Source organism: Festucalex cinctus, chromosome 16 (genome assembly GCF_051991245.1).
Source record: "Festucalex cinctus isolate MCC-2025b chromosome 16, RoL_Fcin_1.0, whole genome shotgun sequence".
In the NCBI taxonomy this organism is placed as follows: Eukaryota; Metazoa; Chordata; class Actinopteri; order Syngnathiformes; family Syngnathidae; genus Festucalex; species Festucalex cinctus.
Genome location: NC_135426.1, coordinates 2,629,183 through 2,701,271, shown reverse-complemented (window position 1 = coordinate 2,701,271; position 72,089 = coordinate 2,629,183). Strand labels below are relative to the sequence as shown.

General features: G+C 40.4%; 3 protein-coding genes across 8 annotated transcripts in view; 2 read left to right on the top strand and 1 right to left on the bottom strand.

Moving 5' to 3' along the window:
• exoc4 (exocyst complex component 4) overlaps window positions 1–39,627 on the top strand; it is a 378,154-nt gene extending 338,527 nt beyond the window's left edge. Inside the window, exons 14-20 of the mRNA XM_077500828.1 lie at window positions 8,486–8,622; window positions 8,688–8,843; window positions 11,201–11,379; window positions 20,425–20,569; window positions 30,470–30,648; window positions 31,886–32,045; window positions 39,314–39,627. Of these exons, the coding sequence (XP_077356954.1) occupies window positions 8,486–8,622; window positions 8,688–8,843; window positions 11,201–11,379; window positions 20,425–20,569; window positions 30,470–30,648; window positions 31,886–32,045; window positions 39,314–39,551 (1,194 nt within the window). The 3' untranslated portion in view covers window positions 39,552–39,627. The remainder of the gene's footprint in view (window positions 1–8,485; window positions 8,623–8,687; window positions 8,844–11,200; window positions 11,380–20,424; window positions 20,570–30,469; window positions 30,649–31,885; window positions 32,046–39,313) is intronic.
• A 2,837-nt stretch (window positions 39,628–42,464) lies between these two features.
• On the top strand, window positions 42,465–64,637 carry lrguk (leucine-rich repeats and guanylate kinase domain containing). 4 transcript variants are annotated; one of them, XM_077501246.1, is made up of 20 exons: window positions 42,465–42,606; window positions 42,775–42,890; window positions 43,618–43,716; window positions 43,817–43,898; window positions 44,938–45,038; window positions 45,281–45,362; window positions 45,463–45,587; window positions 48,176–48,319; window positions 48,422–48,502; window positions 50,807–50,893; window positions 51,664–51,770; window positions 52,098–52,217; window positions 53,772–53,868; window positions 54,961–55,074; window positions 56,706–56,907; window positions 57,621–57,695; window positions 59,054–59,181; window positions 59,268–59,356; window positions 60,998–61,038; window positions 61,122–64,637. In XM_077501246.1, the coding sequence occupies exons 2-20, from the start codon at window positions 42,831–42,833 to the stop codon at window positions 61,286–61,288; spliced, it is 2,001 nt and encodes a 666-aa protein (XP_077357372.1). In that variant the 5' UTR covers window positions 42,465–42,606; window positions 42,775–42,830; the 3' UTR covers window positions 61,289–64,637. The 4 variants fall into 4 exon arrangements, with proteins under 4 accessions (XP_077357372.1, XP_077357371.1, XP_077357373.1 ...); XM_077501245.1 differs by lacking the exons at window positions 42,465–42,606; window positions 42,775–42,890 and adding an exon at window positions 42,946–43,191; XM_077501247.1 differs by lacking the exons at window positions 42,465–42,606; window positions 42,775–42,890; window positions 48,422–48,502 and adding an exon at window positions 42,946–43,191.
• A 2,347-nt stretch (window positions 64,638–66,984) lies between these two features.
• On the bottom strand, window positions 66,985–68,512 carry LOC144004220 (uncharacterized). 3 transcript variants are annotated; one of them, XM_077501250.1, is made up of 3 exons: window positions 68,233–68,512; window positions 67,978–68,135; window positions 66,985–67,815 (listed from the first exon to the last, which is right to left on the bottom strand). In XM_077501250.1, exons 1-3 carry the CDS (start codon window positions 68,252–68,254, stop codon window positions 67,543–67,545), a joined length of 453 nt encoding a protein of 150 aa, XP_077357376.1. In that variant the 5' UTR covers window positions 68,255–68,512; the 3' UTR covers window positions 66,985–67,542. The 3 variants fall into 3 exon arrangements, 2 of the variants coding, with proteins under 2 accessions (XP_077357376.1, XP_077357375.1); XR_013279240.1 differs by having other exon boundaries at window positions 66,985–67,795; window positions 67,978–68,512; XM_077501249.1 differs by having other exon boundaries at window positions 66,985–68,135.
• Between the last annotated feature and the right edge of the window lie 3,577 nt (window positions 68,513–72,089).

The following is a 72,089-nucleotide window of genomic DNA, read 5'->3' as shown; positions in this document are numbered from 1 at the left end:
TGCTTTTTTTTTTGGTCTATACATGTGTGAAAACTCCTGAAACTTTGCACACACATCAGACTTGTAATGAACATGAATTTTTAGAGATTTCTTGTGCAATTTGCCATAAATCGCGCCCTCTACACATTTTTATGATGCATTTCCGATTGTATGATTCAAGCGCTATATAACTAAAAATGACTTGACTTTGATTTTTGAAAACTGGGAGGCATACCTATTAGCCTAAGACCTACAAAAAGTATTCTGTAGCCGTATGCTAAACCCAAATGGAAGTCCGCCATTTTGAATTCATATTGGGAATTGCGCACCATTTTTGGCCTTTTGATAAAACTTTGCACACACAAGGCTTGTCAAAAACATTTTAGATGGTCCTTGTCCTATTTGACAGTACCCCAACATGCCAGTACCCCGACGTGCAAGTACCCCAACGTGGCCCAGGTTGCGAGGGCCCTTTATAGCTGCTCGCAGCTCTAGTTTACTTTTGGAATGTTACACAATAAAATGTCAGTTTATAAAATGAAACAATTGACAATGTCACATGACTGACGTTGCTTGACAGAAAGTATTATCTAAAGTAATTTATTATTACCTGACCAATATATTGATAATGGTTATCGTGAGCCTTGTATCTCATATCCTATCGTATTGTGGGGTACCCAGGGGTTCCCGCAGCTATTAAAAAGTCAGCATTTTACATAAATAATCATCTTTACCAACGTAGTTGTAACAACTATGGCCTATGGCCCAGTCCACCTTCTATTTTTTTTTTTGGTTTGCTTCTTCTAAAGCAAACTCTCTGCAGTTGCATAAATATTCCACAGCCCAGACAGGATCTAAGCTTGGTTAGCTCTGCAGGTGGTCACTCAACCACCAACAAAGCTTTTTTGAAGCCTCTGACCAGGTGACAAAGGAATTTATGCGTCTGCCGAAGGAGTGTATTCAAGCCCGACATCCCGGAGCCCGAGAAAACGGCTCCAATGATTTGGAATACACAAACGACTGATCAAAGGAATGTTCATGACCTCTTATCAATCACAAAGGATATTCTGGCGTCGCGCCCCTCCAGGGGGCACTCCTGGAACGTCTAGATGGAGCAACAGCACCGTCAAGTGGTGAAACTTGGAACTATCCTTAGCGACAATTCATACAAGCAACCGCATTTTACACATTTATACCATGATAATTCTTGACAGATAACTGAACTACGAATGATTCATGTTATGTCTTTGTGTGTATGAACGTCCTATTTCATTTGTACTCCATAAGGAATGAAAGGTAATCAATATCTTTCAGTTCAGTCAGATTAGACAAGAAGAAATTACCTCACAAGTTAGTTTATGATGCATTAATTACGATGTGTGTTAAACGGGTTGTGTGGGAAAACTGATTTGCCAGACTGACCAAATTTAATGCCAAATTATTAATCCCTTTAATAATTTGTTTTTTTTTAAAGTCTGTGTGAGCGAACAGAAGGGTGAGCCACCACCTACTGAAGCCCCGCCCATAGACTTTAAAAAGACGAAGGGACCCCCTCGCTCTCTTTCTTCCAACATCTTTCTTCCAACATCCCTCTTCCAACCTCTCTTCCCGATCGCTCTATGACATCCTCAGGCCAACTACCTGCAAGTTTCCCAGCCTGCTCCAATTCTTTGTTCCAAGAAACTTGCCAAACACGTGGCCCCCTCTTGTCCCTGGCAGCAACCGTTGCCACGAGAGCAGACACTCGCTGCACGCCACGCCAAAGCAGGTGCAAACTGCAACGCTGACCCCAAAGACACTTTTACTCCCTTTTTTTTCTTGGTTTCCCTTTTTTTCCTTCACCATCGGTGATTGCCCGCCAGCAGCGAGCTCCGCGGCCCCGGGGTACACTTGCAACGTACCGCCGGACTCAAGGTTGTGCACCTAAGCCGCCCCACACCTCACCTGCTATTCGGTGGCGCCCCGCCGCGGTGCCAACGGCTGGCCTTCCCCGTACGCCGGCACGTAGCGGACCGAGCTCCAACACCTGGAGTCGGACAGCTGTCCGGCAGAACCAACCTCGCCGCCGAGTCGCCAACCAATCAAGGGACGAGCCGCGCAACTACATCAGCCCCCGAGCGGTTCCCTTGCTCACCTGTGGAATAGCCCCTTTTTGATTTTCTTGCCTTTTTGAACGAACATTGACTATTTTTCCCCCTTTTCCAAAAACCGCCCGTTTCAGCTCGTTCGACGCAAACTATTCTCGTAAGTCCACGTTCCCCAACTCGGCATCTCTGTGTGCAACTTACGTTTGAAACATATCACAGATCTGGCAGGTCAAATTTCTCTTTTCCTGTTTCCTTATTCATTCGCATTCCTTCCTTATTTTCATTAGCTTTATTTTATTTCTTTTCTTCTGACGGTAGAATAGTTAGGCAGTGTTTTGATTCTGTAGTGTAGCAATCGTGAATAAATGTATGTTTTATTAACTTTATTCCGCCGAAGTCATCTGTGTTTCCGAGTGGATTATTATTCTTTTGTTAGTACAACGAACCACTGAATATCGAGTGTGGCGACTTTAGATTATAAATGACTGATGAAGAAAGGATTTTGGTCGTTGTTTGCTCCTGTTAACCCAAAGCAAAGCCAACGTGGTGCCCCTAGAGGTTATCGAGGTAAATATAATTTACCTTCTGTAACGTCCAGATTATTAATTCGTCCAAAAGACGACCCAATTATCGCTACATAGTCTTAGTATTATATTGATAATCGTGGTATCATGAGATAATCGTAATTGTGAGCCTTGTATGTATGGTATGGTGAGGTTTCCACCCCTAATGCCTCCATTTACACATGACACGTAGGTACCAGTTGCATATTATTCCAATTTGCAATTTTGCTCTTAATTGCCAAAGCGTTGAGTTGTGTCAACAAACTTTCATCCGCTCACAGTTGACACACTTTGTGTGTCAGTCAGGCGGGCGTGTGGCTCCATGCGAGCCATCGGCCGCGTGTCAAGCGGGGGAATGATGTGTCGAGAACACGCTGCCAGTCGGTCGCCCGCCTCAACCAAGAGAGAGACGAAAGCGTGCACGTGAGTCTCTTATTTTGGCAAATGGCACCAGAGAACGAGGGGTTAAAACACACTGTGACCTCACCTTGACTTCATGAGGGGGTTGCCATCCACCTAACACTCCACTACCATTCTCACAGCTCCATCCTTTTAATGCATTAACGCAATTCCCAGTTTGTCTTTTTTTTTTTTTTCTTTTGTCTTCATAGCTCATGCCACAAAAAGGAAATAAGCACTTTTCGCAACAGCTCTTGCAGCATTAACAGCCCCGTTTTCCCGCCGGGAGTGCACAGCCATCTTTTTTTTTTTTTTTTTGCTCTTAATGACAGCAGTTTTTACCCCATCAAAGCACAAAGAGTGTGTATGTATATTCCTAAGTGGCGGCGTGCTAAAAGAGTGGATGCAAAGTGAACGCGTTCAGGGCTTAATGCAGCAAAAGTGAAGAGAAAATCGACGTGCTTTTCACTCGATAGCGGTTGGTATTGACGCAAGTGAGAGAAAGACAAGTATAGATTAGGGGTGGGAACATCTGGGTACCTGATGATATGATACCTTATGCCATACAAGGCTCACGATAACGATGATCTCACGGTATGACGATACTGCAATTACCGATATATTGGTCAGGTCATAAATCCATGTTAATCTACGATAAAACTACCCAAGAAATAAACTGTTTTTTCAATGTAAAAATGTTTCTTTTTGTACTGTCACTGAAACACAATATTCAAATTGGTGTCTTCAGTACTTCAGTTAAATTTTTTTAACAAATACAAATATATTCTTAGCAGAGACCACTTTCTGTCAACACATTTGTGACTTTCTTAAACACTGTTGTTATGTAACATGTCACATAGTCAATTGTTTCATTTTATAAAGTGTGACAAAAAAAAATTCGTGCAAAAGTAAAAAAATAAATAAAATATGAAATCCAATGACAATATTAATATTCCTCAGAAATGGTGTGCTTCAAAAAGTCGAAACATCAAATATGTTTTAAGATGTTAAAAATGAAGATATATTCCACATTTTTCATAGAAACGTATGCAAAAGTGAATCATTTGATGGACAGATAAATAAAAGTCTTCCACAAATATTAAACTGATGAGTCTTCTTCGCCTTTAGACTTGCATCCATTTCTCCGCCACTCTTCTGAGGTGCTCCCCCTAGTGGCCCGCCAAGTAATTGCTCAATAAGTCATGAACAATGGAGCGGTTCTAGTGGCTGTATATGAGCTACAAATATCATGATACTTGCGTAGACGTATCGTTAATCTATCGGGAGACAAAGTATCACGATTGATTGTGATGTCGATGTATCGTCACACTCCTACAAGTAGTATAGATGCGCATGGGACGCTGCATGTTCTCTCCGATGGAACGGTCAACTGAGATGGAGTCAAATCACTCCCTTGATTACTTTTGAATGATTTGTGGTGGCCAAGACAAATGAGCATGTTATGAATAAGCAGAATGAGGCGAGAAGGCGTCGTATTGTTTATTCTGCATCCTCGGACCGCTGTCAAATTTTCTCACTGGCATATTGTTGTAGTTGTTGAGTATTTTTTAAAATGACTCCTCCTCCTCCTCCTCACATTTGCTCAATTGTACACAATGGACGCCTCGCCAGTCCGCCAACGCCAAATTGATATTGACTTGGGTCAGCTCCAAGTGGGAAATAAATGAATGTATTGATGCAGATGTTGGAAATATGGATGGCGTGTTGTTGTCGTCCTCACCAATTAGTGTTAATTTTGTCAACAAAAACTAAACAAAAAACATTTTGGCAACACACATTTGTCAGACGATTAAAAGTAGACTAGACTAAAACTCTCATTAATAAACAATAATTGGGAAATCAGTATGCATTTTTGTCGACTAATGAAGACAAGACGAAAATGGTCCTCCACCTATAGTTCATGAACAAAAACAAGACAAAAATCTGATTTTGTATTTTGGATTCACTGTGAAATGTGAACAAAAAATGTAAATTATAGTTATAACTTAACATTTAATGCAATGGCTATAACGGTCCAGTAATAATATGAATGCGACTGCTAGCTAATGCTGGCTAACTTACTAGCTTGTTGCTTGGAGTCACTGTAATTTTGTGTTAAGTTGTTTTTCATCAAAAAGATGAGAGAAAATTTGATGTGAAATCATTTTATATCCGAAAAGGTTCAATATAATCTGCTGACAATATATATATATATATATATATATATATATATATATATATATATATATATATATATATATATATATATATATATATATATATATATATATGTGTGTGTGTGTGTATATATATATGTATATATGTGTGTGTGTGTGTGTGTGTGTGTGTGTATATATATATATATATATATATATATATTATATATATATATATATATATATATATATATATATATATATATATATATATATATATATATATTAGTGCTATCAAACGATTAAAATTTTTAATCTGATTAATCACACTTTTAAATTTTGATTAATCACGATTAATGAGCTAAATTACTCTCATATTTGCGTAATATAAAATAAATACAAAATACCCTAATATTTTGACATTAACGCATTTTATTATCTGAATGTCATTTGAAAACATTGATTAAATGCATGTACGCAATTGCATGCATGCGTGTATTGCTCAAAACGTAACAGCATCATAACAATTGGGTGCAATTCAGCAATTAATTAAACGCAAATTAATTTTGTTTTATCTAAAAACCTGTCGGGGTGTTTTTGAAAGCAAAATTTACCACCGAGCACTCCAACTGGAGTCACCCCACTCATCTTGGAACAACAGGCATAGGAAATGCCGTGCATTGACCTAATCACTGACCTGTGCAGCCTTCAATGTAACCATCCGCGGTTACGTTCAAGGCTCAAGTGCGGTCCAAAAAAATAGTGCGATTAATCTGCATATATATATATATATATATATATATATATATATATATATATATATATATATATATATATATATTCGATTCGATACCGATTAATCCCGATACGAATTTATAACTCGATTGTTGAGATTTTTTTTCATTCAAATTTAGAAAATACTAATCAGTAAGCTTGTAGAGTGTAAGATTTATATGAAAATGTATTATTTATTTATCTGAAATTTCAGTCTTATAGAGGTTGTAATCTGTTTCATGTTTGAACAGCATTAAAATAAAATATTAAGGCTTAATGTTCCGTTCATATAACATTCTTCCATGCTCAAGGTGTGAATCCTAACCCGAAGTCAGACGTTTTGTTGAATATTTTTCCATTAAAAATGGAAGTTTAAAAATCGATTCACACACACAAAAAAAAACAACAACAAAAAAAAGGCAATGATGATAAGACGTTGAATCGGTAAGACTACCGAATGAACAATTCTGAAAAAATAAAAAAATAAAAAATAAAAAAATAAATCGATTTTTTTTTATTGAATCGATTCGAGACTCGTGCGATGTAGTATCGCGATATATCGCCGAATCGATTTTTTTAACACCCCTAATATATATATATATATATATATATATATATATATATATATATATATGTGTGTGTGTGTGTATATGTGCGCTTCATACTCGGCTGCGAACCGCTCCAGTGAGAGTTGGAGGCCCCGGCTTGATGAAGCCAACAGCACCGCATCATCTGCAAAGAGCAGAGATGCAATGCTGAGGCCACCAAACCGGAACCCCTCAACGCCTCGGCTGCGCCTAGAAATTCTGTCCATAAAAGTTATGAACAGAATCGGTGACAAAGGGCAACCTTGGCGGAGTCCAACCCTCACCGGAAACTAATCCGACTTACTGCCGGCAATGCGGACCAAACTCTGGCAACGGTCGTACAGGGACCGAATAGCCCGTATCAGGGGGCTCGGTACCCTGTACTCTCGAAGCACCCCCCACAGGACTCCCCGAGGGACACGGTCGAACGCCTTCTCCAAATCCACAAAACACGTGGACTGGTTGAGCGAACTCCCACACACCTTCAAGGATCCTGCTGAGGGTGTAGAGCTGGTCCACTGTTCCACGGCCAGGACGAAAACCACACTGCTCCTCCTGAATCCGAGATTCGACCTCCCGATGGACCCCCCTCTCCAGCACCCCTGAATAGACCTTACCAGGGAGGCTGAGGAGTGTGATCCCTCTCTAGTTGGAACACACCCTCCGGTCCCCCTTCTTAAAAAGGGGGACCACCACCCCGGTCTGCCAATTCAGGGGCACCGTCCCCGATGTCCACGCGATGTTGTAGAGGCGTGTCAACCACGACAGCCCCACAACATCTAGAGTCTTTAGGAACTCCGGGCGGATCTCATCCACCCCCGGGGCCCTGCCACCGAGGAGCTTTCCAACCACCTCAGTGACTTCGACCCCAGAGATAGGAGAGCCCACCTCAGAGTCCCCAGACTCTGCTTCCTCAAAGGAAAACGTGTCGGTGGAATTGAGGAGGTCTTCGAAGCATTCCCCCCACCGCTTCACGACGTCCCGAGTCGAGGTCAGCAGCACACCATCGACACTATACACAGTGTTAATGGTGCACTGCTTTCCTCTCCTGAGACGCCGGATGGTGGACCAGAATTTCTTTGAAGCCGTCCGGAAGTCGTTTTCCATGGCCTCACCGAACTCCTCCCATGTCCGAGTTTTTGCCTCAGCAACCGCTGAAGCCATGTTCCGCTTGGCCATCCGGTACCTGTCAGCTGCCTCCGGAGCCCCACAGGCCAAAAAGGCCCAATAGGACTCCTCCTTCAGCTTGACGACATCCCTTTCGAGGATTGCCGCCGCGACAGGCACCGACCACCTTACGGCCACAGCTCCGATCGGCCGCCTCAACAATGGAGGCGCGGAACATGGCCCATTCGGACTCAATGTCCCCCGCCTCCCCCGAGACAAGGGAGAAGCTCTGCCGGAGGTAGGCATTGAAACTCTATCTGACAGGGGATTCCACCAGACGTTCCCAGCCAACCTTCACAATACGTTTGGGTCTGCCAGGTCATCTTCCCCCACCATCGGAGCCAACACACCACCAGGTGATGATCAGTTGACAGCTCCGCCCCTGTCTTCTCTCTTCTCTTGATTTACAGTTGACTAAAAATGGGCTAAATAAAAACGAGATGAGGTTGACAAACGAATAATGATTAAAAACGAACAAGCGTGACTGAAACTGGACTAAAAGTGAGACGACATTTGAAAATGGCAGACAAAATGAATGCTGTGAACAACACCAAGCCTGCCGGCTGCATGCACTCGCTTGTCCACAGCGGGTCTTGATGTGTACACTGCTCGGTTCTCTGCCCCGCTATGGATAATTTTGTCTCCCGGCGGGGAGGCTGCTCTGTTTGTGCTGCCTGCCTGACATTATGAGCCGTGGGTGTAAAATGAAAGGACAACAAAAATTATTGTTGTAATGTGTCATGAGTCATTTGTTGCTGCTGTTGTGGCCGCAGAGCACGGTGGTGGTGGAAAAGTCCATCCAGGATCTAATGAACCTGATGCAGGACCTGAGCGCGTACTCCAACCAGTTCCTGGAGATGGTCTGCGACAAGCTGAAAGAGTACAAGGACATCTGCAACATGGCCTACAGGTAACGGCCTTATAAGTGGTTTTCCCGTCTGCCGTGGGAGGAGTAACGCCGCCTGCGTCCTCAAGGGGAATCGTTCAGTGTGAGGAAAAGGTGACCATCAGCGCTTCCTGGTCCAAAGACGAGGACATCAGTCGCCTGCTCCAGTCGCTCCCCAACTGGGCCAACATGGCCCAGCCCAGGCAGATGCGACAGAAACGAGAGGATGAGGAGGACTTCACCCGGTACGTACGTGAGCATGCACACGCTTCTTTGCTTCTGGCAACTTGCTGATGTTCTGTTACGTTGCCGGATGTTACCTGACTTGGTGTTACATGACTTGAAGTTCTGTTACTTGAAGTTCCGTTGGCGTTAAGATGACTTGACGTTGTTACATGACGTGGTGTTGTGTGATGTGACGTGACGTGACGTGGCGTGGCGTGGCGTGGCGTGGCGTGGCGTGGCGTGGCGTGGCGTGGCGTGGCGTGACGTGACGTGACGTGACTTTGCGTTATGTGACATTATGTTGCGTGTAGTTTTGTTGTGCTGCAGGGTATGACAGAAAACAAGAAGATGAAAATGACTTTGTAGTACATAGCGCCCTAATAATTTGCCTGCACAAACTAACAAAATAACTAAAACTAAAGTTGCAAAAAAAAAAAAAAAAGTTGACTTAAATAAGTACGGAAGCCTATTGCATTCACTTGAAAATAAAAATCCTGTTTTTCTGACTAGTTTTTGGGGAGAGCTTTGTTTTTTTGAGTATCTCTTTTTTTTTTTTTTTTTTTCATTGGATGGGAGGGTTGTATGGGGGGGTTTGGTCACTTTTTTTTTAACAAGGAAAAAGAAACAGCACAGAATTCCCCTGTATAGTTGATACAGTAGTCTGCTCGTGAGGTGGGAGTCACAAGATGGACGGCTTGCATTGGCGTGTATGGGCTATCGGCTATCCAGTCATATATACAGGTCAGTGGTCTGCAACAAGTCACTTGGAGTTCAGAGGTAAAAAAAATAAAATAAAATAAAAATTAAAAAAATAAAAAAATTAAAAAAAAAGACCTCGAAAAACAAGCAGGTGCTCTGTTTTTTGGAAAATGTTTGTTTTCTTTTTTTTTTAATAATGTTCTCCCCCGTTTTTCTGAATATTTTATATATTACATTCATGTTCATGTATTTTCATACATATACATATATATATATATATATATATATATATATATATATATATATATATATGTATGTATGTATGTATGTATATATGTATGTATATGTATGTATATATTAGGGGTGTGAATTGCCTAGTACCTGACGATTCGATTCGTATCACGATTCACAGGTCACGATTCGATTCGATACCGATTAATCCCGATACGAATGGTCACGATTCGATACCGATTAATCCCGATACGAATTTATAAGTCGATTGTTGCGATTTTTTTCCATTCAAATTTAGAAAATACTATCAGTAAATTTGTACATGTACACTGTAAGATTTGTATGAATATATTTATCTAAAACTTGAGGCTTATAACCGTGAGCCACTGTACACAAACAGTTTGCAATCTGTTTCACATTTGAACAGCATTAAAATAAAAATATTAAGGCTTAATGTGCCGTTCATATAACATTCTTCCATGCTCAAGGTGTGAATCCTAAAAAAAAAAAAAAAAAAAAAAAAAAAATCGATTCTGCCGATTATTGAATCGATTCGAGAATCGCGCGATGTAGTATCGCGATATATCGCCGAATCGATTTTTTTTTAACACCCCTAGTATATATGTAAGATTCATACATTCACATATATACATGAACAGAAGTGACGTCATCTAGCAGCAGCCAATAGAAAAGCACCTTCAGATGACATCGCTCCCATGCTGTTCTTTAAATATTGCGCACAAGGAATACACAAGTTTTTCAAAATAAAACTAATACTGGAACTAACTAAAACTAAAATGTAAAACGAAGCAGTCATTCGCTCGCCGCCATTTTCACAGAAGCAATCCCATTCGCTCCTGGCTGTTTTCCTGGATTTGGACTGATTTTGCAAGGCCCACACAATATTGAGTACTATTGCTATCAAAACATGGAACCTACCAAAAGAAAGATTCAAGTCTTTCATCAGGAAAAAAAAAGTACCGGTATATTTCTGTCTCCATATTGCAGTAATTAGCGTTAGAATATAGTTTAGAAGTTTCATCATTATTCATAAATCTGTTTAGAACTATGGGGAAATCAGCTTGTTTGCAACATGGCCCTGGTTGATCTCCTTTGCTCTGCTGCCACCTGCTGGCTGTTTGTGTAATAACTACCATTTCTGCAACCGTTCTTTGCAGTTGAGAGGCTACATCAAAGCCTTCCGTATGCTCTAGCCAAAAAAAACAAAACAAACAAAAAAAAACTTGTGTCTTTGGGACACTGAAAACATTTTAAAAAACTTAAATGTTTTTGGGAGCAAATGAGTTAAATAACTCAAACTAATAAAAACTAACCGAAGCACGCAGAAAGCTAATTACGACTAACTCAATTAAAACTCAAAAGGACCCTGGAGAGCCCTGCACACAGACGAGCCAAACGGATTTCAGTGTTGCGTTGCTTGTCGCAGGGCGGCGTTCGCCAAGGAGTCGGAGGTGCTAACGGGCAACCTGGGCGACAAGCTGATCCCCGACAACGAGATCCTGCGTGACGTGAGCGACCTCAAGTCCCTGGCCAACCTCCACGAGAGCATGGAGTGGCTGGCCGCCCGCCTCAAGATCTTCTTCGCTAGCCTGCCCGCGGGATCCGGTCAGTAAACACAGCTGCTTCTTTTTTCCCCGCATTTCATTCTGTCTTTCTCTTCCCCTCGTTATTAGAGAACCACTAAGTCAATAACTGGCGCCCAGACGAGAGATGCTGATATTTTTCTTGCAAAAAAAAAAAAAAAGTCACACTCGTGAAATCTGCGCAGCACAGACTTGAGCTTTGTCAGTTGGAGTCACCTGCAGCAGTGAAAAGAGCAGCGGGCAGACGGTCCGCGCTGCCTGTTGCTCACTGATAGCCATGACTTCACTCAGTTTTTTTTTTGGTTTTTTGTTTTTTTTCTTGTTTTATGCTAGCACGCTCACGACTGCCGCCAGCTCCTGTTGAAGTCGGCTCCATTTTTTTTCTTGGTTGAACTCAGCATGCAATGATGGCGAGAAGTGACAGAAAAGCAAGTTTTTACAAGAAAAAAAAATACATTGCGAAGTCTGAGGCGCAGAGCTAAACCATTTCATAATCAAATACACAAGTCAGATTTGACAAAAAATCAAGTAGCCCAACATAGGTTAGCCTGTACGGTATATTGTTGGAGTTATGTCAGTGCTAAACTTCACAGTCTGGGGAAATCGAACTCCATTCACTTTCTTCCAGTCTTGTCTATTAAAGGCACAGTCTGCCGGTTTCACTCAGGAAAATGCACTTTTTAAATACAGGATTTAAACAAACAAACTACTTCTCAATTTACAGATCTGGGCTTTTCTTCATATGTAGGGGTGATTTTGTCCTAAACCCCCACACTCCCAGCCTGTATTTTGCCATTTTGTGTTTGTTTTGTAAACAGCGGGACGTTTCTGTGGAAAGACAGTGTTTACACCCCTCCAGCCAATCGCAGAGCCGGGGGTGGCATGTCGCAAACGGGGCCGGGCGAACGTGTCGGCTGTGTGACGTCACTCCCGCGGCAATTTGAAAGCACGCACGGATTTATTTTTTTTTCTTCACTCACACATTCACACACGTAAGCTTCTGTGAGTGAGTGAGTGAGTGAGTGAGTGAGTGAGTGAGTGAGAAAAATAATAATAATCTGTGCGTGCTTTCAAATTGCCGCGGGAGTGACGTCACGCAGCCGACACGTTCGCCCAGCCCCGTTTGCAACACGCACCACCCTGTTCTGCGATCTGTTATGTTTCCACAGAAACGTCCCACTGTTTACAAAACAAACACAAAATGACAAAATACAGGCTGGGGGATGGGGGTTTAGGACAAAATCACCACCAAAGATTAACATAAACCCAGATGTGTAGACTGAGAGAAAGTTAAAGTGTGTACATCCTGTATTTAAAAAGTGCATTTTCCTGAGTGATACTGGCAAACTGGGCCTTTAAATATTTTCATTAAATCACTTTGTTTTTTTGTTGTTGTTTTTTTTACTTTAAATTGGCATCAAACTAAATTTACTTGCTGTTTTGATTTGATGCCACAAAACGTGAGGCTCAGAGTTAAACGGCTTCATGATCAAATACGCAAGCTAGCTATTGCCTAACAAGCTCGCTCCTGCCCACTCAGAAAAACGTGTCAATGTGTGTAGTCATGTAGCACTAACCTTGCCTGCCTCTGGTACCTCACTCCATTCACTTGACATCAGTCTGTGTGACACAGCATTGCAAAGCGTCTTTCTTTTCTGCTTCAAATTGGAAGCAAACTTTGCTCACATTCGGTTTTGATTTTTATGTAGCAAATCCTTAGGCTCAGAGCTCAGGCTCTTCACATTCAAATACGCAAGCAATTATTTGTGAAATAAGGTAGCTCTATTCAACTTAAAGGCTGTTGAGAAAAATGAGCATTTCAGTGTTGCTTTCATGCGATGCTAACTTTGCCAGCCGAAGGGAACTTGACTCCAATTCTACTTTTAGACTGGGAGGTAGTTGAGTTTCAATTCATTTTGCTCTGTGCTGTTTGGAACCAGAGTTTTATATATATATATATTAGGGCTGTCAAAGTTAAAGCGTTAATAGATTAATTAATCACAGAAAATTGTCGCATTAATCACGTATTAACGCATATTAATCGCACTATTTTTTTTTGACCGCATTTGAGGCTTGAACGTAACCGCGGATGGTTACATTGAAGGCTGCGCAGGTCAGTGATTAGGTCAATGCACGCCATTTCCCACAGCTGTTGTTCCAAAATGAGCGGCGTGACTCCAGTTGGAGTGCTCGGTGGTAAATTTCGCTTTAAACAAGACCCCAACGGGACTTTAGGTAAAACAAAAGTAATTTGCATTTAATTAATTAATAATTGCTGAATTGCAGCCAGTTGATACGTTGCTGTTACCAAGTTTTCATCAGTATTTAGCACGTTCTTTGCAATATAATTGCTGAATTGCACCCAATTGATATGATGCTGTTATGTTTTGAGCAATACACACATGCATGCAATTGCATATATGCATTTAATCAATGTTTGCAAATGACATTCAGATAATAAAATGCATTAATGTCAAAATATTACGGTATTTTGTATTTTATATTACGCAAGTAATTTAGCTGATTAATCGTGATTAATCAAAATTAAAAAGTGCGATTAATCAGATTAAAACTTCTAATCGTTTGACAGCACTAATATATATACATACATATATATATATATATATATATATATATATATATATTAGAGCTGTCAAATGATTACATTTTTTAATCAGATTAATCACATCTTAAAATTTTGATTAATCACGATTAATCACTTTATTAAGAAGGCTTTTTTATCAACATTTTTTGCCCGCCAAATTTAAAATTCACCTCTTATGTGTTAATTTTTTCGGCACTTAATTTCAAGAGGATGTCTCATCATCGTCTTTTTCTAATCAGTTAATTACTTGCATAATTTAAAGTGAAAAAAAAAATGACCTGAAAAAAATTCTTAATGTCACACGCAAACATTTATTAAATGCTTCACTTTAATACATGTTATATTTATTGTTCAAACACAACCTGTTCTACCTTTATCGTAGCCATCCGCTGTCAAGCTAAAGGATCATTTGCAGTCAAAATTAATAGTGCGATTAATCTGCGTTAATACATGATTAATGCGATAATTTTTTGTGATTAATTAATTAGTTACACTTTAACTTTGATGGCACTAATATATATATATATAGCCCAATACATGATCTTCCAGGCGATACGTATCCCGATATTTTACTTTAATTTACTTGCATTTTATAATAACAGTCATATGTATACCTAAAGGATATGTTTATTATGCTGGATGACAAAAATGTTTTTATTAGCTCTTCTGGTTTACCACCAAGCGGCATGCCTGGTCTAAATGTGCACTGCAGAGCAAGGAGCAGTTTTCACAGACACACCTATTTATTAATAGGCATGAGCCGATATGAGCAAAAATATCAAAGTATTAAAATTACAGCTCTAAAATGTGCTTATTTGAAATATTTGGGGAAATAAAAACAGCATTTTTTTCATGTAACACATTCTATTTTGTTTTTGTAGGAAAATTTGTACCTTTAAGACACGTGCCATGTTAAGTTTATAAGTAAATAAATGTTGATATTCTTCCTCTGTTTTCATTTTTCTGAGCAAGACACAGTGTCCAATCACTGGTGAGCTATTTTTGCATTAATTGAAGGCAATTAACTTCAAAGACGCTGCTGGTTTTTATTTTTTTGGTACAATGCAAGCTGCAAAGGCAACGTTCACTGCCTATTTAAAGTTAGCGAGCAATATCGATTATGATTCCTGCGTATCGATACATGTATTGTAATGAGGCCCACAACGATATATTGCCGTATCAATTTTTTGAGCACACCCCTAACGCACATGCATGCGCACAAGCTGTCATTATCCGTCCTCCGTCGGCATGTGCGCCAAAATGCCGACAGCTAATCGCAACTCTTGAAAGCTATTGCAGTTGGTCGTCTTTCACATTTGAATTCCTGAAAAATGTTCTTCACACTTTGACGTCCTTATCCTTGAGAAGGATTCAATAAAAGGCAAACTAATTGTCATTACTTTGTGTGTGCATGTGGAAGCGAAGGCCACTCACTTACTTATCATGCCGGGACAGGCCGAGCATTGTTCATTATTTAGTGTTTGCCGAGCTGATGAAGGAGCAAGTGGGTGTGCGTGTGTGTGTGAGGGTACAAGGCTAGCGCGGAGGAGAAAGGGACCCCATGCACCTTATCTCGTCCCTCACGTCCATGCCTCTCCAAATTGGATTTTATATTACACAAGCAGTCAGGTATGAACAACTCATTTTCCTCTCCTTTTTTTTTTTTCTTTGACACTTTTTTCCCCATCTTCATTCCTTCCATGCCATCCTCAACTTGAAAATATTTCTTGTTAGGTTTGAGTTGAACATGCTGATAAATGTTAAATGGCATCATCAACAGAAACAAAACAAAAAAATCATTCGCCAACACACACAAAAAAGTCAATTATATCTTAACATTAATCCAACAGTTATAATATTCCAACAATAACATTGCGGCTGCTAACTAATGCTGGCTAACTTGCTAGCTTGTAGCATGGAGCCATAGTCGCCACTTGTTGATATTCTGTAATTGTGTGTCAAGTTGTTTTTCATCAAAAAAAAAAAAAGAGAAAATTTGATGTGAAATAATTTTAGATCCGAAAAGGTTCAGTAAATCTGCTGATAAAAAAATATGCAGGGTAAATGATTGTCCTGACTAAAACTGGACTAAAATGTTGACAGTTTTTGTTGACTAAAACTAGACGAATACAATGATGTTTTCCTGGACTAAAATAAAGACTAAAATTGTAGATTTATAGTCGATTAAAAATGGACTAAATAAAAATGGGATGAGGTTGACGAACTGTGATAAAAACTAACAAGTATGACTGAAATTGGACTAAAACTGAGACTAAATTTCAAAATGGCAGACAAATGAACACTACTTCTCAGGCATCTTGTTGCAATCAAATCCTCTCCGTGTGTGTTGACAAGAAAATATGTGCATTTATCATATACAGGATCAGGCAAAATGATCTGACGCATTTGTAGGTTTAATCAAAGACAAAGCAAAGAAAGCAAAAAATGTTTTGAATTTGGAAAAATCCATATAATGCCATTCTGTTTGATTAGGTTTTGAAAATGGAATCAGTCAAATGGGATCCGTTATTGAATTTGGTTTCAATGCAGATCGGGTAGCTGTGATGGTGTTCTGAGCTGGATTTCACGGGATCATGTCTACCAAGTTTCAAGTGCACTTACACATTCGTTTGTTTTGAGAAACGTTTCCACATTGAAAGCGTGAGCCATGTTCACCTGTCCAATTCATGGCATCAACTGAAAAAGAAACAAAAAATAATGCCACTATACAGGAACTAAACAAAACGGCATTATATGAAAAAACAAAAAACAAAAATTGCATTATATGTACTTTTTGAAAATAAAAACCCTTTTTTTGTTTCTTTACACAAACGGGTCAGATCATTTTGCCTGACCCTGTATAATGAATGAATTAATGTTTTATTTAATTTGTGAAAATATTTTTTCATTTAAAAAAAATGTATTAATGTAATTTTATTTTGTATTTACGTTTTTATTTTTTGACGGATTTTTTCTTTGTTTTTTGTTTTTTTATTTTAACTTTTTGATGTTTTTATTGCATGTACGCATTTATGTCGGTGGGATGATGAAGATGACTTAAAGCCCTGTTATCCGTCTTGCGGCGTCATTTGACGAGCGTGTAACCTTGACTGTGCGCTTTCCTGCACGTCCATTCAAAGGCAGCAATGACTGACTAACGTTCTGATTGCTGGTCGAGAACGGAGACCGACCCGCAGGCATGTGTGCAACAGGAGATTATAATGTTGTTTGTGCCAGCTAAAAAAAAAATCTCTTCTTTGACTTCATCTTCGCTGAGATGCCTTGTGGAGATTTTTGTTGTTGAAATCACCAAACTGGTGAAGACATTCCCCGCCCGCCTTCTACTTTCTCACCTTCTCAGTTGGACGCCCGCTCAGATGCTGCACTCGTTCTACCAGGGGCAGCAAAATAATTAATAACTCTCCTCGTCGGTCGTCCGTCGCTCATGAATCATTCATGGTGCGCGCCGCCCCTGCAGCATGCTCTCCTTTGCTCCCGTTCCTCCATCTTCCACAAAAAGGATGTTTGTCAGTTTTTCGTGTCCTCGCTGGCGCTGAACAATTCAACGCATTCAAATCATTCAAATCGACGGCGCAATGAAACGCAAGTTTCAAATCGCAAAGGCTGCAATTTGGGAGCCTTTAGTATGTTAATAAAGGGAGACTTGACTCATTGAACAATTTTCAGCAGTTCATATTTTGTCCATTATGAATTTGATAACTTCATTATTTGTCATTTACAATCAATACCTTTCAAAAGTCATTTTTCTACTTGCTATCGACTGATGATGATGACATCACTCGTGCTGAGAAAGTAGGTAACAACCAATCATGGCTCACCTGGTTTCTGGGTTTGGTCAGTAAACTGAGTCGTGATTGGTTGTGACCTACTTCCTCAGCACAGGTGATGTCATCATCAGTCGACAGACAGAAAGTAGAAAATTACTTTTTCAAGCTATTCTTTGTACATGAAAAATAATAGTTACCACATTCATTATAGACAAAAATATGAACTTTTTACTGCTGAAAATGTTTAAATGAGTCAAGTATCCCTTTAACAATTCCAATTGATGTCAATCAATACATTGTCAGTCAAATTAATTGATGGTTCATTTGCGTTTATTTTAGCTTAAGCCTCATATAGATGACCAAAAAAAATCTTGCATAATAAATCAGATATTGTTTATTGTAAGACAGCTTAATTTCATACATATATGGTAAAAATAGACTTCAAAATAATCGCAATATTGAGAAGGGAAAAAAATTGCGGTTAATTATTTTTCAAAATTGTTGAGCTGTGGTCGAAATAAGCAAAGTGTGGAGGAAATGGCAAAAAAAATAAAAATAAATAAATAAAAAATCTAAGTTTGAGCAACCAAGTTGTTTTAGTTAAATAATACTAAAGGAAAAAAACTAAAATTCAAAAAACAATTTTGTTAACGAAGTGGAATAAAAACGAAAATGCTTTTTTAGAAAAAAAAAAAAAAAAAACGAACTGAAACTACATTTTATGTTTACAAAACTAATTAAAACTATAATTATAGCAAAAATGTCCTTGGTTTTCGTCTTTGGTAAATAATTTAATGCTTGAGCCTTGGGATGATTTTTAAGTTGATTTATTTTGATATGAACAGAAGTGACATCATCTAGCAGCAGTCAATCGAAAAGCACCTTCAGATGACATGTTTTTGAAATATTGCGCACGAGTATTACACATTTCTTTTAAAAATTAAAACTAATACTGAAACTAAGCATTTATGAAATAACTAAAACGAATAAAAACTAACAGAACCACCCTGAAAACGAATTAAAACAAACTCAATTTCAAAAACAAGAATCAAAACGGCATCAAAACGAACTCAAATGAAAAATTCCCAAACTATAATAATAACAACCGTGTTGAGCCCCGAGCCTTTTGGCCCATCTGTCCTCGCTAATGGCAGCCCCCGTTTGGCTGTGCCGACCTCGCATCATCAAAGCAGTGCAGGAATCCATACAGCATGTACACGTGTTTTTTTTTTTTTTTTATGCGTGTGCACACCCCCGTCGTCGAGTCGTGGCGATCTCCCTTTCTTGGTTTTATCATGAAGCGGGTGATGCGAGCATGTGGTTGGGACGCTTCCTCGGGCCGCAGTCTTCAAGTCGTAACGATGTGATAAGTTGACCACGGGGAGTTATCCGGCTCAATTCAATCACGGGGAAGTCAATTATAACGCTGCTCCTTCCCCGGAGAAATCACCGGCTCTTGTTATTGGCGCGACTCATTACGGCGGCGAGGAGATTGATATCAAAGCGGCCAGACGATATCTCTGCTCGCTTTGACGCTACGACGCTCTCGTCTAGCGGGAAAAGTCGTTTGTGAACAAGCAAGCCCTTTTCTATGCAAACTGAAAGATACCGGTCCAAATGCTTTCTCTTCTGGCACACGTCAAGAAGGACCCCGCCGTGTTTGCCCGCTTGATTGAATTAGACTGGGCGGCAAGTGGCCGATATTTGCCCTTCTTATCGTTGGGGGGGTTCATTTCAAGGAACTCTAATGGGGATTGGATGTTCTGTTCAGCAGTCCAAACACAAAGTGAGGAACTGGCCAATTATGCTGATAAGAGCCCCACCCCGCTTTTTTGTTAGTTTCCCCTGCTATGAAACTCAATTGCATTTCAAGGACATTTACAATGATAAAAATGACATTTTCAGAGCGGTCTTCTAATGGTGGTCAGCCAAAGGCACACCTATGCAATTGTCTGCTATCGAATCAGCTTGCCGATCTGCTGCACTTTGAGGTGGGTGGGTCGTCTCGGCTCGCGAATGCAGCTGGAGACAGATTTGTCAACAGCGTTTGCGACAAGTTGCCGTTTTGCCTCCATCGGAAAACTTTAAAAAAAAAAAAAAAGTAGAAGTGACAGACAGAAGTGTTGCGGTTATATTTTGAATGTTTGTGCAAGTGTACCTAATATTGTTGTCAGGTGAGTGCAGGTGAAACGTGAAAAGCAAGATGATCAGCGTTTTTCCTTTCAGTTGTGGTGCAGGTGGGGGTGAGTGGACGTGTGTGCGTGCGCCGGCTTGCATTCACGCGTGACCTTGGCGAAGGCGTGAAGAGTCGCAGGGGAGTCGGCGGCGCCACTGCGGCACATCGATCGCCGAACCCCCTCGCATTCTCCGACGCTCGCCTCATTGAGCAAATAGACTCACATGTGAGTGACGGACGGGGCCAATTTCTCTCTCCCCCCCGTTGGCCAATTTACGACCATTGATCGACACCGGGTTGAATTTATACGCACCCATCATGCTTCCGTGCTCTCCGCGCTCCCGTGTTTTTTTTTGTTTTTTTTGTTTTTAACATTCACATCCACAGATAAGCCTTTTTTTGTGTGTGGCTAACGGCGCTCCTGCTGCCTCAGCACGAGAGCGCTCGAGTACAACGGGCCTCGCTCGCTCACCTGAACGCCGGCTTCCCCTCGCGCAGGTGTGCCTCCGTGCTCGTCCGACAGCCAGGCGATGGGCGACAGCGAACGCAGCCGCGAGCAGATCCTGCAGACGCTCGGCGACCTGCGCGGGGGATTTCAAGACATCGCCAACCGCTGCCTCCTCACCTTGCACCTGGAAGTAAGGTACGTGCCACAGCAGCCAAAAAGTGCAAGCACGTCGCGCAAGAAAGATCAGCTGACATCCATATTGCGATGCTCTGCTGAACCGTATCACTTGAAAAAAAGACACAAATAAGAGATTCATTTACATGGGCCAATATATTTACATTACACCACACTTTTTATTTGATTATAAAAAAAAAGAAAAACTTACCCTTTTATGTCAGGAGGTTGTGGTTTCAACCAGGAAACTGTGATCATTTTCTTTGCTACCAGAAGCATAACCAAAAAAACTTAAATTTAGTTTGTTAAAAAATATATATATATTATTTTTTTTATTTAATTGAAAAAAACTTTAAATTTAGTTTGTTTAAAAAAACTGATTATTTTTTAATTTAGTGTACAAAAATAAATATTTAATGTTAGTGTCAAAAGTAGGATGTTCGATACCACTTTTTTTCAGACCGATACCGATACTCAGACCCTCAATACTCACCGATACCAATACCAACTGCCGATACCAGTTGTACATTTTGACAAATAAAAAAAATCACTAAAAGATATTTTTAAACAAATATATTTCCTTTAATTTTTACAAAAAAAACAGCACAGTCACTCTTCAATAGTCTTAACGCTCAAAATAAAACACAAAAATGCTCTTTTAGTTTAAGATTCACAATTTTGAAGTATTTCCAAACCGGTGAAGTTTTGGTGAAAAACTGCTGCAAGCTAGCGCCAGTTACAGGCAAGGAGGACTCACTTAAGGTCTTCCCCCTCTGCCATCGGTCGCTTGTACTCGTCTGCGTCACGAGTACTCGAGAACTTGAAAAAAGGCTGGTATCGGCCCGATACCGATACCTGGTATCGGTCCTCGCCAATCCTTAGTCAAAAGTATCACCTTTTTTATTTTATTTTTGTTTTTCATGCTACTATAACATTTTATTTTGTTTGATAATTTATGAATAATTTAATTAAGATTTGTCTGAATTATCAAATAGGCCACATGGTATATTGCATCATGAAAACATCCAATAAAGTTTACAAAATAAAACAGTATCAATTTAATTTGTCATACATTTTAAAATATATTTTTTTAAATTAGTATCATCAGAAAAAGGAGCATTTCTTTGTCGTAGATATTCAAATCAACCAATTGAGAATAAATGTTGAAATAAAAAAAATACATTGTCAAAAATATCACATTTTGTGTAATACATATAGGAATGGAATTTATCTGACGTGTACATTTTTAATTTAGCGTAAAATATTTAAAAATGTAATGTTTGGGTACAGAAGTATCAAATATTTACTACATTTTTAGTTAAAATACTTTTCTGGATGTTGAACATATTTTTGCATATAAAATAATTGTTCCAGTTTGTCAGAACTATCAGATTGTATTTTCTTTAAATGTTTTTTTTTGCTCATTTTTTTTTTTTTAATTGCCAGAATTTTACATTTTTATTCTTTTTTTTTTTTTTTTTTTGTGATAGATTTGAAAATGTAAATTGTCACAAATGTGAAATTTTGATTTTTGTATGCCAAATCAAATGTGTCATTTGTCAAAGCCGAATATTTTTGGATAATACGAACAGTATATTTGTAGTAACAGTTTTTGGTAAATCCTTTTTTTTTTTTTTTTTTTTCTTTTCTTTTTTTTCTTCTTTTTTTTTTTAAAATCTTGCACTAAGCGGTTGCCAGGAGAAGTTTGTTCTTGCAGAACAACAATTGTCCAACATCAATGACAAAAGAAAAAAGTTTAGGAAGTATAAGCAAATGACAACGTGGCTGTTGTTGCATTTGTGTAGGTGTGTGTTCCAATTATTTTGTCCCATACAGTGTAGGTGTTTTCAATCTCTTGTAATCTCCTAGTTAATTTACCACACCATAAGCCTTCTCCCTCCCCGCAAGGCCGTTAATCGCCCCCATCAAGACGCTTCTTGCAACTTTGTTTATGCTTTTCAGTCAGGAAAGAGAAAAAAAAAACGAACAAACCTCCCCAAGGCGTGCGTCCTGCAATACGCTCCACTCCATTGGCTCCCCTCATCCACGCAATATCCCCCGATAGTTGTACCAGTTCAATGAAGCCGTGAAGAAGGAGGCTGGGGAGATGAACGCAGGTCAGAGGAGGCGAATAATGCAATATGTCGTTTCTCTACGTTGGCCCGCTTAACGCTATCAAGCCAAACGTATCATATTAACTCATTCACTCCCAGCAGCCATTTTGAGTGAAGCAATCTCCTTCACTCCCGGCTGTTTTCCTGGATTTGGATTGATTTTGCAAGGCCCACAGAATATTGTCTTCTATTGCTATAAAAAAAAAAAGGTACCTACCAAAAGAAAGATTAAAGTCTCTTCTTTCATCAAGAAAAAAATAATAATAAATCTATCTATCTAGTATATTTCTATCCGTTTCTGCTTTGAAGTTTCATCAAATCTATTTAGAATTGTGAGTAATTGAGCTTTTCTTTCAACGTGGCCGTCGTTGATCCCTTATACTCTGCTGCCACCTGCTAGCTGTTTGTGTAATAACTGTTATTGCTTCAACCGTTCTTTGCAGTTGAGAGGCTGCATCAAAGCCTTCTGTATGCTGTAACATAAAAAAAAAACAACAACATAAAAAATGTGTATATATATATGTCTTTGGGACACTTAAAACATTTAGAATAGAACGTATTTATACGTTTTTGGGAGCAAATGAGTTAAATACAAGACATTTTGAGCCCTCTATTTTATGAGTATAATATTATTTTCACATTAAAACCCTGACGTATATGATCTGACACATGCATTGCACGGATAATCCTTTAGAGGGCAGTATCACACAGCCGATGGCTTTTTCCGGCGACCTTGCAAGATTGTCCCGATTCAGAAAGGAAATACGCGTTTTACTTACTAATAGTGGGAAATGTACTTTCCATCCATCCATCCATTTTCTTGACCGCTTATTCCTCGCAAGGGTCGCGGGCGGTGCTGGTGCCTATCTCAGCTGGCTCTGGGCAGTAGGGGGGGGACACCCTGGACTGGTTGCCAGCCAATCGCAGGGCACACAGAGACGAACAACCATCCACACTCACAAGCACACCTAGGGACAATTCGAAGCACCCAATTAACCTGCCATGCATGTCTTTGGAATGTGGGAGGAGACCGGAGTACCCGGAGAAGACCCACGCGGGCACGGGGAGAACATGCAAACTCCACCCAGGAACGGCCGAAGCCTGGACTCGAACCGGAGTCCTCAGAACTGGGAGGTGACGTGCTAACCAGTCCGCCACCGTGCCGCCCAAAATGTACTTTCTGATTTTTGGAAATACTAATATGTTTGATATGTCAGTTTATTACATGGGTGCACCAATTGATCGGCTGGCCAATTTCCTTAATTTTTGGGAATCGGTGATCATGTGCATTTAAAAACAATTGTTTGTATTATTTCACCGATATTGTTCAATGTTTTTCCAATAAAACGAGATTGGAACACTGAAGGTGGCTGCTTACTTATTATGAAAATAATCGGAATCAGGGCAAAAATTGAAATTGGCAGGTCAGACTTTTTAAAAGATCGGGGATCCACGATCGCCGGAAAATTGTGATCAGTGTACCCCTAGTTTATTTATTGTTTTATTTTTGGCATTTTTTTAACGGACACATTTAAAGAGCATTGTGAACAGAGGAATCAAATATGACACAAAGCAAAAGTCAATGTGGAAGATGATTTTCAAAAACTTTTTTTTTTTTTGTTCTCAAAAGGACCAATAAATACTCAGTCAACTGTACGACAGTTTTTGTTGTTGTTGTTGTTGTTGTTGTAGGTGCTTCGGTGACGCAGTCGCCTCACAGTCATAGACATATGAAATGAATAGGGATGTAACCATATCCACATATCACTATGATATTAACACGATATGAAGGTCACAATACGATCATTATCAGGATATTGTGGCGATACAAAAAAGGTCAAAATATTGCCAAAAAAATTAGCTGATATTTAAAAAAAAAAAGAAAAAACAATATTGTGCTTTTGTACATTACAGTAATGCATACAAACAACCTATAATCTCTAATAACAATTAATATTACGCACACATTTTTTCCACATTATGACTTGCTTCACACAGGGTTCCCGCGGGGTCTTAAAAAAAAAGTCTAAAAAAAAAAAAAAGTCTAAAATTCAGAAAGTTAAATTTTAGGCCTAAAATGTCGTAAAAAAACAGCCATATTTTCATCCTAGGTCTAAAATTTAATTTACCCCAAGTCTAAAATCCTTACATCCGTTCCTTACATTCCGAGAAGTGTCTGCTCTGTAGAAAGAAAGAAAAAGAAAGAACAAAAAATGTGCGTGTTGCGTTGTTTCTGTTATTTGCGTGCTCAAAGTGAAGGAGACATTTGAGGGGGTGCGTTTGCATTGTAGTTAAATGTAGTTCGGGCGGGCGGGAGCTAAGGTACGTGGGGCGGTACAAGTGAGATGTGATGCGCGGCGGCGGCTTGTTTTGCCGCGAGATACGACAACAGGAGGGGGAGGAATTATCGTTGTTGCTTTCTGCGGACATCCCGAGCTCAACATGTCAAGCTAACACTACCGGGACAAAAACAAACAGGCAGGGTGGTGAACGACGAACTTATGGCACGGGATAGTGTGCGCGGCCGCGCGCGTCACAGCGAGTGTCAACAGACAGTTGCAGAAGCCGGTGCCGTACATTTCGGTATTTCCCTTGGCTACCAGTGTTGGGCAAGTTACTTTAAAAATGTAATTAGTTATAGTTACAAATTACTTCTTTTAAAAAGTAATTGCATAAGTAACTCCCTTACTGCTTTCTGAAAGTAATTAGTTATTCAGCTAAGTAATTGTGTTTTGTGTTTTTTGTTTTTTTTAATAATGTTCTATCTCTCGTGTAAAGAATGTTTGTAATAATGAAGAATAAAAATAATATATTTTAGAACATCTATTGCAACTTGCCACATGCATAGAAGTAAAAATGTATATTAAATTTTTTTTAAAATAAATACATATTGAACATAAATAACATTCACACACTTTACTGTAATGCAAAACTATGAAACCCAAATGTAAACTTAAATGTAAAAAGAAGAAGGGAAATCTGATAACCACTAAACTACACTCGTTGTCTAAGAAGTTAGCAAAACTCTTTCGGCATGGAGGGGTACCCCCTCCTCCTCCCTGTGTTGGAATTTTAGCCAGAAGAGCTCTAAATGACTCGGACTCCGCATTGGACAGGGGGAGCATGTTTTCAACAACAAACCTTGTGGTTTAAATGGTGAGTTCAGCCTTAATCACCAGCTGTTGCTGCTGAACAGCAATTTAAATCAGCGAGGAGTAGTGTCTGTACGTCCAGATATAAAACGCTACCTTTGCATTCCCCAGGCTCTCTGTCGCCATCCGAGCTCTCTTGTGTTTTGATAGAAGTGCGTGCGGCATACATTAAGCTGGGGCCCCCGCCCACACAACTTGTTAGCCAATCATAGTACACAAGCAGCGTCACCCCTTCAAGTCCCCCTCCCCCACCCCCACTGATGTGGAGCTGTCTGTCAGCTGGGTGAAAGCTTGACCCCGGGTTTACACCGGTTGCGTGTGCGGTGCGGCTGCGGTGCGGTGCGTCTTGACTGCGTGCTCCGGACGCGTCAATTTTTTGCCCAATCCACACCGACTCCGCACAGCTGCGGTCCGGCAGCTCCGTCGCCGACCATTTCCCGCCGTGTCTCGCGTGACCACGCGCGATCATGTGGCATTAAAAACAACGACAAACACACAGAAAGTCTGTGCTCAACAGAGAAGCAGAAAGAGCGGTGGACTTTTATTATGTTGTGGCTTTCTACCTCCAATATAAACCTCTCCTCGTCCATGTTCGCTGGTGTCTAAACCGTGAATGAGCACATCGCCCGTTAACTCCAGGCCCGGCTACGCTCACATCACGTTTTGCTGACGTGCTTGCAAAATAGGAGCTAGCGAGTGTTTTATTCTGAAAGGTAAGCAGAAATGTATTTTGAAACTGCGTCCGTCTTCCGGTCCCGCTCGATGTGTTTTGTGCTAGCTTGCCATTTGCTGGAGGCCTACCGCTGCGGCGTCCAGCAAAAATAGAAAATAGGTCTATCCTTGCGGAAGGGCTGCGGCACGCCGCAGCTGAGACGCAGTCGACACGCAACGCACACGCAAGCGGTGTAAACTGCACGATTCGAATGAATGGAATCTAATTGCTTGCGTCGCCGGAACGCACCGCAACCGCATCCGGTGTAAATCCCGGGTGACACCGCGGCGCTTCCTGACACCAATTTTTTGTGATGCGGCACTTTACATTATCAGTAACGCTAACGGCGTTGTAACGATAGGAACAGTAATTAATTTGATTGCTCCGTTAGTGAAAAAGCAACGCAGTTTCTAACGCCGTTATTCCCAACACTGTTGGCTATCGAGTCCTCTCGGTGCACTTGTATGTCCCGGTGTTGGTACTGCGCGCGACTCAAAACAATAACTCCCGTGACGACCCAATGCATGAATTCAAACTTCACACAGGTATGTCCCACAGCCAACACACCAGCTAAGCTAAAAGCACATCGCAAGCGTCTCTCTTTTTTTTTTCCCCCCTGTCAATGTGCACAACTAGCATGACAAGCAGATGGGAGAACTGAGACGTGCCCGCAATGAACGTGATCAAACTCAAAATGAACCACAGCAAAAAAACAACAACAACAAAAAAAACAGTAGTGATTCCGTGGTCATCATCGTGTCTCAGATTAATAATAATACTAATAAAAAAAATAAAAAAAAGACGTCATACATTAACCAAAAATGAATGTGATGGCAAAAGAAAAAGAAAATTGTTGATGAAAAGGGAAGGTTACTTTTGGCAATATTTTTTTGATATATATTAAGTGGTTAAAATGTGTTTGATAGATGTATTGTTCCATAAGGTGGCTTCATATTTCTTTTGGCTGGACGGTAGGTTTATTTAATGTCCCAAATTTTTATGTTTCTGAAATACTTAACACTGTGCACATATTGTGTTTGTGTCTTTTTAAAGGTTAAATATTTATATTTCAAATTATCAGCATTTTGTTTTCCTGATCCTTATTTTGAATAGAAAAAAAACAACCCAATTATAACTGTCAATAACGACTAATAAATATTTAAACTGATACATTTTTCATTTTTCGCCCAGCCCTTTGTTGCGGTCTATTTAAATAATTGATTCAATATATGAAAATATAGAAGACATTTTTGTTGTTGTTTTTTTTAACAAGTTTGAAGATACCCTAAAAATTTGTGGTGTTTTAAGATTAACGTCGACAAGCAACAAATGTCACTATAAGTTTTGAATATTTAAATGAATCGTATGTTTTGATAGCCACTGCTGTTGCAGGCAAAACTTGTGTTCCAATCAAATATTTTGCAAATATATCGAGTTGCGTATGCGTAAAGTCATGCTACACCTCCACAAAAAATGGTGCGACTAAATCCTGTGCTGTGCGAGCAACTAAAAATGTTACTCACACCAGTGCTAGTAGTGGAAAAGTTAGTGTAGAGCCCTGCAAGTTGACATCGTTTTGAGAATCAAATATGTGACCCCCCCCCCCCCCCCTTTTTTTTTTTTTTAGGGGTCTTCGGTCGGTCGTGAAGTTGGTCTAAAATTTTTGTCATAGTGGTCTAAAAAGGTATAAAATTTCACTGAGTGATTCCTGCAAGAACCCTGTTCACAAGCATATTACGTTCCCCTTCATCTGACTATTAGTGTGGATTTGAAGCATAGAAGGGCCAAAACATGCCATATAAAAATTAAACTGCACTAAAAAACTAGCCACCAGAGGGTGCTAGTTTAGTTTATTTAGTTTATTCATTTTTTCCTTTCGGACACATTACAGTTTACATCAATCACATCACATCATTTGCAACATTGACATCCGAAAGAAGGGCTGACGGGTAGAAGCCGAAGCTTATTCGAGACCCGTCCCCATCGACCCATTACTATAACGCATCAATCATATACATTATTTAGAATAGTCATGAATTTTTATCGTTATCCATCCCATACTATCCCAGACACTGCTCGCTCAGTTCATCTTGAATGTCCGTGTATAGATTGTGGCTAGTCCCAGTCATTTGGAACTGGTGAGTCGGTCTCCAGACGCCACCAGCAAGCCCACCCCGCCAGGCGAGCAGCCAAGGCAAGCGCAATTTTTCTCTTTCACCAGTAGGTTCTTTGCTGACCTCGGATCAGCTTTCACACATGTGCTTTCTAGAAGAGTAGATCGGCTTGCATTCGGCCCATTGCTTTCAAGCAATTTCAGCACTCGATTCTGGTCAGGTAGCACCACTGGTTGCTAGCATGTTGTGGATCTGATTACTCCTGTGCGCTGCCCAGCCTAGCTCACCCAGCAGAGCGGCCCACGCCAGCTGCATTCCAGGAACCAGACCTCCAACCCCCATTTTGCGTATTGACAGCAGATTCATTGGAGCCACAATACAACCTTATCATGTAGCCTTGACTGTTAGTACAAATGTCCAAACGGAATTCGAGACAGACAATATTTAGATTCAAACGGGAACAGCAATACATGTTATCAATGCAGGTGTATAAACAAGAGTTAGCCTTGGCAAAGTCAGCAAATAATCATATACAATTCCAGCTTTGGGTAATTAGTGATGTTGTTGTTGTTGTGATATTGTGAATTACTGTTGTCTCTCAAGCGCTGCCAATTCCTCAGCTCCTTTCACGATTCGTGTTTTTAGTTGACCAGAGTTATCTTTAGTTTGAATAAAAATTCGGCAGTCTTTTGTCCACGTGCTTTCGATAAGTCCATTCTTTCTCATTTGTCGAGCCTTTTTGGCGATGTCAGCATTTCGTTTGGTGAGGTTTTCGTTGATGTAGACATGTTTCCCACGAAGCTTGTGACGGTCTCTCAGAAGAGCAATCTTTTTCTTTCTGTCAACAAACCTGATCAGAAATGCCGGTGGTCGTGTCCCTCCAGTTGGAAGCGAAAAGCACATCTGAATGTGCGCAGGATCAACAGTTAATCCCAAATCTCTGAGTTGAAGTGTCACTTGCTGTTCCACAGTCTCGTTCCCTGAATATTGGTCAGAATCTTCCGTGCTCGTGCTAGCCACAGCGCTCAAAGGGCCACGGCGCGGTTTGATCTTGATACCGGTGACTATCACATCGTTGATACGAAGATTTTGTTCCAAATCATCCACTTTTTGTTCCAAGGCAACAATGCGTCGATCTTTTTCCTGTGTCTCTTTCTTAAATTGCTGTATTTCCTGAAGAAGTGGCTCAATGCTCTTCTTCATTTCAAGTAATTCGGCGACCATTCCACTGATTTTTTTAAGAGAAGATTTTATCTCCTCAATCTCGTCAGCTCTTTTTCCGCCAGGCATTCTGCAACAATGTAGTTAAAAATCCCAATGCAAAAATCAACAAGTAGTTAGATTCACGAGCGAGTGCAGGAGCAAGTACAGATGCGTCCTTCCTCAACAGATGCGTCCTTGAATTTTGCTAGAACTGCTGGAAATTGAAACCAACATGACTTAAAAAAATAATGATAAAAAAATGTGCTGATTTAATATCCAACATGATGACGACGATATATCGTGGCAGTTTTAATATCACAATATTGCCGTCATTGTTACATCCCTAGAAATGAATAAGGAATGAATTTTCATTTTGCTGAGCCCAAAGCTTCGTTCTGTTCCGTCTTCTTCTGCAACGAAATGCTTTGAAGCCAACCGTTTGCTTGTGGGCCTGAAAAAGGGGAACTTTTGTCTTTTCATGGCTGCGGGCTGCGTGTTTATACACGAGTCTTGTAGGCGCCGCATTTCGCGGCCTAATCATATTTCAGCGCCGAATAGCAGGCAGCTGGAGATGAGTGGCGCAAAATCCTGTCATGAGCTTGATAAATTTGTTGTGTTGATGGCAGGGTGCACTGCTTCCACTACCTGATCCCGCTGACCAAGCAGGGCAACTACGCCATCGTGGCCAACGTGGAGAGCATGGACTACGACCCGCTAGTGGTCAAGCTCAACAAGGACGTGTCAGCCATCGAGGAGGCCATGGGCGCCGCCCTGCATCAGCACAAGTTTCACTACATCTTTGAAGGTCAAACCACAGGGCGCTTTTCTTTCTTTCTTTCTTTCCCGCTAATTAGTGTTAATTTTGTCTGCCTTTTTTTTTTTATTTTGTCTGTTTTAGTCCAATTTCAGTCACACTTATTAGTTTTTAATCACAACCTCATTTAATCCATTTTTAGTCGACTATAAATCTTGCATTTTAGTCTTTATTTTAGTCCAAGAAAACGTCATTGTATTCGTCTAGTTTTAGTCAACAAAAACTGTCAACGTTTTAGTCTAGCTTTTAGTCAGGACAATCATTTTACCCCCTTACATAATTTTTTCTCATCTTTTTGATGAAAAACATCTTGACACACAATTACAGTGGCTACTATGGCTCCATGCTATTAGCTAGTAAGTTAGCCGTCATTAGTTAGCATTTGCATTACTTTACTCATTGAGCCATTTTCAGTAGTAAAATCTTGGTGGTAACTTAATAATTTTTCATATACAATGAATACATTCTAAAAGTAATTTTTCTACTTGCTGACTGTCAACTAATGATGACATCACCTGTGCTGAGGAAGTATCATGGTTCAGTTTGCTGACGAAACCCAGAAAACAGGTGAGTCATGATTGGTAATTACCTACTTCCTCAGCACAGGTGATGTCATCATCAGTCGACAGCAAGTAGAAAAATGACTTTTTAATACTGGAAGTTATAAAATTCATTTTGGACAAAATAGCCCCTTTTTACTACTGAAAATTGTTCAATGAGTCAAGTATCCCTTTAAATTATTGTTGGAATGTTATAGCCGTAGGATTTATGAAAAGTTATAAATATAATTTACTTTTTTGAACCTTTCACCGTGAATCCACCTCCTGTCTGTCCCATGTTTTTGTTCTGTGTGTCACCTGACAGTGTCACAGACGTGACAGATTAGCAGAGACAAGATTTGACTAAATCATATCATTTTTGTCTCGTTTTTGTTTAACTAAAATGTCAATTTTTTTTTTATGAAGTGAAGGTCATTTTTGTCTCGTCTTCATTAGTCGATAAAAATGCATACTGATTTAGTACCACTTATTGTTTCTTAATGAGCGTTTTAGTCTAATCTAGTCTAGTTTTAGTCTAGTGAAAAATGTGTGTTGACGCAATTTTAGTTTACTTTTAGTTGACGAAATAAACACTAGCGCTAATCAAACATACTGGACTTGAGGTGCGCACTGAAATCGAACTTGCTGAAGATGACGTTGAAGTGTTTTCTGTGGTTTCTCCAACAAAGGTCTGGGCCACCTGATCTCCTGCATCCTCATCAACGGCGCCCAGTACTTCAAGAGGATCAGCGAGTCGGGCATCAAGAAGATGTGCCGGAATATCTTCGTGCTCCAGCAGAACCTCACCAACATCACCATGTCCCGGGAGGCCGACCTGGATTTTGCCAGGTATTCATTCACGACAAGATGAAAAGAACCTGACTTGTGGCTAGTGTGCAGAAAAGCGCGTTGATTAGCGCTAGGGGTGTTCGGAAAAATCGATTTGGCAATATATCGCGATAGTGCAGTTCGCAATTCTTGTATCCATTCAATATGCAGCTGAACCGATATTTAAACATCAATTTTTGATGGAAATATTCAACAAAAAGTCTTACTTAGGGTTCTGTCAGGTTTACCTGCTTATGACATTTATTAAACATGACACAAAAAGGAGAGACGACACTCAGTTCAAAGCTCTCGAAGACAGAGTAGAGGAACTGACTGATACAATTCACTACTGCACTCTCTGAAAAAAATCCCCTCCTCACCCTCTTTTTATTTGGTTTCCACGCCCCTAGTTCCATAGGTGTGCCAACCCTAATGTTACGTTAATGCAGTGGTTCTCAATTATTTTCTGTCATGCCCCCCCAGTAAGAAGAAAACATCTCGCGCCCCCCGCGACTATAAATAGTAGCATTTGTCTATAAAATTGTGATAAGCACACCTCTGCATAACACTGTATCCTTATTAACGTATAAGAGAATAAAGAAAAGAAATAAATATGGACCAACTTACAACAAAGAATAGCTTTATTAACTGTAACAGAAAATATTTCAAGTGCATCTGAAATTCAAAAATAAAATTAAATCCTTAATTAAATTATAAACATTTTTTGACTGACCATGTCAAACCATATGATACGGAAAAATAAAATTACATAAAATCAATAAATAATAATGCATTCAAACTGATCACCAACATTAACTCAGGAGCACAATATTAAAAAAAAAAAAAAAAAGCTTTAACCTGCAAAACAAAAATATATAAAATAATTTGTGCTGATTTTTTTTGTTGTGTGCAAAGCGCGCATGCTCAGTTCAAACAAAACCCCTACACCACCGAGCGAATGCTCCCTGCGCTTACTCTGCCAATAATGAGTGCCACTGCCCTCTAATGTAGTGGAGGTGCAATTGCACTTTATTCTAGGACAGTTAAAAAAAAATCAAAATAAAAAAATAAAAAGCATGTTCCCCGAGGTCAAACGCGCCCCCCTTGATGGAGCCTCGCGCCCCCCTGGGGGGGCCCGCCCCACTATTTGAGAAGCACTGCGTTAATGGAACATTAAGCCTTCATATTTTATTTGAATGCTGTTCAAAAATGAAACAGATTGCAACCCGTTTGTTAAATGCAGTGCTGAAGTTTCAGTTAATATCATACAAATCTTACTGTGTACATGTACAAGTTTACTGATTTATATAGTATAGTATTTATATAGTATTTTAGTTAAAAAAAGATAAAACACAATAATTGATGTACAGATTTGTATCGGGATTAATCGGTATCCAATCGAATCGAGACATATGAATTGTGATACGGATCGAATCATCAGATACTCGGCAATTCACCCCCCCTAATTAGCGCCATGTTGCTCCCCTCTGTCAGCTTTGATTACGATGGTCAACGGCTCCTCTTGTTCGCCCCCGTCCTGATTGCGAGGCGTTGATTGGTAATCAGCGCTGTTTACACTTCCCGAGTCATGCCAGACACACACACACACAAAAAGCCTCTTTTAATATTCATGCTGCGCGGCGATTTCATCCAAGGAAATGACTTTTTTTATGTGGGGCTTATAACGGATGGCGCCCCTAATGATGTGACCCTTTTCTACGCACGTTGTTGGTCTTGGCAGACGGTTAATGTCTTCAACTGAAGCGGTCACATTTGTTTTGTTTTTTTTGGAAGACTGCTCTCGTGAGAGGTGGCAGATGCTCGACTACCAGCGCATGTACTTTGTATGTGTGCGTGTGTTAGGCTGTTTTTTTTTAATGCCTCCATTTTGCGGAAAGCGTGTGGCAGTCAGAGAGAAAGGAGAAAAGTGGACAAGGGCACAGTAATAAGCATTGATGGGAGTTAAAACTGAGCAGATGCCCAGCAGCCAGCACTGCACAACTCATGAACAACACACATGCACGCACACGCTACTCCAAGTGTGACATGTTGAAACATTGCCACCATGTGGTTGAGTATGAAAAAAGCAGGGTCTCCTCTTCACCGTCGGTTCCACACCAGAGTCATTGGGCCGTCTCCTCCCGTCGTCCGTAACCTCCGGCAGAGACCAGATGCCAAGAATCCCCCCCACCCAAAAAAACAAACAAACAACTTGTTCGTAGCTGTTGCCTAGCAACAGGCCTCACCGGACTGTTGTCGTATTTGGCTCTCGTCAACATATGTCAACACCTTTTAAGCGCAACATAACAATATCATGATGTTTTTTCCCGGCACGGCGTCAGATGTGTGAAGGTTATTTCACAGCTCTTCTCCATTACTTAAATGAGTTTGTTTTTCTTGCACTTAGGGCGTTTCAATGCATCATAGCAGCTGTAATGAGTGACTGCTTTTAAATGTACTTGTTTGAATCAGGTTTGAAACGTTGCGATGTCTTAATATTGCCACAATGGAGTACAGTATAGCCACATAATTATTATTATTATTTTTTTTGCTTGTCAATATTGTGCACCTTGACTTCCGAGTTCAATTCGTTCTGTGACCAGATCGCGCTCGTCCTAAATAAATAAATAAATAAATAAATATCACATTTTTTTTTCCATTCAAATGAATGAAAAGGCCAAAAACTGGCCCAGCCCCCAGAAAACAAGAAAAATATCACTCAACAGTACTTAACATTATAAAATGATATACACTGGGGCTGCAAAATGTATAGAAAAATATTGATATCACAATTTTGGACCATGCAATATGCATATTGCAAAAATATGCACTAAGTTTCTAATGGAATTTTATCCTTTTATCTGAATTTGACCAGTCAGCCGCTAACTAAAATTTGCACCGCCAGCCAATAGTTTATTATCGAGATGTAGTTCCAATTTTTTATTTGTATTTTTTGTGAGAGATCAGAATTGTTCATTCGGTAGTCTTACCGATTCAACATTTTATTTTTAAATATCGCAATAATATCGATATTGCTATATTCAGCAACTATATTGCATATCGTATGATATTCCAATATCGTGCAGCCCTAATTATTCACTGTATTAATTAATAACAGGAAGAATGAATTGTACTGTTGTGCATGTCTTGGCCACCAGGGAGAGATATAAATACATGTATATCAGGCTTTCCCTGCAGAAAACTTGCTAAGCCTGGTGGTCAGGGACGGCAGACTGGGGACCAAATTCAGCCTGGGAAAATATTTGTCAACAGGCGGATGTGGTGGGCAGTTGCAGTGATCGAAATGCAGCCATTACTATTCGGCGTGTGCACAGCAACATGCGGCAGTTACCGTTCTTCGACAGGAACGGGGTTTACAAAAGCCTGGAGACCTACCAGGCTTATAAAGTACTGGGGGAACACCTGTGTATATCCACGAAGAGCAGTTTCACAACCATGTGATTCAGCAAATTGCAGTTGTTTTTGCAGAGGATAAAGAATATATGCCTGTGAGTGTGAGTATTGTTATGTGGTATCTGCATACATCATCAATGTTCAAATATATGTTGCACAATGGGTTATAGCACCACATCATCGGCGCTAATTTTGTTATCCCATCTACGGCGTTTGTGTTAGCATGAAAGCTTGTGGACTAGGAACGTATAGTTTCGGTAAAATGACAATGTGTACAGCTTGATGTTGTGAAGCTCGCTGGTGGTTTCTGCTTGAGCCCTCAAATGATTTCCGTTGCGGCGCCTGCGCTGATCCGCGTCGGCAGCTAGCAAACGGCTGTCGTATAGCTCGGCTCGCACCGGTCTGACAGGAAACGATTGCACTCGCGCACGTACACCATCGTGGCAAACAAGCCCAAGTGTTGCGCCGCGTCTGCAGTGGAGAGTCTGCGCTAATAAGTACAACTGACAGGCGTGTCAGAAGCTAGTGGGGGGGGGGGGGGGGGGTGTCAACAGATAAACGTGATTGTATTTAGGGCTGCGGCGGGCGCACTGTCACTGTCTGCCTCGCCTTCCTGTCGCCATTTTTTCTGCTTGTCTTCCCTCTTCCGAATCACCTTTTTTTTTCTCACCGTTTTCCTGTCATTGTGCCTTTCGGTTTGCAACTTCTCGGAGCATGTCAGTGCGACCAGGTTGGCTTTTTGCACACTAATCCATTTGCAGAAAACGGCTCGGGGTGAACAGGTTGGAAAAATAGTTTGTGATCCCTCACCCCGGGTTTTCACCGGATGCGGTTGCGGTGCGGTTGCGGTGCGGTTGCGGTGCGGTTGCGGTGCGGTCCGGCGACGCAAGCAATTAGATTCCATTCATTCGAATGGTGCAGTTTACACCGCTTGCGGGTGCGTTGCGTGTTGACTGCGTCTCAGCTGCGGCGTGCCGCAGCCCTTCCGCAAGGATAGACCTATTTTCTATTTTTGCCGGACGCCGCAGCGGTAGGCCTCCGGCAAATGGCAAGCTAGCACAAAACACATCGAGCGGGACAGGAAGACCGACGCAGTTTCAAAATAAATTTCCGGTTACCTTTCAGAATAAAACACTCGCCAGCTCCTATTTCGCAAGCTTTTCAGCAAAACGTGACGTGGGCGTCGCCGGGCCATGTGCTCATTCACGGTTTAGACACCAGCGAACATGGACGAGGAGAGGTTTATATTTGAGGTTGAAAACCACAAAATAATATATGACACGGCACATCCTTTTTATAAGGACAACCAAAAAAAGGATGCTGCATGGAATCTCATAGCAGAAGAAGAAGAAAAGGTTAAATCAAAAGAAGTCCACCTCTCTTTCTGCTTCTCTGTTGAGCACAGACTTTCTGTATGTTTGTCGTTGTGAAATGCCACATGATCGCGCGCGCGCGGTCCCGCGAGACATGTTGGGAAGTGGGCGGCGACGGAGCTGCCGGACCGCAGCTGTGCGGAGCCGGTGTGGATTGACAAAAAAATTGACCCGTCCGGAGCACGCAGTCAAGACGCACCGCACCGCAACCGCATCCGGTGAAAACCCGGGGTCACCCTTAAATGTTACAAAGGGGATTATTGTTTTAAAGTCCTTTTTTAAGACGGGCAAAATAATAATAATAATAATAATAATAATAATAATAATCTGTTTTATAATAAACAACAGCAGATTGCAACAATAATGCAATACAATTTGTGGCTTTCTCACTTCAACTCTCATGAAAAGATGATGAACATGGACCTTAAATCATGAACTTTTCTAGACACGACATGACATGAATTCAATAACGAAATATAAAAGTAAAGCCGACCAGCTAGTGTTAATTTCATTAACGAAAATTAAACAAAAATCATTTTGTCAACACACATTTTTCACCAGACTAAAACTAGATTTAAAGGCCCAGTCTGCCGTTTTCACTCAGGAAAAGGCGCTTTTTAAATCCAGGATTTAAACAGACAAGCTTCTTCTCAATTTACAGATCTGGGCTTCTCTAAATGTCTGGTGGTGATTTTGTCCTAAACCCCCACCCCCCAGCCTGTATTTTGCCATTTTGTGTTTGTTTTGTAAACAGCGGGACGTTTCTGTGGAAAAACAGTGTTTACACACCTCCAGCCAGTTGCAGAGCAGGGGGTGGCGTGTCGCAAACGGGGCCGGGCGAACTCGTCGGCTGTGTGACATCACTCCTGCGACAACTTGACAGCACGCACGGATTTATTTTTTTCACTCACTCATTCACACATGTAAGCTTCTGTGAGTGAGTGAGTGAGTGAGTGAGTGAGTGAGTGAGTGAGTGAGTGAGTGAGTGAGTGAGTGAGTGAAAAATAAATAGATAAATAATCCGTGCGTGCTATGAAGTTCCCAGGGGAATGACGTCACGCAGCCGACAAATTCGCCCAGCCCCGTTTGCGACACGCCACCCCTTGCTCTGCGATTGGCTGGAGGGGTGTAAACACTGTCTTTCCACAGAAACGTCCCGCTTTTTACAAAACAAACACAAAATGGCAAAATACAGGCTGGGGGGGGGGGGGGTTAGGACAAAATCACCACCAGACCTTAACCGAAGCCCAGAGCTGTACATTAAGAAGTAATTTGTCTGTATAAATCCTGTATTTGCCTTTTCCTGAGTGAAAACGGAAGACCGGGCCTTTAACGACACTAAAACCCTCATTAATAAAAAAAATAAATAAATAAAAATAAGTGGGACTAAATCAGTATACATTTTTGTCGACTAATGAAGGCGAGACAAAAATGTACTGCACTGAATAAAAACTGGACTAAAATTATAGTTATAATGGAACATTAATCTAACTAATCTATAATGTTCCAACAATAATTTGAATCCAACCACTAACTAATGCTGGTTAATGTACTCGCTCAACACATGGAGCCATGGTAGCCACTGGAATTGTGAAAAAGTTGTTTTTCATCAAAACGATTGAGAGAAAATTTGATGTGAAATAGTTTTAGATCTGAAATGTTTGACATGATCTGCTGACAATATATATATATATATATATATATATATATATATATATATATATATATATATATATACACATAAACACACACAGACTAAACTAGACTAAAACGTTGACAGTTTTTGTTGACTTAAACTAGATGAATAAAATGTTTTCTTGGACTACAATTAAGACTAAAATGCGAGGTTTATAGTCGACTAAAATTGGACTAAATAAAAATGGGATGAGGTTGACTACGGTAACTGATTAAAAAACTAACAAAAAAAACAAAAGAAGAAAGAAAGAAATAAAGAAAGAAAGAAAGAAAGAAAGAAAGAAAGAAAGAAAAAAAAAAGATTAGTCTCTTCTTTCTTTTATTTTTCCGCCCTTACGTGAAAGCTGCTTTTTGGAACTCTGCGTGGCTACAATGTGAGGTGCGAGACAAAGCAGATAGGTCAGTCCAGTCAGATGTTGTGGTCGTGGCTGATGGATAGGATCGCTGCCGGTCGTCCACCTCCCCCTCCTTGCTTACCTGCCCAGCTAACTCATTTTTGACAGCAAAGTCGCAGCCCGTAATGGCCGCCTCACTCACTCACTCACTCACTCACTCATTCATTCATGACTACAGCTAGAAATTAATTGTGATCGCTTGTTGCAACTTCTCCTTCACACGCGTTCACACCTTGTAAAGTGACTTGTTTGTAAACTGGAGGGCTTGTTTCATTGGATTGTGACGTCAACGGTCCCACAGGGACACATAAAACAACCCCCCCCTCCCTCGCCCTCAAAAAACAAACAAACAAAACAAAAACAAAAAAACGCTTTCTTTCATGTTCCTGTTGTGCGTGCATCCCCTTTCTAGGCAGTACTATGAGATGCTGTACAACAGCGCCGACGAGCTGCTCCACCTGGTGGTGGACCAGGGCGTGCGCTATACGGAGCTGGAGTACATCAACGCGCTGTCGCTGCTCCAGCGCAGCCAGACGGGCGTGGGCGACCTGGGCACGCAGAACACGCGGCTGCAGCGGCTCAAGGAGATCGTATGCGAGCAGGCCGCCATCAAGCAGGCCAGCAAGGACAAGAAGATCACCACCGTATGAGCTTCTTCGCGCGCACCCGTCTCGTCTCATTTGCTTCTTCCAGGCTGCAAATCGTAATAAAAGCACCTGAATTCAACTGGTCCCGAAAGCTTTGCCATGATGGACGATGCTTTTGTGTACAGTGGTGACTTTGTCAGTCTCTTAAATCATCATTCCCCATTGAAATGAATGGAAATGTCATGAATCTGTGCCAAACCTCCACCCCACCACACAAAAATAACATTTTTTAAAGGTTTTTCATGAGAAAAATAGCAGTCCAAAATTGTGTACTTTATACAGGACTGTCTCAGAAAATTAGAATATTGTGATAAAGCCCATTATTTTCTGTAATGCAATTAAATAATAAAAAATGCCATATATTCTGGATTCATTAAAAATCAACTGAAATATTGCAAGCCTTTTATTGTTTTAACATTGCTGATTATGGCTTTTTTTTTTTTTTTTTTTTTTTTACTTGGTCTGAGGAAATATTCTAATATTTTGAGATAGGATATTTGAGTTTTCTTGAGCTCTAAGCCATAATCAGCAATATTAAAATAATAAAAGGCTCGCAGTATTTCAAGTATGGCATTTTTGCTTATTTAATTGCATTACAGAAAATAATGGACTTGATCACAATATTCTAATTCTCTGAGACAGTCCTGTAAATACATACAGCTGTGACATAATGAAGTAGAATGTTAAGAAATTAAACAGTCTTTATCAAACTTTGTACTTACTTTTGCAAACATCTGTTTTTAAACAGTAATCAGGAAAAAAAAAGTTTTTCTAAATACACAAATGCAAAATTAAAATGAATCCAATTCGTCAATAAATTGAATAAATCGATTCTAAAAATAATGGATCGTGGCAGCACTATAAAATAGTAATAATAGGAAAGTAAAAGTAATAAAGTAATTGACTCTACAGAGCATCAAGCATATTTGCCTGCAAGTACTTTGTTAAAAGGAGATAACACTGCCACATGGATGCATTTCATTATTAACCTCTCTGTTAGCATAAAGCTAGCGGAGGCTTGTCCTCGTTTAAAATAAAGTAGGGGTGCACCAATCAATCAGCCGGCCGATGTGTCGGCCCCGATTTCCTTAATTTTCGAAGATCAGTGATCGGCCCGATTGGTGAAAAATAAACCGATCTTTTCCACCAATCTCATCTCTGAAAAAGTCAGCCACTGTTCTCTTGTGCTGAGATGACAAAATGGATTTTCATTTTGATTTGAGAGAACTACTTCATGTGCAGTCAAAACAACCCATTTGTATTATTTCACCGATATTGGTCAGTGTTTTTCAATAAAACAAGATTGGAAGACTGAAGGTATATGCTGCCTGTAATGGGAAAAAAAAAATCGGTATCGGCAAAAATCAGGATCGGTGGAGGTCAGATTTTTTAAAAGATTGGGGATCGGTGATCGGCCGGAAAATTGTGATCGGTTCATCCCTAAAATAAAGATGCAATTCTCCTTGTTTTATGTTTAGTTTGACAACAAACTTGAACTCTTGTTTTTTTGTTTGTTTTTAACTTACATTTTATTGAGTTATTTTTTACAACAATAGAGCATTTTGTACAACATTCCTTAAAAGAAAAACAATATACATGTATATGAAAAGAAAATACAATAATTAGGACATGAACAGTGTCATCTATATACTTAGCATTCCTACACAGCCAACAATAGTCACTACAGTCACTACAATCAACGAGTAGTACATCCACAAGCACCCCTCCCAACGCGGATTTGCTAGTTGGACCTCAATATCAAATCTTCCACCTGGCTCCATCTTTTTCTAAAAATATGCATTTGAATTCGTAATAAGTAGGTTATCTTTTCCATGTGATAGATTTCTCTCAATTTTTGAATCCAAAAATTAAAGGAAGGAGGTTCAGTTTGCAGCCAAGAGCTTGTAATACATTTCAGAGCTGCTGTGAAATTGAACTCTTGTTTTGAAAACAACAAAAAATCTGTCAAGACTACAGCTCATATCTCAAGGCACCACTCTAACATACTGTAGTTAAGAATATTCATTTTTTTTGGGGTAAATAAAGTGTTAATGGTGACATCAAAAAATTAACTTGCATGACTTTTTTTCCCTCATAAGTACAATTGAATCACAATATAATAAAAATTTAGACATTGGGGGGGGTCATCCAATAGCAAATATTGGTCATTTTGGGTGTTCAGTCATTTTTCTGCTGACTTTTCACTGTATTGCAAACTGTTGGGATTTATTTCTTGCCCTAATCTCAAAAGATTGTTACCTTTTTGTTTTTTATATATGGATTTTTGTTGTTGTTGAAATAACTCTATACATTTGAAATTGACTTCCTCTCCGTGCTTGTGTAAACGGCAATGCCGGGAAGATAAACTTCTCCCTCAAGCAGCCTTGCCTGTCTTTTTAGTTGATTAAACTTGGGAGAGGAGTACTTTCTTACTTAAGAAGAAGAGGAGCAGGAGAAGGAAGAGGGATTTGTCAATACCTCCGCGGGCCCCCACAATCTATCATATTGACAATTTGGGTCCAATGGGAAAACAGCTGCGGGGTCCCCTTGGACGGCTTGGACGAAACTTGGCGCCGGAAAGCCTTCCAAATCGGCTGCTTACAGCAATTCAATACATGGGAACAAACATGAGCAGAATACTAAGTGATAGACTGTGTTAGAATACGCACTGTCACACTCAAACATGTCAAAATACTACTTATTTTGCTTTTTTTTTTTTTTTTTTTTTTTTTTACACATATATAACTATATAGAGTATAAATGTGTTTAAGTTGAGATACACCATACCAATCTTTCTTATTTTATCTCTGCTTACACAATAAACATTGAAAAGTGTGTGGTCTGTTTTTTGCTCATCAGCCATTTTAATTTATTTATATTGAAAGGGCAAACAGGGAGGAGGCGGGACTTCCGTGTTTTTGCACATCAGCTGTGGTTCTGGTTCCAGTTCGCGACGTGTGGGCCGTGTCCCAATACTTGTGCTTCCGGCTTTGTGCCCCTCGGTTGAGCGGTTCCCGCCCATCGAGAGTCCCGCCTCTTCCATGGCATAGGCCATTATGTACGTGATCATCAGCCTAGCTAGTAATTTAAACATATATTTTGAAATGTTATTTTATAAATCATTTGTTTAATATGAATGCGTCACTATATATGCCACTGTTTTGTTTTGTTTTTTTACTTTAATTTTAATTCAACAAACTTCACTATGTCACGTGACTACCGACAGGTGCGTCTGATTGCCTCACATCCTGGAAGGTACTCGCCAAACCACGTGTGTTGCAAATGTTTCCCTATCAACATAAACATCAGCATTTGGTGACGTCATCTCTCCCGACTTTACAGGTAATTAAAATCGTATTTTTGGACTGTTACTCTTGGTTTTAAGCTGGTGTTTACGACTATTTGTTTACTCGTGCAGTTCACGATAGTGGCGTGGGGAAAAAGTTAACTACATTACCCACAATGCCCTTGACCGGCGTGATTTACAGGCTGCTAGGCGACGAGCTCGCTACATTACGTCACAACGATGGCGTCCGTCGTCGAGTGTCATTTTTTGACGACTTTTCGTCATTTCGTAATTTGTCTTAACCAACCAATAGTGAAGTTGAACAGCTTGAGAAGGTGTGTGGACATGGCGGAGAGGGTAAGTGGGACTAAATAAACTAAACAAACATGTCACGCCCCTTAAATATTTGTGTTTCTCTACTTATTAGTCAGATTCATTACTGTGCAAATGCGGCATCGTTATTTTCTTTAAGTTGATATATATACAGTACAGTGTATAAGATTATTGATACTAAAGCATTGTTTAAATGTGCCACACGTACTGATAGATTGACTACTTAATTAAGCACACCTTCAAGATCGATAGATTGAGCTCCAGTTCACATGCTCGATGAAAAAAAAAAATCCTATTTGACTTTTGTGCTCAGAATTTAGCTATCTGCATATATTTTGTATTATTATTTTCCTCTGAAATCTAAGGTGTGCCTGATCATAATCTAGAATTTGTTACAAGGGGGTCGTCAGGTGTACAAATGGGCTCATTGTGAATTATTTGTGCTCACAGGATGTGGTTTTAGGTGCCGGCTTGGTGTCCAGCTGCGTAGCCCGCCTCGGTCGCTTCGACACCGGACTTCAGCACCCATACTACCATGTGGCCCTTCCTGTAAGAGGCGTTTTTACACATCAACACCCCCAACTTAAAAAATAAAAATAAATAAATACATAAAATGCTCAGGTGAGTTTTTACCTTTTTTGTTGACCAGGGTCGCAAGCTCAGGGACATCTCTGTGTTGTGTAATTACGTTCACCTGCAAAAGCTGGAGCTGTCAAACAACAGAATTACAGGTAGTGTCATGATCTGGGCTCGGTTGTTCAAAACTCGTTTTTTTGTTTGTTTGTTTTTTAACCCCTGGTTAAGTAGATTTAACCGACCATTAACTTGAACGGCACTCTTATCTTGTTGTTCAAAACTGTTAACTTTAACTGTCTGTTAACTAATGGGAGGTGATTCCAAAAAGAGGTTACCTATGATGGTTCTTGCTTGCTTTCACGTCAATAAGCAAACAAACAACACTGTAAATAGTAGCTAATTAGTTCAATTAAATCAGTTTAAATTTAAATTAAATATATAATAATAATAATAATAATAATACAGTAATATTTGTTTAATTTTAATTTAAAACAGTAATTACAAATATTAGTAATAATCACAAAAAGATTAAAAATACACACATTAGATGTAAATACAAAAACAAGACAAATAATTCAAAACTATTCCATCAAAATATTACACAAAACTACAAAGTAGTCAAAAATACAAATGTTAGACAAAAAAAGGCAAAAATATGAGAAAAAAATCAGACAAAAGCATACATTATATGCTACGAAAATATCTGCACAAATATTACACAAAATATTCAATGAAAATATACACAGTAGAAAAAAATAAATCATAATGAATTTAAAACATAATACTAATAAATTATTTCACAAAAACTCCTAAATTGCTTCAACCATTGATTGAATGTTTTCTTCGTCAGCAGAATTTTATTATTATTATTTTTTTCCCGGCAAGTGCCAGGGGTTGTTTGGATAGTGTCCATTCCACTTTCTTTCACTTACCCGGAAGTAAACAAAAAGAGGAATTGTGGGATATATCAGTGCTAACCAGTGATGTAAATGGCCCGGTTAACTTTGACGGTGCCGTTAACAAACTGTATGTTTTGAACAACGCATATTTAACAGCTGATTAGTTAACGGCGGGTTAAGAATTTCACCGGCGGTTAGGGGTTAAGCAGTGGTTAAAATAACCGAGAATTGAACAACCGGGCCCTGAATGTTGTCGGGGTGTTTTGAGTTATTCCTCATTTTCCCCGCCGTCCAGATCTCTCGTGCGTGAGCCACATGCCCTTCCTCGTCATCCTGGATGTCTCTCACAACGAGATCTCTGATTTCTTTGGCTTCGCGCCTCCAAAGAACCTGAAGGTACGGCGAGCGGGACCTTGAGCTTGACAGCGGAAGACAAACTTTTGACTGGTGTCTGCGTTATTCCCTGTGACGGGGGCCCGCATGCCATCTGCCGTCACTCCAAACATGCTTAAAAAAAAGCTTTCGACGCCCTTGGATGTTCCGCTAATTGAATATCCGGGTGGAATTAGTCAATTTCTGCCCTGCTGCTGTTTTTTTGTTTGTTTTTCTTTTCTTCTTTTTTTTTTTTTTTTTTACAGGAGGTCAACTTCTCCCACAATGTTTTAACACAAATGAAGGACATGTCAGGCTACGAGGCACTCGTCAAGTTAGATCTGGACCGTATCCTTCAAATCCTTCAAATATGCAAAAAATAAAAATAAAAATAAAAAATGAGACGTGCGTCTTCTTCACGCAGCGCCCTTGACTCGCTCGCATTCAGACAACCGCCTGAAGCAGATTCATGGCTTGGAGAAGTGCTGCAACTTGACCCATCTCAGCGTGGCGCACAACAGCGTCGTCGGTATCAGCGGTCTGGACAACGTGCCGCTCAAGGACCTCAACCTGGTCAGTCCTCACTAGGAGTGCGACGATATCGCGATAAATCGGGATACTTTATATCAGGATAGATTTTCGATACGACTATGCCAAGGCAAGTATTGCGCAATATTTGTAGTTAATATACAGCCACTCCATTGTTTGTGACTTATTGAGCAATTCCTTGGTGGGTCGCTAGGGGCAACGCATCATAAAGTGACGGGGAAATGGACGCAAGTCTTCAGGCGAAGAAGACTCATCAGCACACTTTGACTTGTGGAAGACATTTATCTGACTCACTTTTGCATAGGTTTCAATGAAAAATGTGTATTATAGCTTCAATTTTAACATTTGAAAACATATTTTATGTTTTGACTTTTTGAAGCACACAATTTCTGAGGAATGTTGTATTAATATTGATTTAATTGGATTTAATATTTTATTTAGTTATTTACTTTTGAAACATCCATCCATCCATCTTCTTGACCGCTTATTCCTCACAAGGGTCGCGGGGGGTGCTGGCGCCTATCTCAGCTGGCTCTGGGCAGTAGGCGGGGGACACCCTGGACTGGTTGCCAGCCAATCGCAGGGCACACAGAGATGAACAACCATCCACACTCACACACACACCTAGGGACAATTGGGAGCGTCCAATTAACCTGCTATGCATGTCTTTGGAATGAGGGAGGAGACCGGAGTACCCGGAGAAGACCCACGCGGGCACGGGGAGAACATGCAAACTCCACCCAGGAAGGCCGGAGCCTGGACTCGAACCGGAGTCCTCAGATCTGGGAGGCGGACGTGCTAACCACTCGCCCACCATGCCGCCACTTTTGAAACATTACACAAAAAATTGTGTCACAAGTTTATAAAATGAACCAATGGACTGTGACCAACTGACATGTTGCGTGACAATAGTTATGAAAGAGACAAATTTGTTCACAGAAAGTTATCTCTGTTAAAGACATTTGTATTTGTTTAAAAATGAATACACTAAAGTATGCACTGTGAAGAAGACACCAGTTTTAATTTGGAGGTGTGACAAAATATCGAGTATCGTCATAGTTGTAGTTAATATACAGTCACTAACTGTAACGGTGCCATAGTAATTAAGCAATTATAATCCTAAGCGTGTCGGGGAAATGGACGCAAGACTTAAGGCGAAGAAGACTCATCATCTTATGCTGCCTTCATGTGGTATCATAATGATGGTAAATAGCACGTGAACGCCCCCTCATGTCGTATTTTCTACTGGAGAACTGGGAATTAATTTTGATACCCGAGTTAACGAGTTAAGTGAACTTTTCAAATTTCAACATGGCGGAGAGCGCACAAGGATTTGTCGTTAACGTCCGCTAGGACAGCAGGCTGTTTTAGAATCTACACAATTACAAAGCATACACAATTTTGCTATAACAACAAAATCACATGAACAGAACTCAGTCGTAATTAGGAGTTTCCGAGTGGTAACGTCCATCTTTCCCATAGCACGTGAAGGTAGGGTTACTTTTACTTGCGGAAGTACACAAAAAATGGTGTCACAGTTTATAAAATGAAACAATTGACTGTAACTGACTGACATGTTGCATGACAATAGTGTTTAAGAAAGATACATATTTGTTGACAGAAAGTGGTCTCATCTTAAAAGAAGACATTTGTATTTGTTTAAAAAAAAACAACCACTAAAGTACTCAGTGTGAAGAAGACAGCAGTTTTAATATTGTGCTTCAGTGATGGTACAAAAAGAAACAATTTTCTCATTGGAAAAAAAAACAGTTTATGTCTTGAGTCGTTTTATCGTTGATTATCGTGGACTTATTACCTGGTATCGTCATATCGTAAGATAATTGTTATCGTGAGCCTTTTATCGCATATCATATTGTATTGTGAGGTACCCAGAGGTTCCCATCCCGAGTCCTCACAAGAGTTTGTCGTGTGATTAGTACTTAATTTATTTCTGGTTCACAGTTTCATATGTACTAACTGGAAACATAAATGCAATCTGTTACTTTCAAGTCGAAGCCCCAATTAGTTAGGGAGGGAGATACAATTTGTATCTCATGGAAAGTTGTATTTTGCACAAAATGTAATATTGTTTTTTCATTTCACTTATATTCAAATTACAATATACAATTAATTTAAATAAACAACGTTTATGAACTTAACTCATCTTTATTCATCGAGTACTTCAAAAACAAGCACACTTTTTGGAGTTTTCTACATTAACCGAAGCCTTGTGCCCGTTTCAAGTCTCACCATATGGCCACTGTGGCAGCCAGGCTGCCCAGTAGTGGTCCTGGCTGCTCCATCCTGCACCTGACCCCCCACTCACACACTGCCTCCGTGCACCGCCAAACTCGACCCTTCCTCTTGGGACACGCAGAGAACGGCCCTGTGCCAGGCCCCATTGCTTGCCAGGCAACCAGATCAGGACTTTAGTCAAAGCATGTCAACTAGCAAGCGAGCGGTGCCCATCAAGGTTTGACATTTGTGCGGAATCAACACCTTGTCGGCTGTTGGCCGGCCTCAACTGTGAGAACTTGGGTGGAGGGGAGAAGGAAAACCTGCGACATGACCGGGGCTCATCATGTAAAATGTCTTTTTCCATCTGTGTCCAGAGAGGGAACCAGTTGAAAAGCGCGGAAGGTCTGGAGAAGCTGAAGAGGCTGCAGACTCTGGATCTGTCCATGAACCGCATTGGCAGTCTGGCTGGCCTCAACGACCTCCACCTGCTGGGCTCCATCAACCTGGAAAGAAATCAGGTGTTTGTGCACTGACCGCAAATCAAATGCGCACGTCAACTCTCTGACACACACACAAAAAAGAAATATATATATATATATATATATTTTTTTTAAATATAGATTTCTGAGATTGAGGAGTGTAAGCACATTCACAATCTTCTGCTAATGAGAGAATTGAATCTTTTGGGGAACCCTGTTCAGGTACCTTAAAGTTACAGTTACAAATTTGCTTTTGTAAAGAGAATAATACAAGTATTCCCTCCTTTATTGCGGGTTCATCTTTTGCGGCCCCGGTGTTTGGCAGATTTTTCACTTTTTTTTTCTCTCTCTTTTTTTTTTTTAACTATGTGCTTTTTGGTTTGGTTATTGTTTTGGGTCTTTGCGCGGTCTCGAACCCGACGTCCGACCAGGGACATATGGACATGTGCGGATTGGTCTCGACGAGGCCTTTCCAACGGTGTCTGTCCCGTCGCTCCACGACATTGCATTACGGAGATAGGAAATACATACTCTGCTGTATAATAAGTAAATAAAAAAAACAAAAAAAACAACATACTTTTAATGTAAAAATATGAAATGAAAAAGCATTCATAATAAACTAAAAATCATACCAAAATGAAAAAACATTATAACAGTATAATAAATGAAAAAATATATACTGTGCTGTACAAGTTAAATAAAAAAACAACACTTTTAATGTAAAAAATGAATATAAATGAAAAAAGAACATATGATGAATGGAAAAGCATTTCAAATCAAGTAAAAATACCATTATTTATTTATATATATATTAGGGCTGTCAAAGTTAAAGCGTTAATAGATTAATTAATCACAGAAAATTGTCGCATTAATCACGTATTAACGCATATTAATCGCCCTATTTTTTTTTGACCGCATTTGAGCCTTGACCATAACCGCGGATGGTTACATTGAAGGCTGCGCAGGTCAGTGATTTGGTCAATGCACGGCGTTTCCTTCGCCTGTTGTTCCAAAATGAGTGGGGTGACTCCAGTTGGCCTTATGGTAGTGATTCATTGCATGCGCTAACCTTGAGCGCCCTCTTGTGACCTGGGGAAGGAACTGTGAAGAGTGAAAATAAATGGCCGCGAGCACATTGCCACAGAGCCGTCTCAGTCGTGTGTATGAACATAGCCCGCACATACAGCTACCAACACAGTTGGTGTGCTCGGTGGTAAATTTTGCTTTAAAAAAACACCCCGTTGGGACTTTAGATAAAACAAAAGTAATTTGCGTTTAATTAATAATTGCTGAATTGCACCCAATTGATATGATGCTTTTACGTTTTGAGCAATACAAGCATGATTGCAATTGCGTACATGCATTTAATCAATGTTTGTAAATGACATTCAGATAATAAAATATGTTAATGTCAAAATATTACGGTATTTTGTATTTATTTCATATTACGCGAGTACGCAAGTAATTTAGCTGATTAATCGTGATTAATCAAAATTAATTAAAAAGTGTGATTAATCAGAAAATCATAAATTTTAATCGTTTGACAGCACTAATATATATATATATATATATATATATATATATATATATATATTGCCCTGCGATTGGTTGGCAACCAGTCCAGGGTGTCCCCTGCCTACTGCCCAGAGCCAGCTGAGATAGGCGCCAGCACCCCTGCGACCCTTGTGAGGAATAAGCGGTCAAGAAAATGGATGGATGGATATACACACATATATATATATATATATATATCCATCCATCCATCCATCCATTTTCTTGACCGCTTACTCCTCACAAGGGTCGCGGGGGGTGCTGGCGCCCATCTCTGGGCAGTAGGCGGGGGACACCCTGGACTGGTTGCCAGCCAATCGCAGGGCACACAAAGACGAACAACCATCCACGCACACAAGCACACCTAGGGACAATTCGGAGCGCTCAATTAACCTGCTGTGCATGTCCTTGGAATGTGGGAGGAGACCAGAGTACCCGGAGAAGACCCACGCGGGCACGGGGAGAACATGCAAACTCCACCCAGGAAGGCCGGAGCCTGGACTCGAACCGGAGTCCTCAGAACTGGGAGGCGGACGTGCTAACCACTTGATCACCGTGCCGCCCATATATATATATAAAAAACAAAAAAACTAAAAACAAACCTTAACAATATATATATATATATATATATATATATATATATGTGTGTGTGTGTGTGTGTGTGTGTGTGTATATCTATATATATATATATATATATATATATATATATATATATATATATATATATATATATATATATATATATATACACACACATATATATATATATATATATATATATATATATATATATATATATATATATATATATATATATATATATATATATATATATATATATATATATATATATATATATTGTTAAGGTTTGTTTTTAGTTTTTTTTAAATTAATGCCCGCGATAAACAAGGGAACACTGTACTGCCTTTTTCTCCTGTAACGATTTAATGAGTATACGTGATTATGTGGTGTTAGGAGCAGCCCGAGTACAGGCTGTCGGTGGTCTTCCTCCTCCAACATCTGACCGTGTTGGACCAAGAGAAAGTCACTGTTGAAGAGAAGGTTTGTCACAAACGTAATGGAAACTGTAGCACGAGAATCACTGAATTCAGTGCTCAAACGGATGTGAAGTACACTTCAGTTGTATTGAACTTTGAACATTTGCATTCAATCATTTGGAACCGTTTTCAAGCATTTCCTTTGCAACAAATTTTATTTTCGTCTTCAGTATTCTGATTGTGATAGCGATGTTTAATAAAAATTTTTGATTTTTCAGACAGAGTACACGAGTACTCAACTCTTGAATAGTCACCAATACCAAATTGATCGAAATATGGTATGATCATATTATGATTATTCTTTCAAGGTCTTCTTCCCATCTTTTTTTTTAACAACAATATATTAATCTGTTTTACAATCAACATTATCATATTTATGCTATATAAATGTTTTGGTCTTATAGGTTGTGCTGATGCAAAAATGAAAGCAAAGTTGCTGTTGGTTTCCAAATTGCAGCCTTTTGTGATTGGAAATTTGCATGCTCAGCTAGCATTAGTATTGGCATGTTAACTTAGCATTGGCATGCTAACTTAGCATTAGCATTAGCATGCCAACTTAGTATTAGCATGCCAACTTAGCATTAGCATGCTAACTTAGCATTAGCATTGGTATGCTAACTTAACATTAGCATTAGCATGGCTACTTAGCATTAGCGTGCTACTACATTGCCAAGTCAAACTGAATTTGGTGAATTGTTTTTTGTTGTATGTTTTTAGGCAGTGTTTGCTTGGTGTAAACATTTGCTAACGACTTCCGGTTTGTATGTCATGCAGGTGTTGTCCATCAACAAGTACGACCCTCCCATGGACGTGGTGGCGTCCAGAGATCACATGACCCAGCTGACGTATCAGCTGATGCAGCCCCAGCTCCTCTATGACACGTGCGTTTCCTTGTCATTGCCACACACAAAAACTTTTTGCTGTTTTTACTTCCTTGGAAGCGAACGCCTCACCATCGCTGCACCATTGCTCATCATGTCTGACATATATTTTACAAAACTTGCTGCAGATGTTTTTGCTTATCTGTAGCGTTTCCTGTTATCTCCTCGCGCAGACAATAAACCACGACAAGTTCATATATCATCGCTACAGAAAAAAAAAAAAAAGAGGCAGATAATAAAGGGGGGGGGGGCGGGGGGGGCGGTCATCAATCTTTTCAGGCTTTTTATTTGAGGTTTAATTCCAACATCAGCGTTTTGTGTTTGCAGCACTCTACCCAGCGACGACACTCCATATCCGATGCTGGTTCTGACCGGGCCGCAAGGCTGCGGCAAACGGGAGATGGCCCGCCGCCTTTGTCAAGACTTTGAAGAATACTTTGCATATGGGTCAGTGGCTTTATATTTAATAATGGGGAGAAATAACTCATAACACATATGTGTCCACGTTCTAGCTCTCTGGCTCATTTAACTCAGTCACTCCCTGCAGCCATTTTGACTGAAGCAACCCCCTTCACTCCCGGCTGTTTGACTGGATTTGGACTGGTTTTGCAAGCCCCACAGAATATTCTGTTCTCTTGCTATAAAAACATGGAGTCTCTTCTTCATCAGGAAAAATTAAAAAAAAGTACAATTCTGTCTGTTTCCGTTTTGCAGCAATTAGCATTAGAATATAGCTAAGTTTCATCATTATTCACAAATCTATTATTCACAAAACAGCTTGTTGCCAAATGCCCCTGGTTGATCTCTTATACTCTGCTGCCACCTGCCGCTTTTTTAATTACTACCATTTTTTTTTAACCCGCTCACTGCAGTTGAGGCTGCATCAAAGCCTTCTGTATTCTCTAGCATAAAAAAGGCTTTTTGAAAAACATATAAACACGTCTTTGGGACACTTAAAACATTAAAAATAGTACGTAAAGTATTTATATGTTTTTAGGAGCAAATTAGTTAATTATCTCACAATTGATTTCTTCTGATACTATCCCTATCAAAAACATTGAAGTATTCCTGAGTTAAGCTGTGATTTCCACCCTACTTAAGTTTAAAAGAAATGTGTATATACTACATAACCTTCCAAGAAACACAAGAAAGATGAACTTTCTGGTCTATTAGACAAAAAAGTTTGAAGTATGTTTCATTCTGTCCATTTCCCTCCCCTAAAAGCCTATATGTATATATATATATATATATATATATATATATATATATATATATATATATATATATATATATATATATATATATATATGTATATATATATATATATATATATATATATATATATATATATCCATCCATCCATTTTCTTGACCGCTTATTCCTCACAAGGGTCGCGGGGGCTGCTGGCGCCTATCTCAGCTGGCTCTGGGCAGTAATATATATATATATATATATATATATATGTATATGTATGTATATATATATGTATATGTATGTATATATATATGTATATGTATGTATATATATATGTATATGTATGTATATATATATATATATGTATGTATATATATATATATATATATATATATATATATATATATATATATATATATATATATATATATATATGTATATGTATATATATGTATATGTATATAAGTATATTAGAAGAATGTTGTACACAAAGCACTTGTGATTGTGTTCCATAATGATGCCTTATTAACTGTTTTAGAATTGTGAGTAATTGAGCTTTTTTGAATATAGCCCTGGTTGATCGCTTATACTCTGCTGCCACCTGCTACCCGTTTTTTTAATTACTACCATTGCTTCACCCGTTCTTTGCAGTAGAGAAGCTGCATCAAAGACTTATGTATGCTCTAGCATAAAACAAAAAAACATATAAATACGTCTTTGGGACACTTTAAACATTGCAACTGCAAAGAATTTAACCCTGTTGTGAGTCTGGTGTTGACGCCGTTCTTCTCTTGGATTTTCACGCAGGATCAGCCACACCACCAGGGAGCCCTACTTTGGTGAGGAGAATGGCAGCGACTACCATTTTGTCAGCGAGGAAGACTTTGAGCTGCTTGTGCAAAGGGTGCGTCTGTTTGCCAACTTGATGTCGTCATCATACAAATTGATTCATAATCCTTTCGCTATAAGAAGTGTGGACATTTTGCCTGACAACCAGTCCATGTTGATGATCACTTTGATGCAGTAGAATTTGATTCATTTTGTATCGATACACTCGTCAAATTGATTGAGTACAATTGCCTATGAAGACTGGTGATCCAATTTCCACTTTGTTGGCTTTGCGCCTTCTTTTACTGCCACACATATCCAAAAAACAATCAGTGCCAACCGATTTCGAGCATTTTAACTCCTCTTTCAAGGCAAACAGAATATTGTGTGCTTTTACTACATATACAATGTGGGTATACCGCATGATAGATCACATTACATTCTTTCATTAGAAAAAAAACAAAAGTATGTTTCTACCTTGTTCCGTTCTTTAGTAATAATCACCATTTGAAAAGAGGTCATTTGAATGACACTGAGAGAAAATGGAAAAGATAAGGAAAATAACGAGCTTTTTGTGAAAAGATACATTTGTGCACAACAGTGACTTTGACACTAATATTTTTTGTTTAGTGACGCTCAGTGAATTAGGTTTAATGTCATTCACGTCATCCTTGAAAACGTTCGATTTCTTCAGATTCCATCATGTTTCATTGGAATTTCATACACTTTTAGCCCATTGAAAAGAGATACAATGCTGCCATCTGCTGGCCAGTTAGTTGGTGTTTTTGATTCCACAACTCCATTGACCAGCAGCGCTGCACTTAGACCTTGCACTTCCCATTGATTTAAAAAAAAAAATGTAGTTGACGTCATTTAACGTTTATGGCGGCATACATCGTGATTTTACTAATCGCTATTAAACGTTTTTGGCGGTCAAAGAGTCAAGTGTCGTGATGCTTTGAGCGGCTTGACCTTGTCCTTGCGCTTCTTCCTCATCATCGTTCTTTCTTTCTCCTGGGTGCTTCTGTTGTCAAACCACCTAATTTATTGCCCACAACTTCCGCCTGTGCGCGCCTCAATGTATGATTGTGTGTTTATATCGTAGTTGTCAATTGTGTCCACTGAAGCTGATTTTTTTTCCCTAACTGGACCGAGCATCCCGTTGCAGGGGGCCTTCTTCCAGACGGTGCAGTACGCCGGCCACAAGTACGGTCTGAGCAGGGACGCCATCGAAGAGGTTGCACGGGAGGGACTGGCGTGCTGCGTGCAAATGGAGCTGGAGGCGAGTGGATGATGACATTGATAAAAGCATCATCATCAACCTCCAAAAACTTCTTTCAACCTTGAAATATCCATTCTTGTTCGTCCGTAGCGATAAAAGATGGTCATGGTATCTTCATCTTTCTATATATGTATCAACCATTTTTATGAGTGTGGACTTCAAAGAGAGGCAAATAGCAGAGGTGGGCGTGGTCATTGATTTGGTATTGATGATTGATGGAAGTGGCCACCTTTTGGCGTGTGGTTCAGCACTTTCAGCAAATGCTTGATCATGCGAAGTGTTGGAAAAAAACGCTTCCATCATCATCAATCCCAGTCAGTGTGACCATGCCCACCTCTGACAAATAATCAATATCAGTCAAAACATATACAGCGTTCCCTCGTTTATCGCAGGTTCATCTTTCGCAGCCTTTTTTTACGTGCTTTTTTTTTTTTTTTAATTTATACTTTTTGTTTTGTTTTTGTTTTTTGTGGTCTTTGCGCGGCTGTATCTCTCGAACTCTACGTCTGACCGGGGACATATGGGCATATACACAGATTTGTCTCGACGAGACCTTTCCAACGATGTCTGTCCCGTCGCTCCACGATATTGCATTCCGGAGATAGAGAATATAATACTGTGCTGTATAACAAGTACATTAAAAACACACACTTTTAATGAAAAAAAAAACTGACCGTAAATTAAAAAAAAACATAAATAATGAATGAAAAATCATTCATAATAAACTAAAAATCATACCAAAATGAAAAAAATCCTATATAATAAATGAAAAAAAATGCTGTATACGCTAATAAAAAAAAAAACAAACTACTTTTAATGGAAAAAAATGAATGTAAATGAAAAAAGAACATATATGATGAATGAAAAAAGCATATATAATGAAGTAAAAATCATAAATAAATTAAACATATGTAATAAATGAAAATGAAAAGTGTCCCAAAGACGTATTTATACGTTTTTTGTTTTATGCTAGAGCATACATAAGTCTTTGATGCAGCTTCTCTACTGCAGAGAACGAGTGAAGCAATGGTAGTAATTACAAAAACGGGCAGCAGGTGGCAGCAGAGTATAAGAGATCAACCAGGGCTATGTTGAAAAAAGCTCAATTACTCACAATTCTAAATAAGTTAATAAGGCATCAATCACAAGTGCTTTGCGTACAACATTCTTCTAATATATCATATTATATATATATATGTATATGTATATATATATATATATATATATATATATATATATATATATATATATATATATATATATATATATATATATAAATTTTAAAAAATTTACGCAGATCTTGGAACGTTACACTCGCAATAAGCGAGGTAACACTGTAGTTATAATTTTACCCAAAATCTCTGGAATTATGCTGCATGCTTTGAATTGGGGAAAGTAGCTCCCTCTAGTGGGTAAATGTAAAATTGAAAGCCAGTACGAGACCAAGTGGTCCAAATTGAAATATTAGCATACATTGGATTTCATTGGGAATTTCTTAGTCGCAAGGTAAACATGAAAAAAAATAAAAAATAGAGATCCTTTATTTAGATTCATTCAACAGCCAAAATGCCTTTCAAATTAAGGAAAAGCACAAAAAGGGTCGATGACGGGCCTGTGTGTCATCGTAACAGGGCGTGTTGAGTCTGAAGAAGAGCATCTTCGAGCCCCGCTACATCCTGCTCATCCCCACCCTGCTGGATAACTACAAGGCCGTCTTGAGGAGTCGGAACATCTACACGGACGCCCAGATCGAGGCGGCACTGACTCGGATCGAGATCTATGACAACTTCAACAGGGAGCGCCACCACTTCTTCCACAACGTCATCCGTTGCGGTGCGTCTCCCTTTCCTCAGCTGTCTTTTGGCCATTAATGTCAACGCTGATGAGGATTTATATATATATATATATATATATATATATATATATATATATATATATATATATATATATATATATATATATATATATATATATATATATGTATATATATATATATATATATATATATATATACATATATATATATATATATATATATATATATATATATATATATACTGCGATTGGTTGGCAACCAGTCCAGGGTGTCCCCTGCCTACTGCCCAGAGCCAGCTGAGATAGGCGCCAGCAGCCCCCGCGACCCTTGTGAGGAATAAGCGGTCAAGAAAATGGATGGATGTATATATATATATATATATATATATATATTTATTTTTATTTATTTTTTTTTTTTTCTGTCGTCGCATTGCCCCACAAAGACAAATCGCCACTGATAAGGCCTCAGATAAATGAACAGACCGCACTTAAAATCCATACAGCCCAATTTCACTCCAATTACCGCTTTGTACTGCGGCAGGGCCGGCACCGTCAAAGCGTTATTCATGCCCGTCGGCGCGTTTTTAGCCGCTTTCTTAATGAGAGCAACGCGCAGGGAGGGCAGAGCAACTCATCACTTTTATGCGACTCTGATGTCCCCATAGCTTTTGCTTTCATTGCCACGGTACAGCAGCCGCTCGGCTTCCTGAGCATATATTTTGTGCGCGCAGATTACTGGGAGCGAGCCTACCACATGCTGGAGCGGGTGGTGAAGAAGTACCTGTTGATTGAGGAGCAGGAAGAAGGTAAGAGCAACAAAACAGCGTCACCTGTGCGCGTTCGCTCTCTTTTGGAGGGCTTACTCTTTAGGGCTGCTCAAAGTAGAGGAAAAAACAATCGAGTTACATCAGAGTTCCATTCCTACTCTATTGATGTAACCTGAATTTCGACTGAATTTCCCCATTAAAGTCAATAGTTACATCAAAATAATTTGCATAAAAATTGTCATCTGTCCAACTGAAGGCCAAGTCTTTGCCGATGTCTGTATCTCCTGTCTGCGATCTTTTTATGATGTCTAGCTTTGTTTCCGTGGTAACTGCTTTTCTTTTGGTTGGACCAACATTGATAGAAGATGTCGCTTTCGTCTTCTTTGGCGCCATGATGTGGAAAAAAATGAGGGTGAAAAAGCCAAAGATATTCCCATGAGTGCACAAGTGCTAGCTAGCACTACCTAGAATGGCGGACGAGGAGCCAAAATGGCGGACCGGGCGTAACTGTTGTAAAGTCGAAACGCCTTAGGTCATCTGTGCCTTAACTTGAGGACTCCTGTATATAATAAGTTTGAAATCACAATCAACAAACACATTTATTCATTGATTTCTAGTAACACATTTGAACTTTATAAGTACATAAAAATAAATTCACAATGTATTAAAACTATAGCACCAATGCCTAAATGCCTGCTGTTGTTGCTGCGCACATCTTGGCCTCTTAGGGGCAGTGTGGTGCATTCATGGAGATGCACATTAACAACATAAGAAATTGCAATCACACCATGCTGTTTAGGGGTGTGAAAAAAAGAATCGATTTGGTGATATATCGTGATATTACAGTGTGCAGTTCTCAAATCGAATCAGTATGTGGCCGAATCGATTTTTAAATATCAATATTTGATGGAACAAAACATCTTACTTTGGGTTCGGGTTCACACTTTAAGCATGGAAGCATGTTATATTCATGGAACATGAAGTATTAATATTTTATTTTACTGCTGTTCAAACATGAAACAGACTGCAACCTGTTTGTTAAATACAGTGTTGAAGTTTCAGGTAAACACATTATCATAAAAAGCTTAGTGTACATGTACAAGTTTACTGATTAGTATTTTAAGTAAAACATTGCTATAATCAATTTATAGATTCGTATCGGGATTAATTGATATCGAATCGTGACCTATGAATCGTGATACGGATCGAATCGCCAGGTACGAGGCAATTCACACCCCTAATGCCGTTCATCACATGAATCACTTTTCTTCATTTATAATGTGGGAAGCCAAAATTGATATGACGATGTCACAATTTGTTGAATTGCCCCGCCCAAATCTGCCTGATGCTCCCCAACATTGACATTTGCTGCCTTCAAAAACATTTCCCTGCCTCAGGTGAGGCAAATGAGCGAGAGAAGCCCCCCACGGAGCAGCTAAGGTGGGACCCATCCGCACCGTCCCATCCAGCCACAGAGCTCCTGTACACAAACCATTGCCGACAGAGCCAGCAGCAGACTCCTACAGTGAGTTCCCATGGAAAATCCGCCTCTCCTTCTCGCTCTCGTCTGCCAATCATCAACACTTTGCTTTGTTTTCCCTGTCTGTGCAGGAGCTGGCTTCCATCCGCAGGCGGGAGCAGCCGCTGAGAGAGGCAGTCACGGGGAAGAGTCCGGCGGTCTACAGTTGGCTCATCACAAGGTTCATTTGTCAAGCATGGCACACTTGACTCGTGGCGAATTCTGAGTGCAGACCCTCGCCAACCCCCTGCTTGATTGATTGATTGACCCACTTGTCCCAACTGCTTTTTGATGATGCTTTGTTTGCACTTCCTGTTTGACCCTGAGAGTGAAGTAGTGAATGATAGAAAATTGCCAATTATGTCCTATACAGCATACGGCTTTTTCTGAAAATGATCTTTCACCGTTTTTTTTTGGGGGGGGGGGGATTTTATACCTCTGAAGTACTAGTGGTATTGATATCTGGTGGTTTTGGTATTGGTGACTAGGGATGTCACAATATTGGCAATATTGTGATACCGCGATATTAAAACTACCACAATATATCGTCATCATATCGCGATATTAAAAGGATACTTGGCTCATTGAGCCATTTTCAGCAGTAAAAGGTTCATATTTTGTCTATAAAGAATGTGGTAACTTCATTATTTTTCAGGTACAAAGAATACCTTTCAAAACCCATTTTTCTACTTACTATTGACTGATGATGACATCACCTGTGCTCAGGAAGTAGGTAACGACCAATCATGGCTCACCTCTTTTCTGGGTTTGGTCAGTAAACTGTTTGAATATCTCAACTCAACTTTATAAAGCACTTTCAAACAAGCATTACCGTATACAAAGTGCTGGACATGAAACAGAAATCAGTTGTGCAGTAAAGAATAAGGTAAGAAAAACAACATCAAAGCAAGCGTTCTGTGTATACAAGTTTCTTTTATATGCAAGGAAATAGAGTTTACATCGGTAACTTTAATAAGAAGTAGGCGAGTGAATGAATCAATATACATAAATTAATAGAATAAAAATATCGTTACATCCCTATTGATAACTACTCAAAGAGTTGAGTACTCATACTGGTATCAGTGTGAAAAAAAACAAACATGGTATTGAACATCCCTACGATATAATGTAAACATAGAATTTGTGTGTTGTTATGACTCCTGGCCACGGGGGGCAGTATCAATATATATCAACTTGTGTTAATGCAACATTTGTATTAAAATCTCCATTGCTGAAAGGTTTCAAACTCGAAGTGCAACCGTTAATTGACAACTGGTCCTTTATCAAATTCAGTCATATGAGAGACCTAGTTTGCTTTGAAATTGTAAAAAAAAAAAAAATAATAATAATAATAAAAAAAAAAAATCCTGTTGATTAGCTTGGACGGAAAGCAGATTTTTTTTTGTTTTAATCTAAATGAGTAATTCATTTGCAAAATGCACAAGATTCTAAATGTTGAGACGTTTTGTCGTTTCTCCACCTAAATGTCATGTCAATTACTGCTCGGGTCGGCCTTTTCTTCAATATGCACCTGTGGCCTCATCTTGACAGTACACACTTACAACTTGCGCGTTACTCGTCCCCGCAAGTATTTGTGTGGAAGATTCCACACGTGTCTTCTTGTCTGCACTCATCTTGGCTGGGATGCGTCCCAGCTTGCGTTCTCCTTCACGTATTGTCACCGCGCATCACCTAACCGTCCATTAATTGAGTCCCAGGGGGCCCATCGTTTTTGTTTCCAGGCAACAAAACAAGAGTGGAGTTTTTTTTATGTGGGAATCCTCCATAACTTGCGCTTGTCATCTCGTCTTTTCCTCAACAGCTCGGATCAATCGCCGGGATGCTCGGCGGGTACGATCAAAGGTTGTCGGCCCCGAAAGCCACCTTTTCATATCGCCCGTTGATTTTGTTATCTCGTTTCTCATCTTCGCCTTGTCTTTTCTAAGGCGAAAAGCAAACGCCGGCCGGCATCACGCCACTTTCCGATGGACGCCCCAGGCGCAACGTCAAGCCCGTCCTGCCGCCCATCCCTCCCGGACGCAAGACCCCGCAAGCCAACAGCCCCTCGCCGTCGCCCAGCCGCCGCCACGTCCTGGCCAGCGCGCAAGCGTAGAGTCGAGGTTCTAAACTCATTTGCTCACAAAAACGTATAAATACGTTCGAGTTGAAATGTCCCAAAGACTGTTTGTTTTGTTTTGATTTTATGCTCGAGCATACAGAAGATGCAGCCTCTCAAATGCAAAGAACGGTTGCAGAAATGATAATTACATAAACAGCCAGCAGGTGGCAGCAGAGTATAAGAGATCAGCCAGGGCCATGTTGAAAAAAAAGCTCAAATACAGTGTTCCCTCGCTTACCGCGGGTGTTACGATCCAAAATCTACACGCGATAATAGAAATCCATGTTAATTAAAATAAATAAATCAGTTAATTACATATATTTTTTCTAGTGCTGTCAAAGTTAAAGCGTTAACTAATTAATTAATCACAAAAAATTATCGCATTAATCATTGTATTACCACAGATTAATCACACTATTAATTTCGACCGCAGATTATCCTTTTTAGCCGACAGCGGATGGTTACGTTAAAGGTAGCTGTTGGAGTTTGAGCAATAAACATAACTACATGCATCAAAGTAAAGCATTTAATAAATGTTTACATATGCCGTAGGTAATTTATTCCCATTTTAAATTATGCAAGTAATTAATTGATTAGAAAAAGCAGGATGAGCGTGTGCAGTGGATATACATTTTTGAAGACGTCCTCATAACATTAAATGTCGAAAAAATTAACACAACAGATGCGCTTCAAATTTAGGGGGCAAAATATATTGGGGGAAAAAGGCCTTTTTAAGTCAGTGATTAATCATGATTAATCAAAATTCTAAGATGTGATTAACCTGATTAAAAAATGTAATCGTTTGACAGCTCTAATTTTTTCATATGATTTTTACTTCATTGTATGATTTATTACAGTATGCAGCACAGTATATATTTTTTTCATTTATCTTTTTCGTTTTGGTATGATTTTTATTTTATTATGAATGCTTTTTCATTCATCTTTTTTTTTATTTACAGTCATTTTTTTCATTAAAAGTACGTGTTTTTAATGTACTTGTTATACAGCACCAGTGTTGCCACAGTTACCTGAAAAAGTAACTTAGTTACTTTACTGATTACTTGGTTTTAAAAGTAACTAAATTACGTTACTGATTACTTGATTTTAAAAGTAACTAAGTTAGATTAAAAGTTACTTTTTTAGTTACTTTCAGCAGCTGCCGATAACACCATCTCAACATAAAAATAATGCGGTAGAAACGGAGTTCCAAATACTTTATTGAAAGTGCATTTTTAACATGAAAATAAAGTTGTTGTTTTTTATGAAAAACAAAATAGGCAGTCTCTCTTGACTTCTTGTAAATACTTTTTATAAAGCAAAAAATAAAAATCTATCCAGGTTGAAAATGAAAATCCCCTTAATTCCTCTATTGTTTGTTCCGCTATTCAAGTGTGTACACTTGAGTCGACTCGTGCATGCTGAAAACTAGTGGGAATCTCTGAAATGAGGCCGATTCGATATGTATCTCGATACACAGGTTGCGATTCGATTGAAAAACGATTATCTTTCAGAACAGAACGGTTCGATACGGTTCGATTAAGTTTGGGAACGATACAATTTTCGATTCGATACGATTCATTTCAATATTCAAAACTTCTAGTGACATTTGTTGCTTGTAAACATTCATCTTAAAACACCACAAATTTTTACAGTATCTACAAATGTGAACAACAACAAATATGTCTTCTATATTTTTATATTTTGAATCAATTATTTAAATATACCGCAACAAAGGGCTGGGCGATATGACTGAAAAATGTATCAGTTTAAATATTTATTAGTAGTTATTGACAGTTAGAATTGTTTTTTTGTGTGTGTTTTTTTTCTCTTCAAAATAAGGATCAGGAAAACAAAAGGTTGATAATTTAATGTTAAATATAAATATTTAACCTTTACACAGACACCAACACAATTAAACAGAAAATGTGCACATTGTGAAGTATTTCAGAAACATAAATTTAAGACATGAAATAAACCTACCGTCCAGCTAAAAGAAATATGAAGCCACCTTATGGAACAATAAATCTATCAAACACATTTTAACCACTTAATATATTCAAAAATATTTCTAAAAGTTCTTTTCCCTTTTTAATCAACAATTTTTGTTTTTAACAATTTTTGTTTTACTTTTGCCATGACATTCATTTTTAGTTAATGTATGACATCTTTTTTGTTTGTTTTTTTATCTGAGACACGATGATGACCACGGAATCACTACTGTTTATATTTTGTTTTTTGGGCTGTCGTTCATTTTGAGTTTGATGACGTAATCGCGGGCACGTCTCAGTTCTCCTATCTGCTTGTCATGCTAGTTGTAGACATTGACAGGGAGCCACAAACTGAGAAATGAGATACTTGCAGTGTGCTTTTAGCATAGCTGGTGTGTTGGCTGTGGGACATACCTGTGTCGTTTGAATCGGGAGTTATTCTTTTTGGCTCGCGCGCAGTACCAACGCCGGCCCGGGACATACAAGTGCACCGAGAGGACTCGATAGCCATGGGAAATACCGAGATGTACGGCACCGGCTTCTGCTAACTGTCTCCACTGTTGCATGTTGTCACTCGTTGTGCGCGCGCGTGCGCCGTGTCGCGAGCACGGCGTTGACGGGAGGCGGCCCCCCCTCCATCCCAAAAAAGGTGCGTAACGTCTTTGCATTATGTTTACAACATCCGGGGAATGAAGCGTCTCTGAGCGCTACTTTGCGCTCTCTGTAAACACGGAAGTAGCTTGAATAGTGATGCTACTGAAATGTAAACAAAACAAGTACAGCACGGCGCAGAACTCTTGCTATTGTTATGAAAACCATAAAGCCTCACTCGCAACCGATTCACAGCCACGCGATATCCGGTCCACTACTGAAAACGTGACTTGTCTGACGTCACTCCCCCTGGCGAGAGGGCGGAGACGACCTCATCCCATAATGCTTCACGGACCAGGATGGAAATAAATTATTTTTTTTTACCACTTTTATGGTCCATAATGTACACTTTTTTTTGTTGCGTTGTGTGCCTGTTGGTTAATAAAACTAGTAGTAAAAGTATCATCACTTTTGTTTTGAATGTGCAAACCATTCACGACCAGACCATGGCTGAATTCAGTGTGGTGATCAATGACTTCCGCCTCATCTTCATAGTTAGCGGCAGTTGCTTGTGACTGTTACAACAGTGAGATATTTTGCCTTCTTCATAAAATGTGGAGTTACGCATTGAATCTCTGGACAGTAACTTTAATCAGACTACTTTGTAGAATAAAGTAACGCGTTAGATTACTAGTTACTTTGGAAAGCACATTTTTTGAGTTACCGGCAACCCTGTACAGCACAGTATATATTTTCTATCTCTGACATGCTTGTATGTCCCCGGTTGGATGTGTGGTTCGAGATATATGGCCGCACAAAGACCAAAAAGCATTTAAAAAAAAAAAAAAAAACGCTGTAAAAAATCCACACAAAAAAATGAACCCGCGATAAACGAAGGAACACTGTAGTCACAATTCTAATTAGATTTGTGAATATTGATGAAACTTAGCTATATTCTCATGCTAATTGTTGCAAAACAGAATCAGATAGAAATATCCTTTTTTCTGATGAAAGAAGACACTTTAATCTTTCTTTTGATAGGTTCCATGTTTTGATAGCAACAATAGAACACAATATTGTGTTGGCCTTGCAAGATCAGTCCAAAATCCAGGCAAACAGCCGGGCGTGAAGAGGATTGCTTTTGTCAAAATGGCTGCTGGGAGTGAATGAGTTCAAGACGTGATAAGAAAGCACACGGTGAATAATTTGCATATTAACGGAGAACATGTCCTCGTGACAAGTGACTGCATGGGCGCGTATTTTTTACTTTCCTCCTCATCTGTCTATGGATCTGCTCCAAAACAAACAACTGTACTTCAGTTTGTCTTTTCATGGTGCTCATGCTCAAACATGTCTGGTTACTTTCTTTAGTTATATTTTTTTCATGACGACTGACCATATTCAATTTTGGGTTACATGTTTGGTCATCAGAGCGAACATATAATCTGTAAGCGTGCGCTTACATGTGCTCTTTGCCTGGTGTTTCATTGTGGGCTTCGGGTTTCAAAGTGTAAACGGGGGGGCACACCTGGCCTGCCCATCCATCACTGTCTGTCTTGCTCTGGAGGCAACAGATGTTGCGGGCCGTCATAATTCTTTGGCAGATATTGTCTGCACTCTGCACCAGCCCCCTGAGGTCTAACCTAGTTTATGCTTCAGTCGCTGCCGCTTTCTACAAACTGTCGTCCTCGACAGTCGCTGTGGCCTTTTTTAGATAAAGGGCAGCGACCATTTAAGTCAGTACTAGGAAAACTTGGACTATCACTCCCTGATGGGCCTTTTTTATGTGTCAATGGACCAAAAAAACAAAAAACAAACAAACAAACTGCTAACTCGGCTGGTTCGTTCACTGGCTTTCTGGATCTGTTGGAAAAGAGCAGAGAAAGGACAGGGAAAATGGTTGGAGCGTAATAATAAAGAAATGCATATTTGAATTATGACTAAGACTACTAATAAGCTTTTTTTTGTTTGTTCTCATCACAGTGCTATCTGTGCTATTTGCCCTTTAATATTATATTTCGGCAAGTTGAGTCTGACACGAGTCTGAAAGGGCGCACAGTTCACAAAAGTCAAACATCTCCTGGTCAAGAAAAATCCACATTCGGAAAACTCTCTTGGGTATAGAAACAAAAATTTGAAAGGCTTCCGAGATGGAGAAAGGGGTGCTGGGGGGTAGTGTTAATTTTATCCACCATTTTAAAATTTAGTCTCAATTTTCGTCCAATTTCAGTCACACTTGTTAGTTTTTACCACAGTGAGTCAACTTCATCCCGTTTTTATTTAGTCCATTTTTAGTCGACTATAAATCAAGCATTTTAGTCTAAGAAAGCATCATTTTATTCGGCTAGTTTTAGTCAACAAAAACTGTCAACTTTTTAGTCTAGTTTTTGTCAGGACAATCATTTTACCACTGTATATTTTTAAAACAATTACACATCAAATTTTCTCATCCCTTTGATGAAAAACGTCAAACAATTACAGTGGCTACTATCCATGCTATAAAATAGTAAATTAGCCAGCATTAGTTAGCAGTCAGATTAACATTAGTTAACAAAGATTAACAAAGTTATAGCAGAGACAAGATTAAATAAATAAATAAATAAATAAAATAAATATTCATCTCGTTTTTGTTCATGAACTAAAATGTCCATAGATTTTAGTCCAGTCTTTATTAAATGAAAGACATTTTCGTCTCGTTTTCATTAGTTGACGGAAGTGCATACTGATTTTAGTCCCAATTATTAATGTCGGTTTTAGTCTAGTCTAGTTTTAGTCCGGTGAAAAATGTGTCTTGACGAAATGATTTTTGAAGTTCGCGTTAGAATAAGCGAAGTGCGCATTACGTTTGCGCATGCGCGAGGGAAAAACGAGGCTACCAACTACCATATCAATTTGAATGGCGGAGATTAGAGTGGTGACGATCTTTGCCTAACTGTAGACTTTAAAGCTTGCAAGTCAACTTCCCCGATGTAAGTAAACCACATGCTATGCGTTAATAAAAAACAGCACCTTTCCAGCGGTTGAAACGTTTCTTTCAGAGCCGAGTCCAATGTGTTACGGGGGGCCGGGGTAGCCGGCGAGAGTGGATCCCAGAATACGCAGACCAGAGGAAGGATGATAAGGAATTTATTCCGCTGAGATGCGCGGAAACAAACAACCGAAAGAGCTGGTCAGACAACCAGTACAAAAACAACTCAACCGAAAACACTTGCAAAAGGCAAGGAGAAAAATAGTGATTAACGAAAAACACTTGCTTACAAAAAGCAAGGATTCACACCAAACATCATACAACACGAAATAGAAAGTTCAACTTAAGAAAACGTGGCCAACAGCGCACACGTAAAAGGTAACACTACAAGTCTAGGTGAGAGAACGGAAACTAAAATCCAAACATTTTACAAAGTACAACAAAGGGCGACGTAGTAATACATGACACGTGAAAAACTATGAAAGACTATGAAACCGCTCGAATAAACACTTGGCAGCACAGCAGTGAGCAAGATGAATAATCTGGCAGTCAGCAGTAGTGGCGCAGTGGCTTTTAAAGTCCATTGATTGTCCACGAGGAACAGGTGCGGTCATTAAGGTGGGAAACGCCCACCAATCACTTGGGTGCTGGAAAGAAAACAAACAGAGGCCTGAGAGCCAAACCATGACAGTACCCCCCCTTTAACGGACGCCCCCTGGCGGACCACCTGGTTTCGAGGGGTGAGCTGAATGGAAGTCCCGCAGGAGGGACGGATCCAAGATCCAGGAGCGGGGGACCCACTGCCGCTCCTCCGGCCCGTAGCCCTCCCAGTCGACCAGATACTGGACACCCCTGCCGCGAGGTCTGGAGTCCAGGATTTCTCTGACTGTGTAGATAGGGTCACCGTCGAGCAGTCGTGGAGGCGGCGGAGTCACTGGAGCGGGAGCTAACTCACTGGAGACAACAGGCTTGAGCTGGGAGACATGGAAGACTGGGTGGACCCTCATGGATGGCGGGAGACAAAGTTTCATGGCCACGGGATTAACCACAGTCACAATTTCGTAAGGGCCAACATACCGCTGCCCCAGCTTTTTGGCCCCGCCTGCTAGCCGTAAGTTTCGGGTGGATAGCCATACCTTGTCTCCCGGGGCATAGGTCGGTGCTGGGCGGCGGCGCCGATCAGCGATGGCCCGGTTCCGGGCAGCAGTACGGGACAAGGCCGCTCTGGTCTCCCGCCAGACTCTGTGGGCTCGGCGAAGGTGCATTTGCACGGACGGGAGGTTTACTTGTCCCTCTTGGGATGGAAACAGCGGGGGTTGGTAACCGTAAGCAGCCTCGAACGGAGATCGACCTGTCGCTGAGGAGACCAACGTGTTGTGTGCGTACTCAACCCAGGCTAGGTGTGATGACCATGATGCGGGGGACTGCAGGCACACACAGCGAAGCGCCGCTTCCAGTTCCTGGTTCAGGCGTTCCGTTTGGCCGTTTGTTTGCGGGTGGTAGCCCGATGACAGGCTCGTGGTGGCTCCCAATGCCCTGCAGAACCGCTTCCAGACTTGGGACACGAACTGTGGTCCTCTGTCAGAGACCAAGTCGAGGGGGATGCCATGGAGCCGAACCACGTGCTTGATCAACAGTTTTGCCGTCTCCAATGCAGACGGCAACTTTGATAAGGCCACAAAATGGCCAAGCTTTGAAAATCTGTCTGTTACGGTCAGAATCACAGTGTTACCTCTTGACACCGGCAGCCCCGTGATGAAGTCCATGGCAATGTGGGACCAAGGGCGAGAGGGTACCGGTAGGGGCCGTAGTAGCCCAGCAGGGGCTTGGTGGGACGCCTTTCCACAGGCACATGCGACACAAGCCCTCACAAAGTCTGAGACGTCTTTACTGAGTTCCGGCCACCAGAACCGTTGTTCCACCAGGTATTGCGTGCGGTGGACTCCAGGATGGCACGCGAGGTTGGACTCATGTCCCCATTGTAGAACATCCGGGCGTACCTGAGGGGGCACAAACAATTTCCCAGGAGGAACCTCTTCCGGTACTTGGATACCGGCCAGTGCGTCGGTAACTTTCCGTTCGATAGTCCATTGCAATGCTCCCACGATGCAGCGTTCGGGCAGAATAGGTTCAGGAACCATGGCTTCTGTGGCGTGGTCATAGATGCGTGAAAGGGCATCTGGCTTCTGATTCAAAGTTCCCCTGCGATAAGTCAGCACAAAGTCAAAACGAGTAAAAAACAGAGCCCATCTTGCCTGCCGTGGGTTCTTTCTTTTGGCTGCACGAATATATTCCAGGTTCTTGTGGTCTGTGTAGATTATGAATTGTTCCTTCGCTCCCTCCAGCCAGTGTCTCCACTCCCGTAGAGCCAGTACGATGGCCAGAAGTTCGCGGTTCCCAACGTCATAGTTGACCTCTGCAGGGCTAAGCCTCTTTGAGAAGAACGCGCAGGGGTGCAGCCTCTGGTCATCCGGGGAGCGTTGGGAAAGGACCCCCCCCACTCCTGAACTGGATGCGTCGACCTCGACCACAAAAGGAAGTTCTGGGTTAGCATGCTTCAACACTGGTGCAGTAGAAAACAATTGTTTTAATTCAGAAAAAGCCAATTCCGCTTCCGGAGTCCACTGGAATGGAACTTTATCAGATGTAAGCCGTGTAAGTGGTTGTGCCCTTTGACTATAGTTTCGGATAAAGCGCCTATAGAAATTAGCAAACCCTAGGAACCTTTGCAGCTGTTTCCTAGACGATGGAGAGGGCCAATCCACCACAGCCTGAATCTTAGCTGGGTCTGCTCTAAGTTGTCCTCTCTCCACTATGAAGCCCAGAAACTGGACCGAGTCTAAGTGAAATTCGCATTTCTCAGCTTTTACATACAACCGGTTCTCCAGTAATCGCTGGAGTACTTTGCGTACGTGAATCCTATGCTCTTTGAGATCGCGTGAAAAAATCAGGATGTCGTCAAGATAAACAAAACAGAACTGATCCAGCATATCTCGTAAGACGTCATTAATTAAACACTGAAACACGGATGGTGCGTTAGTTAGTCCGAACGGCATTACTAGGTATTCGAAATGTCCCAGCGGGGTCTTGAAAGCAGTTTTCCACTCATCCCCCTCCCGAATCCGAACCAAGTGGTATGCACTCCGAAGATCAAGTTTTGTAAAAACTGTGGCGGCTTGCAGTGGCGCAAACGCTGAATCAAGCAAGGGCAAGGGGTATTTATTCTTTATAGTAATATCATTGAGACCCTTGTAATCAACACAGGGCCGTAACGACTTATCTTTCTTCTCGACGAAAAAAAACCCTGATCCTACCGGTGAAGTCGACGGACGGATTAAGCCGGCGGCCAAGGAGGAAGAGATATAGTCATGCAAGGCCGCCTGTTCCGGTTGCGAAACCCTGTACAATCTGGAGGTAGGAAGTGGCGCATTGGGAATCAAGTCGATTGCGCAATCGTAGGGTCTATGGGGTGGCAATGACTGGGCTCGGTCCTTACTGAAAACCTTACTAAGATCATGATATTCTCTCGGTACATTGTCAAGGCAGATTGCCTCCAGAAACATAGGCGGAGAGGTAGGTTTATCGCGGTCGGCGGATACTAGACAGTTAGCATGACAGAATTCGCTCCAGTTTTCCAAGGCCGGCTTGGACCAGTCGATCTCTGGATTATGTTTCTTAAGCCACGGAAGTCCCAAAATAATGGGTACCGAACGGGACGGCATAACAAAAAAACGAAGACGCTCCACGTGGTTACCTGACAACCTTAACTCAACCGGAGCCGTAACGTTTTCAATAGCGGCCAGGAGGCGTTCGTCAAGATCCAGCACCTCTTTACATTCCCTAAGGGGTTCTAAGGGACAACCCAACTGTTCAACAATACCAGGATCCATGAAACACTCATCGGCCCCAGAGTCAATAAGCGCTATAACTGTAACAGTATTTCCTGGCCCCGTTACCTCCCCTGGAAGTTCGAGCCTAGTGTGGCTGACAGTTCTAGAACCCACCATACTCTTCTCTACCCCCGTCCGAATGCACTCACGCTGTGGTGTAGATGACGAGACCGGGGTATCAGCCGGGGCTTGTAGAGAGCGGAGCAGCGTTGTTCCTTGTTGCCCCCGTGAAGCTCTGGCTGGACAGCCGGCGACGCGGTGTCCCACTTGACCGCAGTAGTAGCAGGCCCCACTCCGAGATCGGCGCAGCCGCTCTGCTGGGTGAAGTCGACCACTCCCCAGTTGCATAGGTTCGTCCGCTACGGCGTCAGTCACGGATCCTGACATGTCTCTGCGTTGGCTGCTTTGCTCGCAGCCCCGTTCTCGGCATCTTTCCCGGATACGATTATCCAGTCTAATACTCAGGGCTATGAGTTCTTCCAAGTTCGTGGTTTCGTCGCGAACTGCCAACTCGTCCTTCAATACGGGTGAAAGTCCTCGCCGGAATATACAACAAAGCGCTCGATTGTCAAACCCGCTTTCTGCGGCCAGGATTCTAAATCCAATAGAATAGTTTGCGACTGATTGCCGGCCCTGCTCATAGTCAAGTAACTGGCCTCCGGCCTCCTTCCCCGTCACAGGATGATCAAACACGCATCTGAATTCACGAACAAAATCGGGGAAGGAAGACCGGAGCTCAGGTGCTGAATTGCTCACGGCCATACTCCAAGAGGCTGCTTGGCCAGTCAAAAGGCTCATAACAAATGCTACCTTGGAGCGATCAAGGGCATACGTAAGCGGTTGTTGGTCAAAAATCAGGGAACAGTGGTGCAAAAAGGTACTGCACATACTGGGTTCTCCTCCGTAACGTGACGGATGTGGCAGAGAAGGCTCGCTAATAGCAACATTAGAAGGCAGCGCTTGCTCTAAGTCAGGAGTCGAGCTAGCTCGGGGAGAAGCGTATGCTTCTGCTTGACCGACCCGGGTCAAAAGCTCCCCAAATTGGCGGGCCAGCGTGGAAATCGCCTCCTGCATATCACGCAGCGATTTGGCATGCTGCCCCACCAACTTCCTTTGACTGGCCAAAGCGTGACGTACCTCTTCCGGGCCTGCGGGATCCATGGCCAGATTATTCTGTTACGGGGGGCCGGGGTAGCCGGCGAGAGTGGATCCCAGAATACGCAGACCAGAGGAAGGATGATAAGGAATTTATTCCGCTGAGATGCGCGGAAACAAACAACCGAAAGAGCTGGTCAGACAACCAGTACAAAAACAACTCAACCGAAAACACTTGCAAAAGGCAAGGAGAAAAATAGTGA

Coding starts and splice junctions, on each gene's coding strand:
- lrguk (XM_077501245.1), top strand. CDS start 43,075: ATGGCGTCCGTCGTCGAGTGTCATTTTTTGACGACTTTTCGTCATTTC. Junction 45,588..48,175: donor CGCTCAAGGACCTCAACCTG/GTCAGTCCTCAC, acceptor ATCTGTGTCCAG/AGAGGGAACCAGTTGAAAAG. Junction 48,320..48,421: donor TCAACCTGGAAAGAAATCAG/GTGTTTGTGCAC, acceptor TTTTAAATATAG/ATTTCTGAGATTGAGGAGTG.
- LOC144004220 (XM_077501249.1), bottom strand. CDS start 68,254: ATGGTCATCACACCTAGCCTGG. Junction 68,136..68,232: donor GGTCATCACACCTAGCCTGG/GTTGAGTACGCA, acceptor TTCCATCCCAAG/AGGGACAAGTAAACCTCCCG.